General features: G+C 44.1%; 1 protein-coding gene across 2 annotated transcripts; it reads right to left on the bottom strand.

Moving 5' to 3' along the window:
• Positions 1–28,696: 28,696 nt before the first annotated feature.
• LOC129811621 (bcl-2-modifying factor-like) lies at positions 28,697–52,574 on the bottom strand. Of its 2 annotated transcripts, none has more exons than XM_055863069.1 (4): positions 52,349–52,574; positions 44,990–45,182; positions 44,381–44,571; positions 28,697–34,165 (listed from the first exon to the last, which is right to left on the bottom strand). In XM_055863069.1, exons 2-4 carry the CDS (start codon positions 45,159–45,161, stop codon positions 34,049–34,051), a joined length of 480 nt encoding a protein of 159 aa, XP_055719044.1. In that variant the 5' UTR covers positions 45,162–45,182; positions 52,349–52,574; the 3' UTR covers positions 28,697–34,048. The 2 variants fall into 2 exon arrangements, with proteins under 2 accessions (XP_055719044.1, XP_055719042.1); XM_055863067.1 differs by having other exon boundaries at positions 44,990–45,186; positions 52,349–52,573.
• Between the last annotated feature and the right edge of the window lie 19,515 nt (positions 52,575–72,089).

The raw sequence follows: 72,089 nt of genomic DNA, 5'->3' as shown, positions 1-72,089 counted from the left end.
GCTTCTAGTCCTAATTCTTGTACTACTTTTTGTTCTACTTCTAGTACTACTTCTAGTCCTACTTCTAGTTCTACTTCTTGTTCTACTTCTAGTACTACTTATAGTCCTACTTCTAGTACTACTTCTTGTTCTACTTCTAGTACTACTTACTGTTCTACTTCTAGTACTACTTCTAGTCCTACTTCTAGTTCTACTTCTTGTTCTACTTCTAGTACTACTTATAGTCCTACTTCTAGTACTACTTCTTGTTCAACTTCTAGTACTACTTTTTGTTCTACTTCTAGTTCTACTTCTAGTCCTACTTCTAGTACTACTTTTTGTTCTACTTCTTGTTCTACTTTTAGTACTACTTTCTGTTCTATTTCTAGTCCTACTCCCTGTTCTATTTCTAGTCCTACTTCTAGTTCTACATCTTGTTCTACATCTAGTACTACTTCTTGTCCTACTTCTAGTACTACTTCTAGTCCTACTTCTATCTGAAGAACTCCTCTGCCAGTTCATATTCTCTCTGTCAGGTCTAACGGTCCTGTGCCGCTCTTGTGGCTGAGAAGACATATCATGTGATGAAACAGGAAAGAAGGCCCCTATGAGTGGTTTGACTGCAGTTGAGGGCACCTACCCGTCTGCCTGTTCTGTTCTGGCTCGCATCAAGACTGTCAGTGGCCATGATCCTCCGTCTGTAGAAACCACAGACTCACCGCTCTCTCTCCGGCGTCGCAGCCGTTTGGAGGGCAGGGCCCGCCGACACCATACTACACCACACCACACAACACCACAGAACTGAACAGAATCACAATCAGACACAGAGGAACAACCCAGTCTCTACACAGCAATGCACTATCTGCAATGCATGGAACACCTGAGCTACATAATCTGTTTGTTTTGTGTATACAGTGGGGAGAACAGTATTTGACACACTGCCGATTTTGCAGGTTTTCCTACTTACAAAGCATGTAGAGGTCTGTAATTTTTATCATAGGTACACTTCAACTGTGAGAGACGGAATCTAAAACAAAAATCCAGAAAATCACATTGTATGATTTTTAAGTAATTGATTGCATTTTATTGCATGACATAAGTATTTGATCACCTACCAACCAGTAAGAATTCCGGCTCTCACAGACCTGTTAGTTTTTATTTAAGAAGCCCTCCTGTTCTCCACTCACTACCTGTATTAACTGCACCTGTTTGAACTCGTTACCTGTATAAAAGACACCTGTTCACACACTCAATCAAACAGATTCCAACCTCTCCACAATGGCCAAGACCAGAGAGCTGTGTAAGGACATCAAGGATAGAATTGTAGACCTGCATAAGGCTGGGATGGGCTACAGGACAATAGGCAAGCAGCTTGGTGAGAAGGCAACAACTGTTGGCACAATTATTAGAAAATGGAAGAAGTTCAAGATAACGGTCAATCACCCTCGGTCTGGAGCTCCATGCAAGATCTCACCTCGTGGGGCATCAATGATCATGAGGAAGGTGAGGGATGAGCCCAGAACTACACGGCAGGACCTGGTCAATGACCTGAAGAAAGCTGGGACCACAGTCTCAAAGAAAACCATTAGTAACACACTACGCCGTCATGGGTTAAAATCCTGCAGCGCACGCAAGGTCCCCCTGCTCAAGCCAGCGCATGTCCAGGCCCGTCTGAAGTGTGCCAATGACCATCTGGATGATCCAGAGGAGGAATGGGAGAAGGTCATGTGGTCTGATGAGACAAAAATAGAGCTTTTTGGTCTAAACTCCACTCGCCGTGTTTGGAGGAAGAAGAAGGATGAGTACAACCCCAAGAACACCATCCCAACCGTGAAGCATGGAGGTGGAAACATCATTCTTTGGGGATGCTTTTCTGCAAAGGGGACAGGACGACTGCACCGTATTGAGGGGAGAATGGATGGGGCCATGTATCGCGAGATCTTGGCCAACAACCTCCTTCCCTCAGTAAGAGCATTGAAGATAGGTCGTGGCTGGGTCTTCCAGCATGACAACGACCCGAAACACACAGCCAGGGCAACTAAGGAGTGGCTCCGTAAGAAGCATCTCATGGTCCTGGAGTGGCCTAGCCAGTCTCCAGACCTGAACCCAATAGAACATCTTTGGAGGGAGCTGAAAGTCCGTATTGCCCAGCGATAGCCCCGAAACCTGAAGGATCTGGAGAAGGTCTGTATGGAGGAGTGGGCCCTGCTGCAGTGTGTGCAAACCTGGTCAAGAACTACAGGAAACATATGATCTCTGTAATTGCAAACAAAGGTTTCTGTACCAAATATTAAGTTCTGCTTTTCTGATGTATCAAATACTTATGTCATGCAATAAAATGCAAATTAATTACTTAAAAATCCTCTACATGCTTTGTAAGTAGGAAAATCTGCAAAATCGGCAGTGTATCAAATACTTGTTCTCCCCACTGTAAATGTAGCAAACTGGGAAGGTGGAGGTTTCACACATCAGCCCACTGGAAGACTGATGACTAAATCAACAATGATCTTTTGGCTTCCTGTTGTGTCTGGCTTCAAGTTTGTGCATGAGATGCAGCAAACTGAGAGATTATTGTCTGACCCTAATTAAGGAACTCATTTGTGAGCAAGCCAACAGGAAGTTACAGTGCATTCGGAAAGTATTCAGACCCCTTTTCCACATTTTGTTACGTTTAAGCCTTATTCTAAAATTGATTAAATCGTTTTTTCCTTCATCAACCTACACACAATACCCCATAATTACAAAACAAAAATTTTTTTTTGGTAAAAATGGAAATATCCCATTTACATAAGTATTCAAACCCTTTACTCAGTACTTTGTTGAAGCACCTTTGGCCGCGATTACAGCCTTGAGTCTACTTGGGAATGATGCTACAAGCTTGGCACACCGGTATTTGGGGAGTTTCTCCCATTCTCGTCTTTTGATCATCTCAAGCACTGTCAGGTTGGATTTGATGTGGAGTGTCGCTGCACAGCTATTTTCAGGTCTCTCCAGAGATGTTTGATCAGGTTCAAGTCTGGGCTCTGGCTGGGCCACTCAAGGACATTCAGAGAGTTGTCCCGAAGGCAGTCCTGCGATGTCTTGGCTGTGTGCTTAGGGTCATTGTCATGTTGGAAGGTGAACCGTCACCCCAGTCTGAGGTCCTGAGCACTCTGGAGCAGGTTACCATTAAGGATCTCTCTATACTTTGCACCTTTCATCTTTACCTCGATTTTGACCAGTCTCCCAGTCCTTGATGCTGAAAAACATCCCCACAGCATGATGCTGCCAACACCATGCTTCACTGTAGGGATGGTGCCAGGTGACGTGGCGCTTGGCATTCAGGCCAAAGAGTTAAATTTGGTTTCATCAGTCCAGATAATCTTGTTTCTCATGGTCTGAGAGTCTTTGGGTGCCTTTCGGCAAACTCCTGTGCTCCTGGGCTGTAGTGCTTTTTACTAAGGAGTGTCTTCCGTCTGGCCACTCTACCACAAAGGCCTGATTGGTGGAGTGCTGCAGAGATGGTTATCCTTCTGGCATGTTCTCCCATCTCCACAGAGGAACTCTGGACTTTCAGAGTGGGTTCTTGGTCACCTCCCTGACCAAAGTCCTTCTATCCCGATTGCTCAGTTTGCCCGTTTTGGTGGTTCCAAACTACTTCCATTTAAGAATGATGGAGGCCAATGTGTTCTTGGGGACCTTCAATGCTGCAGACATTTTTTGGTACCCTTTCCTAGATCTGTGCCTTGACACAATCCGGTCTCAGAGCTCTACGGACAATTCCTTCAACCTCATGGCTTGGTTTTTGCTCTGACATGCACTGTCAACTGTGATACCTTATATAGACAGGTGTGTGCCTTTCCAAATCATGTCCAATCAATAGAATGTACCACAGGTGGACTCCAATCAAGTTGTAGAAACTCAATTTTTTGTCTCATAGCAAAGGGTCTGAATACTTATGTAAATAAGGTATTTCTGGTTTTTATTCGTAATAACTCTGCAAAAATGTCTTAACCTGTTTTTGCTTTGTCATTATGGGGTATTGTTTGTAGGTTGATGTGAAAAAAAAGAATCAATTTTAAAATAAGGCTAACGTAACAAAATATGGAAAAAGGGAAGGAGTCTGAATACTTTCCAAATGCACTGTATCTCCAATAGGACCCGACAGAAAGGTCAATATTCAAGTTATGCACATCTCATGGAGGTAGTATCAGGTAGTCTACAGCATATAGTAAAGTATTATGACAATGAGATACCATGGTAAAATTCAAGTCCTCTAGCCTTATTGTGATCTACACAGAATGTAATCATCACTACATCAATCTGGTAATTCAATGGTCACCAACCGATCGATCGCTTGCGCTTATTTTTCTTTGTGTTTTGCTTTTGGAGGTAGGCACTTGATTCAGAAGCCCTGCGCACCTGGTAGGCAAAGTGTTCCCATTTTGAATCATTTAATATGTCTGAAAAGACCAACCCCGCCTATCCGGCAGACCGGGAGAGCTGTGGCTAAATTGAGTTGTGCTGGCCAATGTCACGTTCTGACCTTAGTTCCTTTGTTTTGTCTTTTGTTTTAGTATGGTCAGGGAGTGAGTTGGGTGGGTTGTCTATGTTAGTTTTTCTATGATTTTCTATTTCTGTGTTTGGCCTGATATGGTTCTCAATCAGAGGCAGCTGTCAATCGTTGTCCCTGATTGGGAACCATATTTAGGTAGCCTGTTTTCTGTTGGTTTTGGTGGGTGGTTATTTTCAGTCTTTGTGTGTCTGCACCAGATAGAACTGTTTCGGTTGTTTCTTTGTTGTTTTGTTATTCAGTGTTCAGTTTTGATTATTATTAAATATCATGAACACTTACCACGCTGCACCTTGGTCCTCACCTTCTTCCACCGACGACAGCCGTTACAGCCAATCATAGCTCAAATCACTGTGCCCACAGCTTCCATGACCCAGCCACAGCAAAGTTTGATAGCTTACATGAGATTGCATAACTTTTAAAACCATGACCAGAGAGAGACTCTCAAAGAATCCAGCAGATGCTGTTTGAGTGGGTTCATGTTTAAGTGTATATTCAGCACTGTCAACAATGTTTTTATTCAACACAATTACAAAACATATTAGACGCTTCTTCCTACTTCCACTCGTGCTGCAGCTGCAATGAATGAGTAGTCAAGTGTATCCATAGGCCTGCGTTTGTATTATTAACAGCTCATGTCTTTTTTCATGTGGAGGAATATTTCACTTTCTCTGGTCATAGGACCAACATGAATATGTACATGAGGCAGAAGCGGTGTGACTTGAGTTTCACCATCAGGTGAAAAACGGTGCCCCCTCTCTCTGGTCAGTGTCAGGAAAGGATTTGACCTATTTTTTTCCCGAGTTGCCAGTATTCTTAAAAGCACCATGACAGATGCAGGTACCATCAGTCCACTAAATAAAAAAAGTTAATTATTTGCTAATTATTTCAATTCATGCTCAGCTGTGCCTTGCAAGCACTACACCAACTGATCTATTTAGTTATCAAAGCTTGAGTTTTGAAATATAATATGGTCTGAGAAGAACAATATCGGCAGGCCAGGTATATAGCCAATATATTGTGATAATGTATAAGGGCTACTGCACAAACCTCATTCCTACAGAACTGTTTTTGATAGGTTAGTGTTACATTTTTAAGTGATGTTAAAAAATTAACTCTGAGCGGCAGATCTCGGCATGCTTTTTGAATGCGAAAGTGATCTTGACTCAGAAAAGGTTGGTGACAGCTGTAGTAAATCATGGGCGTGGCAGTCACCAAAATGAAGTTTAAAATACAAATGTTACACATCACTCACTGTTCATTAAATTCACTGTTTGTTTTTTAAAATCTCTGCTTCTACTTGAAATGCATCTGACTGTCTTTGAACTGAATAATTTATGAGGAAATCTGTTCATTTGAGTGTCTGTATTTGTTTTGTTATGATATGTTACCCGAGTGGATTCAGCTGGGGTTCCATGCCAGGTTATTTTCAATACTTTAAACAAAGTCAATATCCAAAGTGCAATTTAAAAAATAATAACGTAATTGCTGGAGTACTGCTGAAGTACTACTTGGAATGATAACCTTCATACAAGAAACTCTGTACTATTCCCCAACGTTATTCATGAGATACAGTGAATTTGTTGTTTTGTTTATCTTGAGGAATGTTTTCATGTGTTCCCATGGTACAGTAGTGTCATCAGGTTAATGATGAGCTGCCAGCTCAGAGAAGATCATGGGAGTCTGAGTCCATCCCAGGTGGCTTCCAGCTCCAGATGTCTGTATGTTATCTCTTAGAGGAGTCTGGGTTCAGGAGTTTACACTGCTCCACTGGGTAATAACGCCAGCCCTCAGCGTTAGGGATGAGCCTGTTGATTAGCTGTGATGGCTGGCACTGTGACCTCAGTATGTGAATGAATGACAGTGGGGACAGGACCCTTTCTGTTTACTATAGAATACCACAGTATTTACAATAGAATTCTGTAGTAAACTGAAGTATACTGTTGAATACTATACTACATGCTGTAGTATCCCTCGATCATGTGTAGTACTTACTATAGAATGTTGTAGTAGACTGTGGAATACTATATTAAATACTACTGTATTATCCGGGGTGAAAAAACACTGTAGTAAATACTACAGTAATGTTAGTAAAAACACTACAGTCCGCAAAAACACTCGTTTTTTAAAACTATAGTAAATATTACAGTATTTAATTTGCATATACCCTGCTAACACCTCTCCCCCATATCTCAATTTGTGCCACCCATAAGTGAGAAACCTACATGCCAAGTATACAGTAGACCATATATTGTGTTCCCTACAGGTTATAGAAAAGAGCAGAAGCTCTGAACTATCCAACACCAGTCCTATCGTCCTACAGGTTATACAGTACCAGTCAAAAGTTTGGACACACCTACTCATTCAAGGGTTTTTCTTTACATTTACTATTTCCTACATTGTAGAATAATGGAGAAGACATCAAAACTATGAAATAACACATATGGAATCATGTAGTAACCAAAAAATTGTTAAACAAATCTAAATACATTTTATAATTGAGATTCTTTAAAGTAGCTAGCCACCCTTTGTCCTGATGACAACTTTGCACACTCTTGGCATTCTCTCAACCAGCTTCATGAGGTGGTCACCTGAAATGCACTTCAATTAACAGGTGTGCCTTGTTAAAAGTTAATTTGTGGAATTTCTTTCCTTCATAATGCATTTGAGCCAATCAGTTGTGTTGTTACAAGGTAGGGTAGGGGTGGTATACAGAATATTGCCCTATTTGGTAAAAAACCAAGTCCATATTATGGCAAGAACAGCTCAAATAAGCAAAGAGAAATGACAGTCCATCATTACTTTAAGACATGAAGGTCAGTCAGTCGCAAAAACCATTAAGCGCTATGATGAAACTGGCTCTCATGAGGACCGCCACAGGAAAGGAAGACCCATAATTACCTCTGCTGCAAAGGATAAGTTCATTAGAGTTACCAGCCTCAGAAACTGCAGCCCAAATAAATGCTTCACAGACTTCAAATATCAGACACAGCTCAACATCAACTGTCCAGAGGAGACTGCATGGATCAGGCCTTCATGGTCGAATTGATGAAAAGAAACCACTAATAAAGGACGCAAATAATAAGAAGAGACTTGCTTGGGCCAAGAAACACGAGCAATGGACATTAGACCGGTGGAAATCTGCCATTTGGTCTAATGAGTTCAAATTTGACATTTTTGGTTCCAACCGCTGTGTTTTGTGAGACGCAGAGTAGGTGAACGGATGATCTCTGATGTTGGTTCGCACCGTAAAGCATGGAGGAGGAGGTGTGATGGTGTGGGTGTGCTTTGCTGGTCAGTGATTTATTTAGAATTCAAGGCACACTTAACCAGCCTGGATACCACAGCATTCTGCAGCGATACGCCATCCCATCTGGTTTGCGCTTAGTGGGATTACAATTTGGTTTTCAACAGGACAATGACCCAACACACCTCCAGGCTATTTGACCGAGAAGGAGAGTGATGGAGGGCTGCATCAGATGACCTGGCCTCCGCACTCATCAGACTTCAACCCAATTGAGATGGTTTGGGATGAGTTGGACCGCAGAGGTAAAGCAGCCAACAAGTGCTCAACATATGTGGGCACCCCTGCAAGACTGTTGGAAAAGAATTCCAGGTGAAGCTGGATGAGAGAAAGCCAAGAGTGTGGAAAGCTGTCGTCAAGGCAAAGGGTGGCTACTTTGAAGAATCTCAAATATAAAATGTATTTTGATAGGTTTAACACTATTTTCGTTACTATATGATTTCACATGTGCTATTTTATAGTTTTGATGTCTTTACTATTATTATACAATGTAGAAAATAGTAAAAATAAAGAAAACCCTTGAATGAGTAGGTGTGTGCAAACGTTTGACTGTTACTGCAGAAAATGTACTATTTTAGTATTTATCTAGCAGGTTTCCTCAAGGAGAAAGCCTCCACTTCTATGTTTGTCACGCTCTGATCTGTTTCACCTGTACTTGTGCTTGTCTCCATCCCCCTCCAGGTGTTGCCCATCTTTTCATTATCCCCTGTGTATTTATACCTGTATTCTCTGTCTGTTTGTTGCCAGTTCGTCTTGTTCGTTCAAGCTAACCAGCGTTTTTCCTGTCAGCTCCTATCGTTTCCCAGTCTGTCTTTCCTCGTCCTCCTGGTCCTGACCATGTACCCGCCCGCCTGACCTCTCTGCCTGATCCTGAGCCTGCTTGCCGTCCTGTACCTTTGCCCCACCTCTGGATAACTGAACTCTGCCCGTCCCTGACCCTGAGTCCACCTGCCGCCCTGTTCCTTTGCCTTACCCTGGTTCTTCGACCCCTGCCTGCCTTGACATGTCTTACCTGTCCCTGTTGCTACAATAAACATTGTTACTTCGACAGTCTGCAACTGGGTCTTACCTTGATTCCTGATAATGTTAAAGATTTTTTTTTAAACACTCTAGTAAACACTACAATAGTGTCCGCCACAACACTACAGTAAATGCTACAGTATACTACAATCTGCAAAAACACTAGAGTAAATGCTACGATATACTACAATCTGCAAAAACACTAGAGTAAATGCTACGGTATACTACAAACTGCAAAAACACTAGAGTAAATGCTACGGTATACTACAATCTGCAAAAACACTAGAGTAAATGCTACGGTATACTACAATCTGCAAAAACACTAGAGTAAATGCTACGGTATACTACAATCTGCAAAAACACTAGAGTAAATGCTACGGTATACTACAATCTGCAAAAACACTAGAGTAAATGCTACGGTATACTACAATCTGCAAAAATACTACAGTAAATGCTACAGAGTCAATGTGCGGGGGCATTCGGTTAGTCGAGGTAGTTGAGGTAATATGTACATGTAGGTAGAGTTAGTGACTATGCATAGATAATAAACAGAGTAGCAGCAGTGTAAAAGAGTAAAAGAGAGGGGGCAATGCAAGTAGTCTGGGAAGCCATTTGATTAGCTGTTCAGGAGTCTTATGGCTTAGGGGTAGAAGCTGTTTAGAAGCCTCTTGGACCTAGACTTGCTGCTCCGATACCACTTGCCGTGCGGTAGCAGAGAGAACAGTCTATGACAAGGGTGGCTGGAATCTGTGACATTTTTTAGGGCCTTCCTCTGACTCCACCTGGTATAGAGGCCCTGGATGGAAGGAAGCTTGGCCCAAGTTATTTACTGGGTCGTTCACACTATCCTCTGTAGTGCCTTGGAGGAAGCCTGTAACGTTCCTGACCTGTTTTCTGTTGTTTTTGTATGTGTTTATGGTCAGGGCGTGAGTTTTGGGTGGGCAGTCTATGTTTTCTGTTTCTATGTTGGTTTTGGGTTGCCTGGTATGGTTCTTAATTAGAGGCAGGTGTTTTGCGTTTTCCTCTAATTGAGAGTCATATTTAGGTAGGGTGTTCTCACTGTTTGTTTGTGGGTGATTGTCTCCTGTTTAGTCCATGTCTGTACCATACGGGACTGTTTGGCTGTTCGTTCGTTTTGATGTAGTCTGTTCCTGTCCGTGAGTTCTTCGTTTAGTTATGTAAGTTCATGTTCAGGTTTCGTCTACGTCGTTTTGTAATTTTGTAAGTGTTTTGTTTTCGTGTTGCCGTCGTGTTCAATAAAAGATGGCTTATTTCCCTACTGCTGCGTATTGGTCCACTGATCCTTCTCTCCTCTCCTCGTCCGAGGAAGAGGAGGACAACAGCCGTTACAGAATCACCCACCACGCTAGGACCAAGCGGCAAGGGATAGCTCAACAGAGCAACCAGGACTTCTGGACTTGGGAGGAGATCCTGGACGGTAGAGGACCCTGGGCTCAGCCAGGGTCCTATCGCCGTCCCAAGGAGGAGTTGGAAGCAGCGAAGGCAGAGAGGCGCTGGTATGAGGAGGCAGCGCGGCGACGCGGTTGGGTCAGACCCCAAAATTTCTTGGGGGGGGGGGCACACGAGGAGTGTGGCAAAGCCGGGTAGGATACCTGAGCCAACTCCCCGTGCTTACCGTGGAGGTAGAAGGCGTCGTACTGGTAAGACACCGTGTTATGCGGTAAAGCGCACGGTGTCCCCAGTACGCGTGCTTAGCCCAGTGCGGGCTATTCCACCTTGCCGCACTGAGAGGGCTAAGTTGGGCATCGAGCTGGATGTCATGAAGCCGGCCCAACGCATCTGGCCACCAGTGCGTCTCCTCGGGCCGGCATACATGGCACCAGCCTTACGAATGGTGTCCCCGGTTCGCCAGCATAGGCCAGTGCGGGCTATTCCACCTTGCCGCACTGGCAGGGCTACGGGCACCATTCAACCTGGTAAGGTTGGGCAGGCTCGGTGCTCAAGAGCACGTGTCCTCCTTCACGGTCCGGTATACCCGGTGCCACCTCCATGTACCAGTCCTCCGGTGGCAGCCCCCCGTACCAGGCTGTCTCTCCGGGTTCTCTCTCCAGCTGTTTCCTCCTCTCCAGCGCAGCCAGTGCCTATAGCACGCACCAGGCTGTCTCTCCTTCTCCTCCCTACAGAGCCGTCCTGCCATGACCAGCCAGAGCCGTCCTGCCATGACCAGCCAGAGCCGTCCTGCCATGACCAGCCAGAGCCGTCCTGCCAGGACCTGCCAGAGCCGTCCTGCCAGGACCTGCCAGAGCCGTCCAGCCAGGACCTGCCAGAGCCGTCCAGCCAGGACCTGCCAGAGCCGTCCAGCCAGGACCTGCCAGAGCCGTCCAGCCAGGACCTGCCAGAGCCGTCCAGCCAGGACCTGCCAGAGCCGTCCAGCCAGGACCTGCCAGAGTCCCTCAGCCAGGACCTGCCAGAGTCCCTCAGCCAGGACCTGCCAGAGTCCCTCAGCCAGGACCTGCCAGAGTCCCTCAGCCAGGACCTGCCAGAGTTCCTCAGCCAGGACCTGCCAGAGTTCCTCAGCCAGGACCTGCCAGAGTCCCTCAGCCAGGACCTGCCAGAGTCCCTCAGCCAGGACCTGCCAGAGTCCCTCAGCCAGGACCTGCCAGAGTCCCTCAGCCAGGACCTGCCAGAGTCCCTCAGCCAGGACCTGCCAGAATCCCTCAGCCAGGACCTGCCAGAATCCCTCAGCCAGGACCTGCCAGAGTCCCTCAGCCAGGATCTGCCAGAGTCTCTCAGCCGGGACCTGCCGCCCCTTATCCCGGTGCTGCCCCTTGTCCCGGTGCTGCCCCTTGTCCCGGTGCTGCCCCTTGTCCCGGTGCTGCCCCTTGTCCCGGTGCTGCCCCTTGTCCCGGTGCTGCCCCTTGTCCCGGTGCTGCCCCTTGTCCCGGTGCTGCCCCTTATCCCGGTGCTGCCCCTTATCCCGGTGCTGCCCCTTGTCCCGGTGATGCCCCTTGTCCCGGTGATGCCCCTTGTCCCGGTGATGCCCCTTGTCCCGGTGCTGCCCCTTCTCCCGGTGCTGCCCCTTATCCCGGTGTTGGCTGTTCATTTAGGGGATGTTAGTTTGAGGGTGGTCATTGGGAGGGGAAGACAGAAGCGGGGAGTGACTATGGAGGTGTGGGGACAGCGTCCGGAGCCTGAGCCACCACCGTGGTCAACTGCCCACCCAGACCCTCCCCTGGACTTTGTGCTGGTGCGCCCGGCGTTCGCACCTTGAGGGGGGGGTTCTGTAACGTTCCTGACCTGTTTTCTGTTGTTTTTGTATGTGTTTATGGTCAGGGCGTGAGTTTTGGGTGGGCAGTCTATGTTTTCTGTTTCTATGTTGGTTTTGGGTTGCCTGGTATGGCTCTTAATTAGAGGCAGGTGTTTTGCGTTTTCCTCTAATTGAGAGTCATATTTAGGTAGGGTGTTCTCACTGTTTGTTTGTGGGTGATTGTCTCCTGTTTAGTCCATGTCTGTACCATACGGGACTGTTTGGCTGTTCGTTCGTTTTGATGTAGTCTGTTCCTGTCCGTGAGTTCTTCGTTTAGTTATGTAAGTTCATGTTCAGGTTTCGTCTACGTCGTTTTCTTGTTTTGTAATTTTGTAAGTGTTTTGTTTTCGTGTTGCCGTCGTGTTCAATAAAAGATGGCTTATTTCCCTACTGCTGCGTATTGGTCCACTGATCCTTCTCTCCTCTCCTCGTCCGAGGAAGAGGAGGACAACAGCCGTTACAAGGCCAAGCAGTTGCCATACCAGGCAGTGATGCAACCAGTCAGGATGTTCTCGATGGTGCAGTTGTAGAACTTTTTTGAGGATCTGACGACCCATACCAAATCTTTTCAGTCTCCTGAGGGGGAATAGGTCTTGTCGTGCTCTATTCACAATTGCCTTGATGTGTTTTGACCATGAGAGTTTGTTGGTGATGTGGACACCAAGGAATTTGAAGCTCTCAACCTGCTCCACTACAGCCCCGTTGATGAACGGGGGTGTGCTCGGTCCTCCATTTCCTCTAGTCCATAATCATCACCTCTCCGTCTCATCGTTGTCGGTGATCAGGCCTACCACTGTTGTGTCATCGGCAAACTTAATGATGGTTTTGGAGTCGTACCTGGCCATGCAGTCATGAGTGAACAGGGAGTACAGGAGGGGACTGAGCACGCACCCCTGAGGGGCCCCCGTGTTGAGGATCAGTGTGGCAGATGTGTTGTTACCTAATCTTACCACCTGTCAGGAAGTCCAGGATCCAGTTGCAGAGGGAGGTGTTCAGTCCCAGGGTCCTTAGCTTAGTGATGAGCTTTGAGGGCACTATGGTGTTGAATGCTAAGCTGTCGTCAATGAATAGCATTCTCACATAGGTGTTCCTTTTGTCCACGTGGGAAAGGGCAGTATGGAGTGCAATAGAGATTGCATCATCTGTGGATCTGTTGGGGCGGTATGCAAATTGGAGTGGGTCTAGGGTTTCTGGGATAATGGTATTGATGTGAGCCATGACCAGCCTTTCAAAGCACTTCATAGCTACAGACATGAGTGCTACGGGTCGGTAGTCACTTAGGCAGGTTACCTTCGTGTTCTTGGGCACAGGGACTATGGTGGTCTGCTTGAAACATGTTGGTATTACAGATTCAGTCAGGGAGAGGTTGAAAATGTCAGTGAAGACCCTTGCCAGTTGGTCAGCGCATGCTCGCAGTACACGTCCTGATAATCCGTCTGGCCCTGTGAATGTTGACCTGTTTAAAGGTCTTACTCATATCGGCTACGGAGAGCGTGATCATACAGTCGTCCGGAACAGTTGATGCTCTCATGCATGTTTCAGTGTTGCTTGCCTCAAAGCGAGCATAGAAGTAATTTAGCTTGTCTGGAAGGCTTGTGTCACTGGGCAGCTCACAGCTATGAGCACAATTGGTTAGGTAGCCATAAAATGGCAGCCATCTCCTCCTCCTCATTCTTATGCTATGATGTCTAAATCAGTCCATTGCACGTTGAAGATGGGTTCTGTTCACAGCTGCTGAACACATCAGGCCTGCTGGGGTTTAGCAGTGCAGAAAGAGGCAAAGAGCCAATCTACTACCTTGTTGTCATCAGAACTTGGCCCTGCAACTCGTGCAATTTTTTTAGATGAGATGGCAGCCATCCAAGCCTGGAGTAAATCAGCACTGTCCGTCAGTCAACAACAGCCAGCACAGAGAGGAGGGGGAGGAGGAAGTGTGCATATGAGAGAGAGGATGAGGGAATGGAGGGGGAGCATGTAAAACATTGTGGAAAAGTATGAGTGGGAGAGGGAAGGCAAGAGAGATCGAGGGCTTGGTCTGTTTTTGTGAAACATGAGCTGGGAAAATGTCTCTGAGTTTAACACTTTCTCAAAATGTTTTGCAGTTGTTACTGTTAGGAGGGATCCATTGCGTGAGCCAACACACGCAGGCACAGAACCGTACACACGTACATGCAGAGCCTCATACTAACCCCTGGTGTGCTTGTTTTTCTCTGTCCCTGCCCCATCCCTCTCCACACTTATGTTATCAAGGTGAGGCACACACACACTAACAAGGCAGCCTGACATCTCTGGCCTGCCGTCCAGCCAACTGTCTCCAGAAAAACTGTCTCCACCCACTGAACCGGACCGGCTTCTGCCAGGAGGCTCTATCAGCTCTTTATCTGCAGACTCCCTGCCTCGCTGTCTCGCAGCAAGAGGCTGTCTGGAAACTGGGCATGAGCAAATGCTGCTCTCATTACTGAACACCTCATGCAGAGTGAACACAGAGGGTTGAGACTGGTGTGTCCTCAGGAAACCACAGTGACTGCCTTATTTTATTCTGAAAGGAGCCTTTTCCTGCCAATCAGTTCTCAACAATACCCCGCCTTGTTTATGTCCTGTATATTGCTTGAACCTCCTCATCCTTTAATTAGCGTTTAAATGTAATAATTAAGCATAAAAAGATCAAATGTAAAACGTAGCCCACAAAACAATAGGCAGCAGGAGACAAAAATGGCAAGTTCACTAGGTTTATGTGCTTTACTTGGAGGATTTTAAATCCCTCCCCTTGACCGCAGGATACTGCTCGTGTTTGTGAGTCAGAGATTGTGTGTGTGTGTGTTTTGGGTGTAACTATCCTTGTTGGGGCTAGAACAAGGACAATTCTGACAAGTGGTAACAGAAGGAAATAGGCTATTTTAGGCTTAGGGGTTAGGTTTAGGGTTAGAGTTACAACTAGAATTGAGGGGATAATATGGGATTTTGGCAAGTGCCCTTTATCTACTTCCCCAGAGTCAGACGAACTTGTGGATAACATTTGTTATGTTTCTGTGTCCAGTATGAAGGAAGTTAGACACATTTTCTTGCGTTAATGCTAACTAGCATTAGCGCAATGACTTGAAGTCAATGGTACAGTATCTGCTAGTGTGCTATCAGATACCATAGACTTCCAGTCATTGCGTTAACGCTAGTTAGCAATTGCACTAGCGCTAGTAAGCAACTTCCTTCAAACTCCACGCAGAGATATAAAATTGGTATCCACAAGTTCATCTTACTCTGGGGAAGTAAAGGGCCTCATTGCCAAAATCCTGAAATATCTCTTTATGGTTAGAATTACGGTTGGAGTTAGGGGTTAGGGTTAGGACATAGGGTTTTGGGGATAAGGTCAGGGTTAAGTTTAGGGTTTAGAGAAAATAGAATTCTGAAAGGGAATCAATTGTTTGGTCCCCACAAGAATAGTTAAACAAACATGTGTGTGTGTGGGTGTGGGTGTGCATGTGTGTGCATGTGTGCTTTTATCTGTGTGTGTATGTGTGCCAAGAGTGTGTGAGTGTGCGTGCATATGTATGTGTGTGCTTGTCCTTCTGCTTGCGTGTGCTTCACAGCTGTGCGGCTTGGAGTGACTGGCGCTCAGCTAAGGACTGGGCTCTGCTGGGTTTCTCTTGGTTAACAGAAGAGAACTCACAGTGCTGCACACTGATTGCACAACTTATTTTCTAAAGAAAATGTACAGAGACGGCTGCAGAAGAAAAAAAGAACCAATGGAGAAACACAATACAGAATATGGACAGAGTCAAAGAGATGAACTCTCACTGTCCCAAATCACATGAATTTAACAACACTTGCAGCCCCCTTCTCAATGCACAGATATAAAAATCCAACACTGTATTAAAATCCCACACACACATTGTCTTCAATTGCAGAAAATAAAATAATAAATATTTGTCCTTTCAGTAATGACCTAGAGTCAACAGATCCATCTGCTGATAGTTGTGATTTGCTGTGATTTGATAGCAGAGCAGGGCTGAGGGCTAGAAGGGCTGGGAGGCTTGAGATGGGGCTTGGGATGGCGGCAGGTAGCTTAGCAGTTAAGCGGTTAAGCGTGTTGGGCCAGTAAGCGAAAGGTCGCTGGTTCTAATTCCCGAACTGACAATGTAAAAAATCGGTTGATGTGCCGTTGAGCAAGGAACTTAACCCTAATTGCTCTGGATAAGAGCATGTGCTAAATGACTAAAACATAAAAATGGATAGGAATGTGGACTGGATGCTGGAGGGCTTGGGGACTAGAGGGCTGGTGAGTCTGTGCTAGAGCTGGACGATAAACTGAAAATGATCAACACCGACCTTCCCGACCACTTTTCGTAAAAATGTTGTTAAGTAGATATAGCTTATACTGGAGAAATGTGAAGTCTGAAATAAATAAGTTTGCTAATATGGGTGATGGCTAATGGGACAACTGATAACTACAACATTCAAAGTAGTAACAGTAGCCTTTAGGCTAACATAAAAAATTACTAAGGTACATTAATGTTTTATACAACGGGTGGGCCTAATCTTGAATGCAATGACTGATAACGACATCAGTCATTGGCTTAATCAAAAAGTGCATCGATGACGTCATCCACACAGTGACCATACGTACATACCCCAACCAGAAGCCATGGATTACATGCAATATCCACACTGAGCTAAAGGCTAGAGCTGCCGCTTTCAAGGTTCGGGACTCTAACCTGGAAGCTAATAAGAAATCCCGCTATGCCCTCCGACGACCCATTGAACAGGCAAAGCGTCAAAACAGGACTAAGATCGAATCGTACTGCACCGGCTCTGAAGCTCGTCAGATGTGGCAGGGCTTGCAAACCATTACAGACTACAAAGGGAAGCACAGCCAAGAGTTGCCCAGTGACATGAGCTAAACTACCTCTATGCTTGCTTCAAGGCAAATAACACTGAAACATGCATGAGAGCACTAGCTGTTCCGGACGACCGTGTGATCACGCTCCCTGCAGCTGATGTGAGTAAGACCTTTAAACAGGTCGACATTCACAAGGCCGCAGGGCCAGACGGATCACCAGGACGTGTACTGCGAGCATGGGCTGACCAATTGGCAAGTGTCTTCACTGACATTTTCAACCTCTCCCTGTACGAGTCTGTAATACAAACATGTTTTAAGCAGACCACCATAGTGCATGTGCCCAAGAACACTAAGGTAACCTGCCTAAAAGACTACTGACCCATAGCACTCACGTATGTAGCCATGAAGTAATTTGAAAGAATGATCATGGCTCACATCAACACAATTATCGGCAACTGGATCGTGGACTTCCTGACTGGCCGCCCTCAGGTGGTACGGGTAGGTAACAACACATCTGCCAAGTTGATCCTCAACACCGGGGCCCCTCAGGGGTGTGTGCTCAGTCCCCTCCTGTACTCCCTGTTCACTCACGACTGCACGGCCAGGTACGACTCCAACACCGTCATTAAGTTTGCCGGTGACACAACAGCGGTAGGCCTGATCACCGACAACGACAAGACAGCCTACATGGAGGAGGTCAGAGACCTGGCCGTGTGGTACCAGGACAACAACCTCTCTCTCAACGTGATCAAGACAAAGGAGATGATTGTGGACTAGAGGAAAAGGACGACCGAGCATGCCCCCATTCTGGTCTACGGGGCTGCAGTGGAGCAGGTTGAGAGCTTCAAGTTCCTTGCCGTCTACAACAAACTAACATGGTCAAGGACACCAAGACAGTCGTGGAAAGGGCTCGACAAAACCTATTCTCCCTCAGGAACTGAAAAGTTTTGGCATGGGTCCTCAGATCCTCAAACAAGTTCTACAGCTGGACTATCGAGAACATCCTGACTGGTTGCATCCCTGCCTGGTATGGCAACTGCTCGGCCTCCGACCGCAAGGAACTACAGAGGGTAGTGCAAATAGCCCAGTACATCACTGGGGCCAAGCTTCCTGCCATCCAGGACCTTTATACCAGGCGGTGTCAGTGGAAGGCCCTAAAAATTGTCAACGACTCCAGCCACCCCAGTCAAAGACTGTTCTCTCTGCTACCGCATGGCAAGCGGTACCGGAGCGCCAAGTCTAGGTCCAAGAGGCTTCTAAATAGCTTCTACCCCCAAGCCATAAAACTCCTGAACATCTAATCAAATGGCTTCCCAGAATTTTTGCATTGCCCCCCCCCCCCCCTCTCTTACACCGCTGATACTCTCTGTTGTTATCATCTATGCATAGTCACTTTAATAACTCTACCTTCATGTAAACTCAGCAAAAAAAGTTACGTCCCTTTTCAGGACCCTATCTTTCAAAGATAGTTTGTAAAAATCCACATAACTTCACAGATCTTCATTCTAAAGGATTTAAACACTGTTTCCATGCTTGTTCAATGAACCATAAACAATTAATGAACTTGCACCTGTGGAACGGTCCTTAAGACACTAACAGCTTACAGACGGTAGGCAATTAAGGTTACAGTGTTGAAAACGTAGGACACTAAAGAGGCCTTTCTACTGACTCTGAAAAACACCAAAAGAAAGATGCCCAGGGTCCCTGCTCATCTGCGTAAACGTGCCTTAGGCATACTGCAAGGAGGAATGAAACCTGCAGATGTGGCCAGGGCAATAAATTGCAATGTCCGTACTGTGAGACGCCTAAGACAGCGCTACAGGGAGACAGAGAGGACAGCTGATCGTCCTCGCAGTGGCACACCACGTCTAACAACACCTGCACAGGATTGGTACATCCAAACACCCTACCTGTGGGACAGGTACAGGATGGCAACAACAAGTTACACCAGGAACGCACAATCCCTCCATCAGTGCTCAGACTGTCTGCAATAGGCTGAGAGAGGCTGGACTGAAGGCTTGTAGGCCTGTTGTAAGGCAGGTCCTCACCAGACATCACCGGCAACAACGTCACATATGGGCACAAACCCACCGTCTATGGACCAGACAGTACTGGCAAAAAGTGCTCTTCACTGACGATCCGTAGTTTTGTCTCAACAGGGGTGATGGTCAGATGCGCGTCTGTCGTCTAAGGAATGAGCGTTACACCAAGGCCTGTACTCTGGAGCAGGATCGATTTGGAGGTGGAGGATCCGTCATGGTCTGGGGCGGTGTGTCACAGCATCATCGGACTGAGCTTGTTGTTATTGCATGCAATCTCAACGCTGTGCGTTACAGGGAAGAAATTCTCCTCCCTCATGTGGTACCCTTCCTGCAGGCTCATCTTGACATGACCCTCCAGCATGACAATGCCACCAGCCATACTGCTCCTTCTGTGCGTGATTTCCTGCAAAACAGGAATGTCAGTATGGCCAGCGAAGAGGCCAGTGAAGAGCCCTGGACAGTATGTCCAGGAACTTGCAGGTACCTTGGTGGAAGAGTGGGGTAACATCTCACAGCAAGAACAGGCAAATCTGGTGCAGTCCATGAGGAGGAGATGCACTGCAGTACTTCATGCAGCTGGTGGCCAAACCAGATACTGACTGTTACTTTTGATTTTGACCCCCCCCTTTGTTCAGGGACACATTATTCCATTTCTGTTAGTCACATGTCTGTGGAACTTGTTCAGTTTATGTCTCAGTTGTTGAATCTTATTATGTTCATACCAATATTTACACATGTTAAGTTTGCTGAAAATAAAAGCAGTTGACAGTGAGAGGACGCACATTTCTTTGCAGAGTTTACATATTGCCTTAAATAACCGGTGCCCCACACATTGACTCTGTACCGGTACACCCCTGTATATAGTCACGTTATTATTATTTTACTGCTGCTCTTTAATTACTTGTTACTTTTATTTCTTATTCTTAATCGTATTTTTTAAAACTGTTTTGTTGGTTAGGGGCTCGTAAGTAAGCATTTCACTGTAAGGTGAAATGTGACTAATAAAATGTGATTTGATTAGTTTAAACCGCATTCCAGCCGGTTTCTATTCCACAAGTTACCACCGGCTAAATCTATGACGTTAAAACGCCTATTTACTCTGTTCGATCTGATTGCGCAATCCACTGTCTCATCAGCCCAGCCAGGCAATTTTTCTTTTAGACTAACATTTAGTTTTCAACAGTAGAGATTTGTATAAACCTTGCTGTCTGTCTCCGACATTTGCAATATTGTTTTAATATTCAATTCCAGCTGTCCCATGGTAATGAACGTGTCGGGAGTCTGGATGAGACAGATAGGCAGGCAGCTTTTCTCAGCCAGTTGAAATCACGAATCAGCATCATTTTTAAGGATATATACAAAGAACTATCAATAGAACTATCAACAGGTAAAACGAAATGAAGTGCAGCTAGTTTGCTGTCTTTCCATCTTCAGTTGGAAGTGATTGTGTTAGCTGTGTTGTGGGCTAGCTCCTCTGAACAATAGTGTCCTGACGAGAGAGCACATTTCTACGGCAAGCGAAATTGAGCATTATTAGGTCATTGTTATGGATGTATCCAAATGGTCACTACAAACAGCAAAAACAAACCTGAATGCAGATACTTTGCTGTTATTCTGGCGGCACTGTTTGACGTTACTGTAATTTAGCCGTAGTTGGCTAGATAGCAAGCAAGGGGCAAGAAAGTTGCCATCCAGTATGGCAATCGAACATTTAGAAAGAACCACTGGGTCCATAGATACAGAACCAAAGGACTGAACTGCGTCGTGTCTCTGGCAACCGAACCGATAGAACAAATTACCAGCCGGCTTGGGTAGCAACCCTTGATTTGTGTCCGTACTATTTATTGTGGAAGGATGAAATAGTATGAATAAATTAATAAAAGTAAAGTTTTTAAGGAAAATACAGTGGCTTGCAAAAGTATTCACCCCCTTGGAATGTTTCCTATTTTGTTGCCTTACAACCTGGAATTAAAATAGATTTTGGGGGGGCTTGTATCATTTGACTAACACAACATGCCTACCACTTAAAGATGCAAAATATTTTTTATTGTGAAACAAACAAGAAATAACACAAAAAATGGATAACTTGAGCGTGCATAAGTATTCACATAAGTATTCAGCTGCAAGTCTCTAAGGGTATGTCTCTATAAGCTTGACACATCTAGCCACTGGGATTTTTGCCCATTCTTCAAGGCAAAACTGCTCCAGCTCCTTCAAATCGGATGGGTTCCACTGGTGTACAGCAATCTTTAAGTCATACCACAGATTCACAATTGGATTGAGGTCTGGGCTCTGATTAGGCCATTCCAAGACATTTAACTGTTTCCCCTTAAACCACTCAAGTGTTGCTTTAGCAGTATGCTTAGGGTCATTGTCCTGCTGGAAGGTGAACCTCCGTCCCAGTCTCAAATCTCTGGAAGACTGAAACAGGTTTCCCTCAAGAATATCCCTGTATTTAGCTCCATCCATCATTCCTTCAAATCTGACCAGTTTCCCTATTTTTTGATGCTGCCACCACCATTGTCACGCCCTGACCAGAGATATCTGTTTTCTTTATATTTTGGTTAGGTCAGGGTGTGACTAGGGTGGGTACTTTAGTTTTTGTATTGTCTAGGGTTTATGGTGGCCTGATATGGTGGCCTGATATGGTTCCCAATCAGAGGCAGCTGTTTATCGTTGTCTCTGATTGGGGATCATATTTAAGGAATACATTAATACATTTAGTTGCCTGTCTCCACTACTCATATTAGCTTCACGGTTCGTTTTGTTATTTTGTTTGTTTGTTCAGTGCTCATTCTTAAATAAAGAAGAATGTACGCATACAACGCTGCACCTTGGTCTCCTCCTTATAACGGCCGTGACAACCATGCTTCACTGTGGGGATAGTTTTCTCGGGGTGATGAGAGGTGTTGGGTTTGTGCCAGACAGCATTTTCCTTGATGGCCAAAAAGCTACATTTTAGTCTCATCTGACCAGAGTTGTCACGTTCTGACCATAGTTCTTGTGTGTTTTCCTTGTTTTAGTGTTGGTCAGGACGTGAGTTGGGTGGGCATTCTATGTTTTGTGTTTCTATGTGGGGATTGTCAATTGGCCTGATATGGTTCTCAATCAGAGGCAGGTGTTTGTCATTGTCTCTGATTGGGAACCATATTTAGGTAGCCTGTTTTGTGTTGGGATTTGTGGGTGGTTGTCTTCTGTCTTTGTGTTCTCTGCACCAGATAGGACTGTTTTCGGTTTGCCACGTCTGTTATTTTGTATTTTTGTAAGTGTTCACGGTTTCGTCTATTAAACATGTTGACCACTGGCTACGCTGCGTGTTGGTCCGATCCCTGCTACACCTCCTCTTCTCGTGAAGAGGAGGAAGGCTGCCGTTACAAGAGTACCTTCTTCCATATGTTTGGGGAGTCTCCCACATGCCTTTTGGCGAACACCAAGCGTATTTGCTTATTTTTTTCTTTATTAAACAATGGCTTTTTTCTGGACACTCTTCCGTAAAGCCCAGCTCTGTGGAGTGTACGGCTTAAAGTGGTCCTATGGACAGATACTCCAATCTCCGCTATGGAGCTTTTCAGCTCCTTCAGGGTTATCTTTTGTCTCTTTGTTGCCTCTCTGATTAATGCCCTCCTTGCCTGTCCCGTGAGTTTTGGTGGGCGGCCCTTTCTTGGTAGGTTTGTTGTTGTGCCATATTCTTTCAATTTTTTAAATAATGGGTTTAATGGCGCTCATTGGGATGTTCAAAGTTTCGGATATTTTTTTATAACCCAACCCTGATCTGTACTTCTCCACAACTTTGTCCCTGACCTGGTTGGAGAGCTCCTTGGTCTTCATGGTGCCACTTGCTTGGTGGTGCCCCTTGCTTAGTGGTGTTGCAGACTCTGGGGCCTTTCGGAACAGGTGTATATATACTGGGATCATGTGACAGATCATGTGACACTTAAATAAAGTCCACCTGTGTGCAATCTAACTAATTATGTGACTTCTGAAAGTAATTGGTTGCACCAGATCTTATTTAGGGGCTTCATAGCAAAGGGGGTGAAAACATATGCACGCATCACTTTTCCGTTTTTTTATTTTTTTTAACAAGTTATTTTTTCATTTCACTTCACCAATTTGGACTATTTTTTGTATGTCCATCATATGAAATCCAAATAAAAATCCATTTAAATTACAGGTTGTAATGCAACAAAATAGGAAATACGCCAAGGGGGATGAATACTTTTGTAAGGCACTGTATGTAAATCATTATTTGAATATGTTCGTAACCCATTGTGTAAAAGTGATAATGCCCTCGAAGCCGGTGTTTTGAGGATATATTGGTATGGATTTTCAGGCATTATCACTTAAATAAACATATTGTCCTATTTATCGTTTTGTGATAATTCATTACATTTATCGTGATATGGATTTTTGTTCATATCGCCCAGCAATGAGTCTGTGCCGACTGGGAGGTTAGCTGTGTTGGAGGGGGCTCTGTTGCCCCCAGCATGCCCAGTACAACTTAACTCAGCCTATGCACTCTGGCTTTGTTGACTTAGCTGGTGTTCCCATGACAACTGTAGACTTTCCTGGAGCCAGATGTGTACAGAGAAGAGTAGAGAAAGTGAGGATACTTCAGTGTTTGTGTTCGCTATGACATGGCTGAGGTTGTTATTTGATATGTAGAGTATTGCCTTTCTGCAGAAGTAGCATGGAAATAACTCTGGCATAAGGTGTCAAGCAAGACAGGATGGTGTTACTATTCACTGTCAATGGACTATTATAGACTCTTAGTAATAATGTTCATTTGTTGGATCACTGCCTCTTACTCAAATAACAACACAACAGGACTTCAGGTAGTGAGTCAGAAGCCATGGGCACCTCCAGTATTATTTTAGCCAAAGCACAGACAAGACAATTAAAGGCAAAAACAAACAATGCCAAAATACACAATGCTATCTAAAGAACAATCTTAAACAAAAGAGAAAAGTGCTGTAATCATGAGGTTGGTTTATCTCCATTTTAATATGTCTTCCCAGACAGCACTAGTCCCCTGCCATCAACTTCATCTGGCATGCAATCAGGAGAGCCACAGAGTTGTTTTGGTGCTGTCACTCAATCAGGACGTGCCTCCCAACCCCCCCTTGTACTCATCCTAGCCCCCCTCTTTACAGCCCACATTGCAGATCCTTTCAGACTAGGAGGGATGTCTTTACAGAAGCACAATATCAACAAACAGAACAAAGAAAAACTGGAAAACGTTACACATAAACTTGGAACATATATATTTACAGAAAACTCTGGCCTTTTTTTTCACAACAGCCAGACAGGGTGCCTCAATGCCTAGCAGAGAACACAAACAATTCATGTACTAACAAACCCACCTATCCATGTAGCCTATCGAGCTCTGTATGGTCTGCTTTGTCCCTGATAATAGGGTAAAATTGCTATTGTCAAGGAGTAATTCATGACATAGTAGACACATTAAAATGAGCTGTAGTCACCAGTTGCTTCCCCAGTAAATGTCTGTCTGAAATGATAGGTTCATGAAATGAGTGTGCTGCTCATAGGTGATCATTTAGTAATTACCTTTGTGTTTGGGTGAGATGGTGTGAGATGAGATGGTGTTGGGTGAGAGTACAGTCCTGGGGGTGATTCTGTGGCTGGGTGGGACACAGGGGGTGATGAGGTGCCTGTCAGCGCTAATTTGCTGTTATTCTCCAGCTCACAGCTACTTTATTCACTTAATGATACCGTGCCTATCTGATGCCTTTAGCACAACTGTCAGACTCTACAGAGAGAAAACAGAACTTAACAGTACTAGGCAGAGGCCAGACCGAATGAAAGGTAGAGATTGACTCTGTGCTGGTTTTGTTGTGTTCATCAGCTGGGCACAATCAGTCTTCTTTCTCGGTTCTCTTGTGAGCTGCCCCACTCAGCCAAAGGCTCCAGTCACGGAGGCTGCACTGCATCGATTGGCTTTGCAGACATAAACAAGAGCTGCACTTGCAAGTGACCCCTGGGCCTGACCCCAGAGATAGACGCTCCCTCTAATGGGTGTCTCTTTCAGCGGGCGGTCCGGGGAACAGAGAAGCCATTGTTTGTGCCAGGAACAGCCAAGACTCAAGCCCACAAAAGTGCTGAGCCAAGAGGAGCAGGCTAGAGAGCCAGGGAACTATGGGCCCTTCCTCCTCCTCCTGCTGCAAGGCAGAGCCTCAGCCTTCTACTCCCAGAGGGAGAGTTAACCCAGGAGAGGATTGCCACCTCCCCCCTCAGAGCAGAGCCATGCTAACAAAGCAATCATTGCACTGATAACACCTGTCTGGCTGGTCTGGCTGCTTCACTAGTTTTGGACATCTTTTTTCACTTTTATCTTTTCTTAGTCTCTTGTTGCTTTTTGGAGGATTTTAAGAGATTTGAAGAGATACTTAAAATGACAAACCTATAGTAGCTAGAAGTGAGAACCCACCACATCCTCTGATGCACACAGGCCAGGGAGTTCTCCTGCTGGAAGTGGCCAAACAGGTGAGTCGGGTGTCAGTGAGGTGTGAAATCTTACTTGGCAGCCATGACAATACGCTTGCCACACGTCAGACCTGGGGGAGGTGACTTTACCCACAGCACACAGCATTGACTAGTCTATTCAACTCAGCCTGAGCTGAAGAGCACAATAGCACTGGGTTTTACTGCAATTTGTTGTAATGATGATCCCTTGTAAGATATGATGCAAAGAAAATGACATAAACCTCACATATTGAATGTGAGGTTTATTTTATGTTGTGGTACTTGTGTATGTCATGTATCTATAAAAACAACACCTTTATCTCACAAGAACATTCACAAGTGATTAAATAGTCATTATAAACACCATGTTAGGAACCAGACACTGATATTCCACCACTTTTATGCATAAGGGACATTCATGCATATATTTGTCATCAGCAGTATATCAAGCCCCCTGGTCTAAGAGTCCCAGTAGTACTGTAAGTCATCTGCAGGCACGGCAGCCGTGGCTCTGACCTTTGTAGAAGTGACAGTAATGCAGAGTGAGGGGACTTCATGGACACATCCTCCTAACCAAGGCTCTGCTGGAGACCAGGGCACAGGTCGTCTGTAGTAGCTACTCATCCTCAGTGTTACCATTGCCCTGCTAGACAGGCCTGTGTGTGTGTGTGCGTGCGCGTGCACGTGCGTGTGTGCGTGTGTGCGCGTGCGCTCACGTGTGTGTGTGTATACACTACTGCTAGTTAGGCAGTCATCTCTCCCAATAAATTAATGAGCACTCAGCAGGAGGGATGTGACGGGCACTCCCACTGCCAAACACCTGGCTAACTTCTAATGGCTGCCTGGCTATCCTCAGATGCTTGGCTAGTTTTAAGTGGCTTCATTTCACAATGCTTATTCACGATGCTTATAACAAATGGATGCCTTGATGTTGGACTTTGGAGGGAAGAGAATAATAACTACCTCAGCACTACAGTACTTGCATCGAAGCAAAGAATTTATCAAGTAACCATACAGTTGAAGTCGGAAGTTTACAAACACTTTAGCCAAATACATTTAAACTCAGTTTTTCACAATTCCTGACATTTAATCCTAGTAAAAATTCCCTGTCTTAGGTCAGATAGGATCACCACTTTAAAAAATAATTTCTGGGCACCATAGTACCTTGTTTCTCTTTCAAATAAATCTAAGACTGTTCTATGCAGGTTATCGCATCGTCAATGATCTGCTATACTACAGACACACAACTAGTTCAGCACACGACAGATTTGAAAGAACGAACCAGAGTACACTGTACAATATCACAGGGATTGCTCAGGGACGCATCAGATCTACAGACACAAAGTACTTTCCAGTGCATGTTGATTACAGAAAAATGCTAAAGTAGACAAAAAGGATTGAACCCTCGCGCCCAGGCTCTGTCGCAGCCGGCCGCGACCGGGAGGTCCGTGGGGCGACGCACAATTGGCCTAGCATCGTCCGGGTTAGGGAGGGTTTGGCCGGTAGGGATATCCTTGTCTCATCGCGCTCCAGCGACTCCTGTGGCGGGCCGGGCACAGTGCGCGCTAACCGAGGGGGCCAGGTGCACGGCGTTTCCTCCGACACATTGGTGCGGCTGGCTTCCGGGTTTGAGGCGCGCTGTGTTAAGAAGCAGTGCGGCTTGGTTGGGTTGTGCTTCGGAGGACGCATGGCTTTCGACCTTCGTCTCTCCCGAGCCCGTATGGGAGTTGTAGCGATGAGACAAGATAGTAATTACTAGCGATTGGATACCACGAAAATTGGGGAGAAAAGGGGGTATATGATTCTCAATCAGAGACAACGACTAACACCTGCCTCTGATTGAGAACCATATCAGGCCAAACACATAGAAACAGACAAACTAGACATACAACATAGAATGCCCACTCAGATCACACCCTGACCAAACAAAACATAGAAACATACAACACAAACATACAACATCCCAACCCTGAAGCACGGGGGTGGCAGCATCATGTTGTGGGGGTGCTTTGCTGCAGGAGGGATTGGTGCACTTCACAAAATAGATGGCATCATGAAGGAGGAAAATTATGTGGATATATTGAAGCAACATCTCAAGACATCAGTCAGGAAGTTAAAGCTTGGTCGCAAATGGGTCTTCCAAATGGACAATGACCCCAAGCATACTTCCAAAGTTGTGGCAAAATGGCCTAAGGACAACAAAGTTAAGGTATTGGAGTGGCCATCACAAAGCCCTGACCTCAATCCCATAGAAAATGTGGGCAGAATTGAAAAAGTATGTGCGAGCAAGAAAGCCTACAAACCTGACTCAGTCACACCAGCTCTGTCAGGAGGAATGGGCCAAAATTCACCCAACTTATTGTGGGAAGCTTGTGGAAGGCTACCCGAAACGTTTGACCCAAGTTAAACAATTTAAAGGCAATGCTACCAAATACTAATTGAGTGTATGTAAACTTCTGACCCACTGGGAATGTGATTAAAGAAATAAAAGCTGAAATAAATCATTCTCTCTACTATTATTCTGACATTTCACATTCTTAAAACAAAGTGGTGATCCTAACTGACCCAAGACAGGGAATTTGAGCAAATGTCAGGAATTGTGAAAAACTGAGTTTAAATGTATTTGGCTAAGGTATATGTAAACTTCCGACTTCAACTGTAAGTGTATGTAAACTTCCGACTTCAACTGTAACATGTACATTTACAAGGGGACCTTTTTTTGGGAGAAAACAATTGAAACCTTTTACACTTTCAATATAATTTTATTGAAAAGAAGTACCAATAAAACAAAACAAGTCATTCAGAAAAAGATTTGTTGAGCAAAGCTCTTATATGTACAGCATATTGCACTACATAACAAATTGTCCTTACTTCCATAATGTATCAACGAAAATAGAACACAAAAAAAGAAACGAGTGCACAGTACAGTCTTGAAAACACACAGTCAATGTTCACAAAAATGCTACATTTTCGCTGGGTCTCTTTTCTTGGGAGTACAGAGAGTGTGTGATAATCAAGACTTAGTTGAAACTGAGCAGTTAAAGGCATTTTCCAGGTGTCAGTAATACATGTACAGTTCATCGGTTCATAAAAAAGGACAATGTTTCTTGGTTATGATTTAACCTCAGAGATCATATGGAGCACAACACTAAAACAAATGTTTCAGTTTTGACGGTATCGTTGAAAACATGTTTACACCAGAACCAGTCACAAAAGGAATGTTTCAAGCTCATTTTTATTCAAAAAAGCCCTTGATCTCATTGGACTTGTTAAAAAGAGCTAACAGGTATTAAAAAGGATTTAAAAGCCACAAAACTGTCCCTATAAAAGCTGACCCTTTCATATGAAAAGACATTTAAAAAGTTAGGAAAGACAATGAGTAAGAAATGGTCTCATAAAAAAGGACATTTAAACAAAGTGGACAACAAAAAATCAAGACACTGACGGTTTTTCCATAATATACAAAACTCAATGTATAGAGTTCCTGTAGCTTTGCACAGTGCTGAGATATGGCAAGTATATGTCTATCTCCAGTACACAGCTTCAGAACCCCCTCTGAAAAATAATTTCTGGGCACCATGGTGGCTTGTTTCTCTTTCAAAGAAATCAAAGACTGTTCTATGCAGGTTATCGCATCGTCAATGATCTGCTATACTACAGAAATACAGCTAGTTCAGCACACGACAGATTTGAAAGAACGAACCAGAGTACACTGTACAATATCACAGGGACTGCTCAGGGACGCATCAGATCTACAGACACAAAGTACTTTCCAGTGCATGTTGATTACAGAAGAATGCTAAAGTAGACAAAAAGGATTGAACCCATAACCAATGCCCAGTGACAAAAAACATTTTGGCAAATTATCTGCAGGGTACTGATCCAGCTCCAAACCATTGACCAGAAAATGGTCATACTGTAGTTATGAACAGTTGAAGTCGGAAATTTACATACACCTTAGCCAAACACATTTAAACTCAGTTTTTCACAATTCCTGACATTTAATCAGAGTAAAAATTCCCTGTCGTAGGTCAGTTAGGATCACCACTTTATTTAAAAAATGTGAAATGTCAGAATAATAGTAGGGAGAATGATGTATTTCAGATTTTATTTCTTTCATCACATTCCCAGTGGGTCAGAAGTTTACATACACTCAATTAGTATTTGGTAGCATTGCCTTTAAATTGTTTAACTTGGGTCAAACGTTTCGGGTAGCCTTCCACAAGCATTCCACAATAAGTTGGGTGAATTTTGTGTCACGGCTGTTGGAAAAAGAGGACCAAGGTGCAGCGAGTCAGGTTTGTAGGCTTCCTTGCTCGCACACGCTTTTTCAGTTCTGCCAACAAATTTTCTATAAGATTGAGGTCAGGGCTTTGTAATGGCCACTCCAATACCTTGACTTTGTTGTCCTTAAGCCATTTTGCCACAACTTTGGAAGTAGGATTGGGGTCATTGTCCATTTGGAAGACCCATTTGCAAACAAGCTTTAACTTCCTGACTGATGTCTTGAGATGTTGCTTCAATATATCCACATCATTTTCCTCCTTCATGACGCCATCTATTTTGTGAAGTGCACCAATCCCTCCTGCAGCAAAGCACCCCCACAACATGATGCTGCCTCCCCTGTGCATCACAGTTGGGATGGTGTTCTTCTGCTTGCAAGCCTCCCCCTTTTTCCTCAAAACATAACGATGGTCATCATGGCCAAACAGTTCTATTTTTGTTTCATCAGACCAGAGGACATTTCTCCAAAAAGTGCGATCTTTGTACTCATGTGCAGTTGCAAACCGTAGTCTGGCTCTTTTTATGGCGGTTTTGGAGCAGTGGCTTCTTCCTTGCTGAGCGGCCTTTCAGGTTATGTCGATATAGGACTCGTTTTACTGTGGATATAGATACTTTTGTACCCTTTTCCTCCAGCATCTTCACAAGGTCCTTTGCTGTTGTTCTGGGATTGATTTGCACTTTTCGCACCAAAGTACATTCATCTCTAGGAGACAGAACGCGTCTCCTTCCTGAGTGGTATGACTGGTGTGTGGTCCCATGGTGTTTATACTTGCATAATATTGTTTGTACAGATGAACGTGGTACCTTCAGGTGTTTGGAAATTGCTCCCAAGGATGAACCAGACTTGTGGAGGTCTACAATATTTTTCTGAGGTCTTGGCTGATTTCTTTAGATTTTCCCATGATGTCAAGCAAAGAGGCACTGAGTTTGAAGGTCGGACTTGAAATACATCCACAGGTACACCTCCAATTGACTCAAATTATGTCAATTAGCCTATCAGAAGCTTCTAAAGCCATGACATCATTTTCTGGAATTTTCCAAGCTGTTTAAAGCCACAGTCAACTTTGTGTATGTAAACTTCTGACCCACTAGAATTGTGATACAGTAAATTATAAGTGAAATAATCTGTCTGTAAACAATTGTTGGAAAAATTACTTGTGTCATGCACAAAGTAGATGTCCTAACCGACTTGCCAAAACTATAGTTTGTTAACAAGACATGTGTGGAGTGGTTGAAAAACGAGTTTCAATGACTCCAACCTAAGTGTATGTAAACCTACGACTTCAACTGTAGCTAAACTGATCTGTGATCTTTCCAGAACGAACACTCAGATTCTACTGCTATCTGCTGAATGGATAACGTGACATGGCTGATTCAGATGAATGCCTTAACCGATTGGGCCCATTTCTGGAGATGACTACCCTCAGGGAAAAACAGACACAGTGCAGATAACCATCGTTCTATACAGTATAACAAATGACTTATATACACATTTAAAAAAAAAACAAAAGGAAGAGAAATTGCACACAAAATATATACAGTAGAAAAGGGCGAATAAACCAAAAAAAATAAAAAATGGAAAGCAACGCTAAAAGTCCTGAAGGAAATGGATGAGCAGTACACATAGATGTAGGCTACAGTAGAGCGAGAGAAGCGGGTTTAGGGGTGGTTTAAGGGCTACAGTGAGACAGGAAGCTACGGTGACTGGCTCAGCATTCAGGATCTGCAGGAAACAACAACAACAAACAACATCAACAGCGATGTTCAGCTCATCTCTCACTGCCCCACATGGTTCTATATTAGTCCCTGCCTCAACAGAGACAGAGCAAGCGTCATCATCTGACCAGTCTGTCTAAAGTATACCTTTATATCTATGGTTATGTATCTAATATATTTCAACTGATGCAGACAACAGAATGGGACCGAACCACTACATTCCTTTGTCGTTCTACTCTACATGGGAAACTGTTATTTGTATTTTCCCTGGCCCTGAAACATACAGGTAACTGACATAATAATGGAAACACTTGAGTAAATGAGGGATGCAAAGTATATTTAAAGCAGGTATTTCCACACAGATGTGGTTCCTGAGTTAATAAAAGAATTAACATTCCATCATGCTAAGGGTCATGTTTAAAAATGTTGGGCAGGCCATTATTTTGGCTACCATGGCTATGCCCCCATAGGATGACAACGTCCCCATCCACAGGACACGAGTGGTCACTGAATGGTTTGATGAGCATGAAAACGCTGTAAACCATATGAAATGGTCATCACTGTCACCAGATCTCAACCCAATCGAACACTTATGGGAGATTCTGGAGCGGCGCCTGAGACAGCGTTTTCCACCACCATCATTGTAGAATCTATGCCAAGGTGCATTGAAGCTGTTCTGGCTCATGGTGGCCCAACGCCACCTATGAAGACACTTTATATGGGTGTTTCCTTGATTTTGGCAGTTACCTGTTTCTCCAGCATTCTAAATTAAGGGTTGAAAGAGAGCACTGATTATACAGACAGGAGATGACACAGAAGATGACTGTAGGACCAAATTACCAAGAGGTGTGTCTGAAATTACAGCCTCATAATGTATACTTCTCCTTCAAAATGGACAAAAAGTAAAGTACTGTAGGACCAAACATAACCGTATTAACAGGAGTTGTGTATAAAATTACAGCCTCATGATATATACTGCTACTTCAAAATGGACAAAAAGTGAAGTAAAAAGGCAATACAATGTACAACAAACAGCATCTTCAAGAATACATCAGTGTCTTCAAAAATATTAATATTTCAATAGTAATTACAGTCTTGCATACTACCAGTTAATTTCTAATCTCAGACACGTTCTCTTGTCAATTGGATTAGCAGTGGTGATTTCTATTAAAAAGTTACACCACAGGATCTGAGGACAAATAACTAATACAAGATCACTCCACAGGTTAAAATATATATATAAAAGCCCATGCAAGAATCCTGAGAGGAGGGAAGATGTTGTTGTTTCACATGTTTGTTTTGGTGTCCAGAATACATCTCTGACAGTGGGTTAGAGAGCACATCGATTGGAGGGCTAAAAAACATTGGAATTTCAATGAGGCATTCATTTAACCAGCATCACTTGTACCTCAGATGTTTTATTATAATAATAACATGTCATTTTCAGTCACATCCTGGGATGATATAACTTGGTCATGTGATTGAAAACATTGTAATGTTACCATTACAAATCAGATACAGTTAAAAACCTTCATTAAATGACAGAGGTTGGCTTTGTAACCTAATCTACTCCTGACTGATGTACTATAGTGCAAACAGTGTGGATACATAGCTCCACTTGAAGGGCCTGGTAGTCTTAAGACACAAAAATGATCAGCACACTCTCTCTTACAATGACTGGGGTCCAGTTTGGGGATTTATGAAATTAGTAAAAGATAACTCTGAAATAAACTATGATTGAAAATCTGGTGTTCTCTCTGAGTAACTCGTGGGATCCACTTTTGCTTTGGAGGTTGTATGATGTATCATGGCTGCGGTAGATGTTTTGGGTTGGGTGTGCTGTTGAAGGGGGGTGGGGGGGTCCTAAGGAGTATCACACCACAAAGTGGCATTTACCACATCGGAAGCCACTGGATGTTTCATTATTTTTGGTGACAATGGGAAAAACAACAATTATTGAAATCAAAACAATAAAAGTGACTGGAAGAGCAAAGAATAATCAACATGTAATATAATAGTATACACAACCCCATTGAGGAGAAAGTTGAGGTGAAAAATGCTTTGTTCTGAGAGACTGCATCTTTGGAAATTAGTAAGTTATCAAGTTTGACCAATTATTTCCTGGAAACTTCAGAAAAGAAAACCCCATGAACCACTCTTTTTTCCCTTCTTCAGATCCCTCCATATCTTTCTTTCTTCTGCTTGGTTCTCGTCAACAGTCATTGGGTTGTGGTAGAAGACATTGACAAGGCGTTCCCGGGACCATGGAGGCCATTCAAGATGTACACATACGGAAGTGCAAACAAATTCAACAGGAATAATGTACTGTACAAAATACTACATCAAACAATTACCAAAATAAGGACATTGTCCAGTAGAGGAATCTCGTGAAACAACATGGCATCTTCTTGGAAAAAAACGACCTCGTAAAAAATGGTTGTCTCCGTCCCGCGGGGACCTTTTCTCTTTTGTTATTTTTCCCCAACAGACCCGTGTTAGATTTGACAGTGCCATTAGGAGTCCAGTTCCTGTGTGAGAGGGGTAGTCTGTGCTGGGCTGGTCCTCTCCATCACCTCCACCCTGCTCTCCCCCCTCCAGCGATGGCCTCCTGCTCAAACAGCAGGGTGAGCAGAGCCGAGGCCAGGCGCCTCCACAAGGGCCTCATGTTCCTTTGGTTTCGGTGATACTGCAACAGAACAAGGGAGAAAAACAACCGAGTCAGAGCAGCATGTGGATAGGGAACTGGCATAGTCAATGAAAAAATATGTCATCATTCCTTTACCAGGGTTTTCAGTTGGAGTTGTGGATGTGTGTTGGTGTGTGATGGGTGGTGATAGTGATTGAGAGAGATCAACATGGTGAATTGAGGAGGGATAGGTCATAACCAGACACCGGAACGGCTCTGTTCCTTTCTCTAATTTGGCAGTATGTCCAACCGGCTTCATAACCACAGACCATGTGTAACCACGCCTACCCAGGACCTCCACATCCGGCTTCTTCACCTGCGGGATTGTCTGAGACCAGCCACCCAGACAACTGATTAAACTGTGAGTTTGCACAACCGAAGAATTTCCTGCAAACTGTCAGAAACCTTTTCAGGGAAGCTCATCTGCATGCTTGTCGTCCTCACCAGGGTCTTGACCTGACTGCAGTTCCGCGTCGTAACCAACTTCAGTGGGTAAATGCTCACCTTCGATGGTCACTGGCACACTGGAGAAGTGTCCTCTTCACAGATGAATCCCGGTTTCAACTGTACTGGACAGATGGCAGACAGCGTGTATGGCATCGTGTGGGCGAGCGGTTTTCTGATGTCAACGTTGTGAACAGAATGCCCCATGGTGACGGTACGGTTATGGTATGGGAAGGCAAAAGCTACGGACAACGAACACAATTTAATTTTATCAATAGCAATTTGAATGCACCGCGATAACGTGATGAGATCCTGAGGACCATTGTCGTGCCATTCATTCACCGCCATCACATCATGTTACAGCATGATAATTCACGGCCCCATGTCGCAAGGATCTGTACACAATTCCTGGAAGCTGAAAATGTCCCAGTTCTTCCATGGCCTGCATACACACCAGACATCACCCAATGAGCATGTTTGGGATGCTCTGGATTGACGTGTACGACAATTTGTTCCAGTTCCTGCCAATATTCAGCTACTTCGCGCAGCCATTGAAGAGGAGTAAGACAACATTCCACAGGCCACAATCAACCGCCTGAACTCTAATCGAAAGAGATGTGATGCATGGCATGAGGCAATTTTTGGTCACACCATATACTGAATGGTTTTCTGATCCATGCCCCTACCTTTTTTTTTAAAGGTATCTGTGACCAAAAGATGCATATCTGTATTCCCAGTCATGTTATTTAGGGCCTAATGAATTTACTTCAATTGACTGATTTCCTTATATGAACTTTAACACAGTAAAATCTTTTAAATTGTTGCATGTTTCGTTTATATTTTTGTTCAGTGTAGTTCACCTAGAGACACAGCGCTAACAACAGCTAGGGTAGCAGCACTTAGTAAAGTTGTGCCTTTAGATCTAATTACAACTAGAAAGCACATAACCAAGCCCATCAATCTGTCTGATTACACCTGACCTGGCCAACTCTGACAGGGGGCAAAGCCTATTATAGGTAATTGTGACAGTCAGTAATGCTGTATGTACGCCTGGTTTGAAACCCCGACCTGGAAAGGTGGAAAAATCTGCCATTCTGCCCTTGAGCAAGGCAGTTAACCCTCAACAACAACTGCTCCCTGGGCGCCGATGATGTGCATGTCGATTAAGGCAGCCCCCCACACCTCTTTTATTCAGATGGGTTGGGTTAAATGAAGAAGACACATTTCAGTTGGATGCATTCAGTTGTACAACTAACTAGGTTAACACAATATATTTTATCAACAAACACTGCTTACTTCACACAATGACATCAATATGTACATTCTCACAGCCATAATGTCCTGTAAAAACAGCAGCAGTGACCTTGTCTCCACCTCTGGTTCCTCCACCCAGCTCAGCACAGAGAGGGTGACAAGGTGTGGGCCCGCCCTGTAGCTCCCTCATTGGTCACGAGTCACACTACCAACTGTCTAAAATGACTCAGTCAGGGTCTAAATTTAGCCAGTGATAAAGAACAGACACTTGCCAGACTTTTATTTACACATTTTATTTAACCTTTATTTAACACAGCATGGTAGCAACATAACATGGCAGCAGCACAACATGGTAGCAGCACAAAACATGGTACAAACATTATTGGGGACAGACAACAGCACAAAGAGCAAGAAGGTAGAGACAACAATACATCACACAAAGTAGACACTCCTCTCAGTAAGTGTCCATGATTGAGCCTTTGAATGAAGAGATGGAGATAAAACTGTCCGGTTTAAGTGTTTGTTGCAGCTCATTCCAGTCGCTAGCTGCAGAGAACTGAAAAGTGGAGCGACCCAGGGATGTGTGTGATTTGGAGACCTTTAACAGAATGTGACTGGCAGAACGGGTGTTGTTTGTGGAGGATGAGGGCTGCAGTAGGTATCTCAGATAGGGGGGAGTGAGGCCTAAAAGGGTTTTATAAATAAGCATCAAGCAGTGGGTCTTACGACGGGTATGCGGAGATTACCAGTTTACAGAGGAGTATTGAGTGCAGTGATGTGTCCTATAAGGAGCATTGGTGGTATATCTGATGGCCGAATGGTAAAGAACATCTAGCTGATCGAGAGCACTCTTACCTGCCAAACTATAAATGACGTCTACGTAATCTACCATGGTAGGATGGTCATCTGAATCAGGGTTAGTTTGGCAGCTGAGGTGAAAGAGGAGCGATTACGATAGAGGACACCAAGTCTAGATTTTACTTTAGCCTGCAGCTTGTGCTGAGAGAAGGATAATGTACCGTCTAGCCATACTCCCAATTACTTGTATGAGGTAACTACCTCAAGCTCTAAACCCTCAGAGGTAGTAATCACACCTGGGGAGAGGAGCATTGTTTTTACCAAATCACATGACAAATCACATGACCTTTGTTTTGGAGGTGTTCAGAACAAGGTTAAGGGCAAAGAAAGCTTGTTGGACACTAAGAAAGCTTTGTTGTAGAGTGTTGAAAACAAAATCCAGAGAGGGGTCAGCTGAGCATAAGACTGAATCATCTGCATATAAATGGATGAGAGAGCCTCCTACTACCTGAGCTATGTTGTTGATGTAAATTGAGAAGAGCGTCGAGCCTTGGGGTACTCCCTTGGTGACAGGCAGTGTCTGAGACACTGCACTCTTTGAGAGAGGTAGTTAGCAAACCAGGCCAAAGACCCTTCAGCGACACCAATACTCCTTAGCAGCACACAATAATGGAATGGTCTGCCGTATCAAAAGCTTTGGCCAAGTCAATAAAAATAGAAGCACAACATTGGTGACATCATTGAGGACCATTAAGGTTGCAGTGACACATCCATAACCTGAGCGGAAACCACATACCAGAGAGAATACTATAGACATCAAGAAAGCCAGTCAGTTTGTCCAACACTTTTGATAAACAGGGCAACATAGAAATAGGCCTATAACAGTTAGGATCAGCTTGATATCCCCTTTTAAATAAAGGACACACCGTGGATTCCTTCCAAGTAATGGGAACTTCCCCAGAGAGGAGAGACAGGTTTTAAAAGGTCAGAGATAGGCTTGGCGATGATAGGGGCAGCAACCTTAAAGAAGAAAGGGTCTGACCCAGATGGTTTTTGGGGTCAAGTTTAAGGAGCTCCTTTAGCACCTCAGACTCTGCAGGGAGAAACTGTAGCAGGGCAGGGGGGAAAGAGGGAGGAGCATCGGGGCTAGTCGCATTAGAAGGGGTGGGAGATGAGGAAATGTTGGACGGGCAAGGAGGCATGGCTGAGTCAAATAGGAATCCTGACTTAATGAAGTGGCCTGCTCGCCTCCCTACCACTGAGGAAGTACAGTTCCCGCTCAGCCCAGTCAAAACTGTTCGCTGCTCTGGCACCCCAATGGTGGAACAAACTCCCTCACAACGCCAGGACAGCGGAGTCAATCACCACCTTCCGGAGACACCTGAAACCCCACCTCTTTAAGGAATACCTAGGATAGGATAAAGCAATCCTTCTGACCCCCCCCCCCCCTTAAAAGATTTAGATGCACTATTGTAAAGTGGCTGTTCCACTGGATGTCATAAGGTGAACGCACCAATTTGTAAGTCGCTCTGGATAAGAGCGTCTGCTAAATGACTTAAATGTAAATGTAAATGTAAATGATTAAAGAGCTCAGCCATGTGCTCCTTGTCAGTAACAACCACGTCATCAACATTAAGGGAAATGGGCAGCTGTGAGGAGGAGGGTTTATTCTCCAGGTCTTTAACCGTTTTCCAGAACTTCTTGGGGTTAGACCCACAGTGAGAGAACTGCTCCTTAATGTAACTAAGTTTGGCCTTCCGGATAGCCTGAGTGCTCTTATTTCTCATTGCCTGAACGAGAGCCAGTCAGCCTGAGTATGCGTGTGCAGAGCGTCATCACTTTAACACAAGCCTGATGTGTTTTGTCAGAACCTCATGATGCAGGCAACCTGTCTGTCTGTCGGCCCGATGGCTCACACAACCATTAGCTTATCAGCTACACAGACAGGCAGCGACCAGTGGCCAGAGACTCACAGCTCAGGACAGGAGTGCAGCCAAGAGGCAGGAGTGGACAGGAATACAAAAACATGCACATCTCAACAACAACCACAAGCATTTTCCCGCACCCCCTCCTCTGTGCTGTAAAGAAAATAGAGTGCCCTTATAGAACAGTGAGAAGATAAGGAAAGGAAACACACACACACACACACACACACACACACACACACACACACACACACACACACACACACACACACACACACACACACACACCCCCCCTAGGGACATTCAATGCTTACGCTTTCAACACTCTCATCGAAAGCACCAGGAGGAGTCTTTAGAAAAACACACTATTGTAACTCAACTCTGCTCCTCGCCCCCATGCAGACTGTGGCAGTCTTCCTGTCATTGTGACTGTCATTACTGTCCTGTCAGCCTGCTCTGCTCTGGGGACCACTGCTCCGTCCCCTCCAGCCTTCTCATATGGAGGAGCAATTTATCTGTCAGCACCAATGCTCCTCTTATACTCTTAAGCACCTTAAGCCCTTTCCCTGCCATGATGGTAGGATGATATGGAAATGGGAGGGGGTTGAGCCATAATACACAGTATGCCATGTTTCTTCATTTATGAGTCAATCAATGAGATGAATGTCAACATGTGTTTGAAAGCCTGCTGATGCACTACATAACTGCAATAATCTAACAAGAGGGAGAAATAGAGGGATGGCGAGAGAGATATTAACATTGAAAAGTGGCAGTCCAAGTGAGACTGAAAGACGAGATCACACTCAGTCTCATGCATGAACACACACACACACACTCACACACACACACACACACACACACACACACACACACACACACACACACACACACACACACACACACACACACAGTGTGTTCGTAAACTCAGCAAAAAAAGAAACGTCCTCTCACTGTCAACTGTATTTATTTTCAGCAAACTTAACATGTGCCCTCACCCTACGACCCTAGCCCTCACCCTACGATGCACCAGGTCCCAGATGTGCTCAATGGGATTGAGATCCAAGGCTCTTCGCTGGCCATGGCAGAACACTGACATTCCTGTCTTGCAGGAAATCACGCACTGTATGAGCAGTATGGCTGGTGGCATTGTCATGCTGGAGGGTCATGTCAGGATGAGCCTGCAGGAAGGGTACCACATGAGGGTGGAGGATGTCTTCCCTGTAACGCACAGCGTTGAGATTGCCTGCAATGACAACAAGCTCAGTCCGATGATGCTGTGACACACCGCCCAAATCCATGACGGACCCTCCACCTCCAAATCGATCCCACTCCAGAGTACAGGCCTTGGTGTAACGCTCATTCCTTAGACGATATACGCGCATCCGACCATCACTCCTGGTGAGACAAAACCGCGGCTCGTCAGTGAAGAGCCCTTTTTGCCAGTCCTGTCTGGTCCAGAAACGGTGGGTTTGTGCCCATAGGTGACGTTGTTGCCGGTGATGTCTAGTGAGGACCTGCCTTACAACAGGCCTACAAGCCCTCAGTCCAGCCTCTCTCAGCCTGTTGTGGACAGTTTGAGCAATGATGGAGGGATTGTGCGTTCCTAGTGTAACTCGGGCAGTTGTTGTTGCCATCCTGTACCTGTCCCGCAGGTGTGATGTTTGGATGTCCCGATCCTGTTTAAGTGTTGTTAGATGTGGTCTGCCACTGCTAGGACGATCAGCTGTCCGTCCTGTCTCCCTGTAGCTCTGTCTTAGGCGTCTCACAGTACGGACATTGCAATTTATTGCCCTGGCCACATCTGCAGTCCTCATGCTTCCTTGCAGCATGCCTAAGGCACGTTCACGCAGATGAGCAGGGACCCTGGGCAGCTTTCTTTTGGTGTTTTCAGAGTCCGTAGAAAGACCTCTTTAGTGTCCTAAGCTTTCATAATTGTGACCTTAATTAATTGCCTACCAACTGTAAGCTGTTAGTTTCTTAACGACCGTTCTGCAGTTGCATGTTCATTAATTGTTCATGGTTCAAAGCATGAGAAACCCTTTACAATGAAGATCTGTGAAGTATTTTGGATTTTGGATTTTTATGAATTATCATTGAAAGACAGGGTCCTGAAAAAGGGATGTTTCTTTTTTTGCTGAGTTTATGTGGGTGCGTGCATACATGCAGCACGGAAATGAGTGTACCTACCTCACTGCTGAAGACTTAAATACACAACAAAACCACAGCGCCAGGAATAGCAGCCATGGGCTAAACTTGAGATCACGCATACAAACCACACTGATCTGTTTGGGGTTAGTCTGTCCAAGCATCACTCAACAGCTGCCAGACAGGCAGAGAGAAACTCTCAGAGACACAGGCCTGTATAACTCCCTTGGCTGAGTGGGCTCTGCACACAAGAACAGTAATTCTGCCCACTCGAATGACAAGAGGGTAAATCAAGAATTTCAAGAACTGAAATAACACCTAACTGTTGATTACTATGTAGGTAATCAAAGTCAATATTCCAGATCCACTATTCTCTGGGCTTCGAAATCTAAAAAACAATTCCTCACGTTTTTTTTGGGGCAGTGGGCAGTATTTTGAAGTTTGGATGACAAACGTGCCCAAAGTAAACTGCCTGTTACTCAGGCCCAGAAGATAGGATATGCATATAATTGGTAGTATTGGTAGTAAAACAATTTTTTTTGAGGTCATTTGACTTTCCTATGGTTTTCTGTGCGAAAGTCTCATAACTAGGACCATAGGTTGCAGTTCCTATGGCTTCCACAAGACGTCGACAGTCTTTAGACATGGTTTCAGGCTTGTATTTTGAAAAAGGACAAAGAAAAATACCTTTTGGTTAGTGGACACTGATTTCATGAAGTGCTGGTTTGCGCGTGTGACCGTGTGCGCACCCTTTGTTGTTTTTCCTTTCTATTGAATACACTATTTTCCGGTTGAAATATTATTGATTATTTAGATAATTGATAACCTTAGGATTAATTATAAACATCGTTTGACAAACTTTACCGGTACTATTAGGATGTATTCGTCTGCATGTTTTGACCGCCTTTGAGCCAGTGGATTACTGAACAAAACGTGCCAACCAAACAGAGTTTTTGGGATGTAAAGAGGGACTTTATCGAGCAAAACAACCATTTATTGTGTAACTGGGGACCTTTGATTGCAAAAAGATGAGGATCTTCAAAGGTAAGGTAAGTTATTTTATCGCAATTTTTAAGTTTTGTGACACCTGTGCAGGTTATGAATTTATATTAATGCAGGAAGTATGTGAGGCGCTGACCTCAGACAATCAAATGCGATGCTTTCGCCTTGAAGCCTATTGTAAATTGGACCATGCGGGTCGATTACCAAGATTCTAAGCTAAAGAATCATGTATGACACTTGAATTTTTAATATTGGCAATTTTGTATTTTGAATTTGGAGCTCTGCAATTTCACCGGATGTTGGCCAGGTGGGACGCTACCATCCTGGGACGCACCTGCCCGGGAGAGGTTAATTGCTGAGGTTAGCAGTGTGTGAGTGTGTGAGCCCTATCGCTCTGTAGCTTCAGGATATGACATCACAATGTTCTCATTCTAACTGATGTTACTTGTTGTGTTTAGCCAGTGAGAAACGAGAGAGAGAGAGACACTTCCCTTATCCCCTGCCCTGGCCTGTCTCTGCTGAGGCTAAGCTGTGCGCCAGTCAGTGTATCATAGGCCTAGTGTAATAACGCCTGCCTGCAATGTCCTGTGTCATATCAGATGAGTCACAGTGCACTGTGGCTGCAGGACAGAAGTATGTGGTATTAACAAAATCTCAGCATGAGTGTGGGAGAACAAATGCACTCTGTTTCCATGAATCATCCTTGAGATGTTTCTACAACTTTATTGGAGTCTACCTGTGGTCAAATTCAAATTGTTTGGACATGATTTGGAAAGGCACACCTGTCTATATAATATCCCACAGTTGACAGTGCATGTCAGAACACAAACCAAGCTATGAGGTCGAAGGAATTGGCCGTAGAGCTCAGAGACAGAATTGTGTCGCAGCACAGATCTAGGGAAGGGTACCAAAAAATGTCTGCAGCACTGAAGGTCCCCAAGAACACAGTGGCTTCCATCATTCTTAAATGGAAGCATTTTGGAACCACCAAGACTCTTCCTAGAACTGGCCGCCCTGCCAAACTGAGCAACCGGTGGAAAAGGGCCTTGGTCGATGTTCACTCTGACAGAGCTCCACAGTTCCTCTGTGGAGATGGGAGAACCTTCCAGAAGGACAACCGTCTCTGCAGCACTCCACTAATCAGGCCTTTATGGTAGAGTGGCCAGATGGAAGCCACTCCTCAGTAAAAGGCACATGCCAGCCCGCTGGAGTTTGCCAAAAGGCATCTAAAAGACTCTCAGACGATGAGACACATGATTCTCTGGTCTGATGAAAACAAGATTGAACTCTTTGGCCTGAATGCCAAGCGCCATGTCTGGAGGAAACCTGGCACCATCCCGACGGTGAAGCATGGTGGTGGCAGGATCATGCTGTGGGGATGTTTTTCAGCGGCAGTGACTGGGAGACTAGTCAGACTAGTCAGGAAAGATGAACGGAGCAGAGTACAGAGAAATCCTTGATGAAAACCTGCTCTCAGGACCTCAGACTGGGGCGAAGTTTCACCTTCCAACAGTGCAACGACCCAAAGAAGAGATCCAAGACAATGACGGAGTGGCTTTGGGACAAGTCTCTGAAAGTCTGAGTGGCCCGGGCAGAGCCCGGACTTGAACCCGATCAAACATCTCTGGAAAGACCAGAAAATCGCTGTGCAGCGACACTCTCCATCCAACATGACAAAGCTTGAGTGGATCTGCAGATTAAAATGAGAGAAACTCCCCAAATACAGGTGTGCCAAGCTTGTAGCGTCATACCCAAGAAGACTTGAGGCTGTAATCCCTGCCAAAGGTGCTTTAATAAAGTACTGAGTAAAGGGTCTGAAAACGTATGTATACATAATATTTTTTATAAATGTGCACAAATTTCTAAAAACCTGTTTTTGCTTCGTCATTATGGGATTACAATTAGTGCATTCATTTTAAGATAGCTGGGTGAGACAATCACATATCATAATCGTAGCAAGTGCAACATGTTTACCTAGTCCGGTCACTTCAGCTTAGTCTCTGTGTGACAATGTGTTGAGTGTGTTTATGTGTGTAAGAGTGTGTGCGAGTGTGTGTCTTTGACTCTGTGTTTTCCTTTTCCTCTAAATGTGCCAACAAAAATTTAAAAAAAAAAAAAAAAAAAAAAATGTGCCATTGGTGCTCTGCAGAAAGAAACTCTCATTAATCCACGGTTCTACCGCCAATACAACCCAACTTATAGTATGTCAAGAGAGAACAGTCTGACTACTTCAATGCAGCCAGTACAGAAACTAGCAGTGTCACACCGATCATAGTATACAGTGTTTGGTGTGGACTCCTCCATGCCCCCTGTGGTGCCGCGGTAGCATAGGGAGGAAATGGGGTGAGAGAGGCAGAGAGAAATAAACAGGAAGCTGAGGCCGGGAGGGAAGGGGTGAGTGTGGGAAAAGGCTGCCCTTGTTAAGCTACGTCTTAGGGGGGTAGAATGAGAGTTCAGAACACTGGGCTAATGCATGCTCACTGACTAGCCAAAACAAACACGGGACACTGAGACATGACCACAATGGATGCCCGTAAAGAAGCCACTTCTGCTGCTCAGTCTCTTTCTCAGCAGAGCTCTGAGTACAGTAGGCCTGTTCAGTGGGCTTTAGCTGTGCTGTGCAGTCAGTCACAGTGGGTATTCTCACCACTTGAAGGTGTTCTTGGTGGAACTGGTCTCCGATGAGTTGGAGTTTCTGTCCAATGCAGACCTCTATGCTGCGTGCTGGCTGCTGGGGCTGCTGATCGAGCCGCTCCATCCCCCCTCGCTCTCCCAGAGGCCCCTGGTCTCCAACACGCTCAAACTGCGCTGGGAAGTGCAATCGAAAGCCTGCGTTGCCTGTGGGAAAAAAGCCATAGATATTGGTCACGTCAATATATTAATGTTCATTGAGAGTGCCATATGCTCTGCAACTCATAACAACGCCAAAGTTCAGATACAGTAATCTTTTCCATTACCAGTGCTATCTGTAGTGTGACAGGACAGAGAGGGCATCACTGACAGACAGCTATCCTTGGTGTTCTAGTAACGGGTCAGTTATACAGGTATGGCCTGTTGTCACATCAGGGCCAGGCTAAATCACCTAATGGCGCCATCTGAATGGGAAAGCAGCTGGGTACACTACACACAGGTCATAAAAGCTGCTGTGGCTGGGACTATCAGGCGCCAAGAGCGGAGTACAGCAGAGCTCCACTCTTATCTATTCCTCACACTGTGTTTGTGTGGGTGTGTGTTAACATAGTGTGTGTGGCCGTACCGTAGAAGAGTGTTCTGGGCTCCTGGGCCACCCCGCAGGGCAGCATATTATTGGGCAGTGGCAGGACAGGGCTGGGTGTCTGGGTTCCCCTGTCCTCGTACTTTATCTCCCTGAAGGCTGTGCGCCAGCAGTGGGAGTCTGGCTCAAACACATCATCCTCCTCATCGTCCATACGGCGGCGATCTGCCAAGACCTGCCTTGGGGGAGAAGAGAGAAATTGAGAGGGAGTTGGGCATATTGCTCTGCTAAGACTTCCTTTGACTACTGTTTTGAAAAATGTAGATCTTTACCTTCAAATCAATGTGGATTCTAAACATGTCTGTCTCTGGTCCATAGAGTGCATTTACCATTTAATTATCATTAAAGACAACTTTCTAATCCATAATAACTACCCTTCCATAAATAAAACGCATGCTGGCTGATCCAGACAGAGCAGACCCAAGTCAGTGGAGGATATCTATGTAGAACAGAAAACTAGCAGAGATCTGCTCAGTCTGTGGTTGTGAAGCACAGTGCTGATTTAGACAAATCGCTCAGCTCGTCACAGTCATCAAACCACACAATTGACTGCGGCTAAGAGACTTGTTGGCTAAATGTACCTAAATCAGGGTTTTGGTTGAGTGAGATGCAGTCTCCATCTCTCTCCGATCCCAACCCAGCAGACCTGTGGCTAGCTTGGTCCCTCATACAGTCCAACGGCTTGAGACTACACCATGCAGAGTAGCCTAGACAACAAATTATTTGCAAATCTGACTAATGGGTTTATATGGCAAAACTGAAGCTTGGTCTCTAAAGACTTGCTTATAATAAATAGTTCATGACAGTTGTAAAAAACAACAAAAAAGTTAAAAGATTCTCTACAACATTGCTTCAAGATCACACTTAAGGATCCCCCCAGTACTCGCAATGTTTCAGGCCCTAGGCTAGCAGAGACAATAATCTTGGTTAACCCAGAACTAAAGTCTTGTGTAATCAGTCAGATGCTCGATTAAGTTCTGGGTCCATATGTGTTGAGAAGAGATCGGAAACTAGACTAGCGGCCAAATATCCCTTCCTCTTCCGAAATTCAAAAGATGCTAAAACCTGCGAAAATGTGATTTGTCCCAAGCACCGGAACTAATACTGTCCAATCTCTAGATAACAAGGTGGACGAAATTAGGGCACGAGTTGCATTCCAGAGAGACATCAGAGATTGTAACATTCTCTGTTTTATGGAAACATGGCTCACTTGGGATATGTTGTCAGAGTCGGTACAGCCACCTGGTTACTTTACGCATTGCGCCAACAGAAACAAACATCTCTCTGGTAAGAAGAAGGGCGAGGGTGTATGCCTTATGATTAACGACTCATGGTGTAATCGCAACAACATACAGGAACTCAAGTCCTTTTGTCACCCAACCTAGAATTCATTACAATCAAATGCTGACTGCATTATCTTCCAAGAGAATTCTCTTCGATTATAGTCACAGCCATGTATATCCCCCCGAAGCAGATCCCTCGTCGTCCCTGAAAGAACTTCACCGGACTCTATGTAAACTGGAAACCATACATCCTGAGGCTGCATTTATTGTAGTTGGGGATTTTAACAAAGCTAACCTAAGAACCATACTTCCTAAAGTCTATCAGCATATCGAATGCGCACCAAAAGCTGGTAGCTTTCTGGATCATTGCTACTTGAACTTCCGCGATGCATACAAAGCCCTCCCCCGCCCTGCCTTCGGCAAATCTGACCATGACTCCATTTTGTTGCTCCCAGCCTATAGACAGCAAGTAAAACAGGAAACGCCCATGCTCAGGTCAATACAACGCTGGTCTGACCAATCGGATTCCAGGCTTCAAGATTGCTACAATCACGTGGACTGGGATAGGTTCCAGATTGCCTCAGACAATAACATTGATGAGTGAGTTTATTAGCAAGCGCATCGGAGATGTCATTCCCTCTGTGGCCATTAAAACCTTCCCTAACCAGAAACTGTGGATTGATGGCAGCATTCACACGGAACTGAAAGCGTGAACCACCGCTTTTAATCATGGCAAGGTGACCGAAAACACCACTGAATACAAACAGTGCAGCTATTCCCTCTGCAAGATAATCAAACAAGCAAATCGTCAGTATTGAGACAAGGTAGAGTCGCAATTCAACGGCTCAAACACGAGACGTATGTGGCAATGTCTACAGTCAATCATGGATTACAAAAAGAAAATCAGCCCTGTCGCGGACACCGACGTCTTGCTCCCAGACAAATTAAATAGCTTCTTTGCTCGCTTTGAGAACAATACAGTGCCACTGACACGGCCCGCTACCAAAGCCCATCTCCTTCTCCATGGCCAACGTGAGTAAAACATTTAAACGTGTTAACCCTCGCAAGGCTGCCGGCCCAGACGGCATCCCTAGCCGCGTCCTCAGAGCATGCGCAGACCAGCTGGCTGGTGTGTTTATGGACATATTCAACCAATCCCTACCCCAGTCTGTTGTCCCCACATGCTTCAAAATGGCCACCATTGTTCCCGTTTCCAAGAAAGCTAAGGTAACTGAACTAAATGACTATCACCCCGTAGCACTCACTTCTGTCATCCTGAAGTGCTTTGAGAGACTAGTCAAGGATCATATCAACTCCACCTTACCTGATAACCTAGACCCACTCCATTTTGCTTACCGCCCCAATAGGTCCACTGACGATGCAGTCGCCATCACACTGCACACTGCCCTATCCCAACTGGACAAGAGGAATACCTATGTGAGAATGCTGTTCATTGACTACAGCTCAGCATTAACACCATAGTACCCTCCAAACTCGTCATTAAGCTTGAGACCCTGGATCTCGACCCTGCCATGTGCAACTGGATCCTGGACTTTCTGACGGGCCGCCCCCAGGTGATGAAGGTAGGAAACAACATCTCCACCCCGCTGATCCTCAACACTGGGGCCCCACAAGGGGGAGTTCTCAGCCCTCTCCTGTACTCCCTGTTCACCTATGACTGCGTGGCCATGCACGCTTCCAACTCAATCATCAAGTTTGCAGACGACACTACAGTGGTAGGCTTGATTACCAACAACGACGAGACGGCCTACAGGGAGGAGGTGAGGGCCCTCGGAGTGTGGGGTCAAGAAAATAACCTCTCACTCAACGTCCACAACACAAAGGAGATGATCGTGGACTTCAGGAAACAGCAGAGAGAGCACCCCCCCCCCCCCCCCCTCCATCATCGACGGGACAGTAGTGGAGAAGGTGGAAAGTCTTAAGTTCCTCGGTGTACGCATCACGGACAAACTGAAACGGTCCACCCACACAGTTAGCATGGTGAAGAAGGCGCAACAGCGGCTTGTCATCTAAAACACTCAAACTTTTACAGATGCACAATCGAGAGCATCCTGTCGGGCTATATCACCGCCTGGTACGGCAATTGCACCACCCTCAACCGCAAGGCTCTCCAGAGGGTGGTGCGGTCTGCACAACGCATTACCGGGGGCAAACTACCTGCCCTCCAGGACACCTACAGCACCCGATGTCACAGGAAGGCCAAAAAGATCATCAAGGACAACAACCACCCGAGCCACTGCCTGTTCACCCCGCTATCATACTGAAGGCGAGGTCAGTACAGGTGCATCAAAGCTGGGACCGAGAGACTGAAGAACAGCTTCTATCTCAAAGCCATCAGACTGTTAAACAGCCATCGCTAACATAAAGAGGCTGCTGCCAAAATACAGACTCAAATCTCTGGCCACTTAAATAAACTGACTTAATAAAAGTATCACTAGTCACTTTAAATAACGCCACTTTAAGAATGTTTACATATCTTACATTACTCATCTCATATGTATATACTGTATTCTACACCATCTACTGCATCTTGCCTATGCCACACGCCATCGCTCATCCATATATTTATATGTACATATTCTTGTTCATCCCTTTACATTTGTGTGTATAAGGTAGTTGATGTGAATTTGTTGGATTACTTGTTAGATGTTACTGCATAGTCGGAACTAGAAGCACAAGCATTTCACTACACTTGCATTAACATCTGCTAACCATGTGTATGTGGCCAATAAAATTGGATTTGATTTGATTTGCTCTACGCATGACAGCTCTACAGTACCATTTATGCTTACGTAGTCTGTCCACAAGAGATTAGCAGACAACAATCTCCCTGCTTGGTTAATTGACAGCATCGCAACCATCATCAATATGGGGGTCAAACGAGTTATGAAAATACTTCTGAAATGTAAGTAACCTTGTGAACCCTTTTAGAACTCTGCCTTTAATGCAGGGTTAGTCTACTAACACACTACTTCCAAATGAGAGTGCAACAAATGGGTAATGACAGCCTTGGAGGAAGAGAGACAGAGCCACTCTCCTTTCTCTCCTTGGATTTGTCAACATGCCAGCTTCTGAGGACACTTCTGAATTTATTCACCCAAAGACATTTGCCTCAGTCTCTTTAGTGCCTATTATTCTGGGGTTTGCTATGCCACGCTGTATGCATTCACAATAAACCCTGTGGAAAAGCACTTAGTGCTTTGTTCTGACAAACAAGACAAGAACATGGAAGTTGCAAGAAAATACAGTGTATTCAGAAAGTATTCAGACCCCTAGACTTTTTCCACATATCATCAATCTACACACAATACTCCATAATGACAAAGCAAATACAGGTTTTTAGAAATTTTTGAAAACGTATTGAAAAACAAACAACTGAAATATGACATTTACATAAGTTTTCAGACCCTTTACTCAGTACTTTGTTGAAGTATATTTGGCAGCAATTACAGCCTCGAGTCTTCTTGGGTATGACGCTACAAGCTTGGCACACCTGTATTTGGGTAGTTTCTCCCATTCTTCTCTACAGATCCTATCAAGCTCTGTCAGGTTGGACGGGGAGCGTCGCTGCACAGCAATTTTCAGGTCTCTCCAGAGATGTTTGATAGGGTTCAAGTCCGGGCTCTGGCTGGGCCATTCAAGGACATTCAGAGACTTGTCCCAAAGCCACTCCTGCTTTGTCTTGGCTGTGTGCTTAGGGTCATTGTCCTGTTGAAAGGTTAACCTTCTTGCTAGTCTGAGGTCCTGAGCATTTTGGAGCAGGTTTTCACCAAGGATCTCTCTGTATTTTGCTACATTAATCTTTCCCTCGATCCTGACTAGTCTCCCAGTCCCTGCCGTTGAAAAACATCCCAACAGCATGATTCTTCCACCACCATGCTTTACCGTAGGAATGGTGCCAGGTTTCCTCCAGACGCATTCAGGCCAAAGAGTTCCATCTTGGTTTCATTAGACCAGAGAATCTTGTTTCTCATGGTCCGATATTCCTCCAGGTGCCTTTTGGCAAACTCTAAGCGGGCTGGCATGTGCCTGGTGATTGGTGAAGTGCTGCAGAGATGGTTGTCCTTCTGATAGGTTCTCCCATCTCCACAGAGGAAGCTCCCTGGAGCTCTGTCAGAGTGACCATCAGGTTCTTGGTCACCTCCCTGACCAAGGGCCTTCTCCCCGATTGTTTAGTTTGGCCGGGCGGCCAGCTCTAGGAAGAGTCTTGGTGGTTCCAACCTTCTTCGATTTAAGAATGATTGAGACCACTGTGTTCTTGGGGACCTTCAATGCAGCAGACATTTTTTGGTACCCCTCCCCAGACCTGTGCCTCGACACAATCCTGTCTCGGAGTTCTACGGACAATTCCTTCGACTTCATGGCTTGGTTTTTGTTCTGACATGCACTGTCAACTGTGGGACCTTATATAGACAGGTTTGTGCCTTTCCAAATCATGTCCAATCAATTGAATTTACCACAGGTGGACTCCAATCCAGTTGTAGAAACATCTCAAGGATGATCAATGGAAACAGGATGCACTTGAGCTCAATTTCGAGTCTCATAGCAAAGGGTCTGAATACTTATGTAAATAAGGTATTTCTGTTTGTAATACTTTGCAAAATAAATTGACAACCTGTTTTTGTTTTGTCATTATGGGGTATTGTGTATAGATTGATGAGAGAAAAAAAAAATTGTATCAATTTTAGAACAAGGCTGTAACATAACAAAATGTGGAAAATATATACTTAGGTTATTTTTCTTACGACTTCCATTCAGTTCTCTGCCACAGACCAAAGTCTGCTCTTTTAAGAGTGTGTCAGCCAGTGGCTCCCCCTACTGCATTGGGTTCATGGATTCACAAATAGCCTACTATCACTTAATACAACTCTAAACATCACCTTCACAAATACTGACAACACACTCACATCAGCTCAGCTTAACATTCACACCCATACACCTCTTGACTACAGCACTAATGTCATAAACAACACATAGTTCAACTTTATACTCAGAGTCATGTACACACCACAAAGAAGACTCTCCATCACAAAGAAGACCCTACACCACAAAGAAGACCATCACCGCAACAACAAAAAAACACTACATACGCACAGTGTACATACACACTCACAGAGACACATACGCAGCACCCTGTAATAATTATCTACCCCCATTACACTATATCCCACTATTTGGAAATATGACAGTGACGACTAATTCTTTATCTGTGTCCCTGCATATAGTTATTGGGGAAAGTGAGGTTATGGATAAGGAGTGTGGTCAAGACGGGTGGGTCAGGCAAAGGATACTAAAACCCTTCAGGTAACTGACATATGGGCCATACTACCTCAGAGACACTGAACTGTGAGATATGACAATGACAACTGTCTCTCTCAACTGTCAAGCCAAGGCTATTGCATCATTTATTGTGCGGCCGCAGATAATCTTTATCCTCCTCTTTATCGTAACGCGCTCTGATTACTTCAGAACAACCTGTAATAGCTGTCTTATTACACTTGCTTATTCCTTTGTTTATAAACCATGCACGTTAATAATCAAAGTTTAACGAATTACATAGTCCACAATATAGATGTGCTATTTTCCAATGTGAGTCCCTAGTTAAATTGCTTGCTTGTTTAGATTTTAAGTAAACTAACCAGAAGCTGGAAATGCCGACACCGTGCCGACAGACCGTAGTGCTACAGAGATCGAAGCGCGCAAAATAAAACAGCCTAAAAGGTTGGCTACGATTGTTGTCATAATACAACACCCCACAACTACTGTCAAGACAAAGGGTAGTAAAATATTCATCCAATGACATATATCGGTGAGAAATAGCCACATAATGGGTCGGTAAAGTCACTTTATCCCAGCGGCTATACAGGGGATGTTGTGAGAGACAATGTAGCGACTCAATGATGACACACAATGTCCAAGAATTTACAGCACAGGCAGGTCTTTCAAACTATGCAGACCAGCAAAACAACAATGTAAAAAAAAAAAAGGTTAATGACAGTGTTCAATCTTATTTGATACATTAAGACTCGGAACTCACCACAAGATAGTCCTTAGTGTATAGAAAAATGTAAAGGGTATATTTTCACTGTAAACCCAAGTGGATTTAGTCCGTACTCAGTATCACTCCACGCAAACTTTTATTCTGTGTGAGACAAATAGCAACAAGCTGATTTCATTTCACAGACGTCAACTAGAAAATCACCCGCCCTCAAACAGGGCGTGAACACAGAAAAAATAGGCTAAATTGAAGTGGTCTTAAAGAAGCAGCGGTACGTTAGGCAATTTTTATTGTTTTATAACGTGACTCGTGTATGGCCATTTAAGATCTTTTTCGCGTTTTGTTCTCATAACCAATCAGAGTGTTTGTTTTGATCCCGCCTTCAAAATAGTGTATTCAGACACGTGGACAGGAAATTCCCTCGTGCACGAGACAGCTTCGGTTTTGAAATTCCCTCGTGCATGAAACATTTTCGGTTTGTTGATTATTCTTAGCTGATTGAGCTGCTATCAATGAAAGTAAGAACAAGTGAGCACAAAGGGTTTATAGACTACTACTGTATTACTGTATAATCTGTATAATAAGAGTAATGTCAGTAGTATTATGAGTGACAAAAAACATTGAATGTTATAGGTTACACTATGCCCACTCAATATTTTTTGCAATGACCACAGTCCAGGGCTGCCAACTTTTGAAAGCTTGGAGTGATCTTTTCTATGTGAATTTCATTGCCCCCTGGCACAACCCTTAGACTGGGAATGGCTGTCCTCCCCCAGGAAAATGTTACTGTTTTCAAATGAAACTTTATTTGTCACCTGCGCCGAATACAACATGTGTAGACCTTACCGTGAAATGCTTACTTACAAGCCCTTAACCAACAGTGCAGTTCAAGAAAGAGTTTCGAAAATATTTATCAAATAAACTAAAGTTAAAAACTATAAAATCTAACAGCATAAAATAACAATAACAAGACTATATACATGTGGTACCGTTACTAAATCAATGTGTGGGGGTACAGGTTAGTCGAGGTATGCAGGTAGGGGTGAAGTGACTATGAATAGATAATAAACAGCGAGTAGCAGCAGTGTAAAAAACAAATGGAGGGGGTGTCAATGTAAATAATCCGTTGCCCATTTGATTAATTGTTCAGCAGTCAACCTGTTGAGGATAGAGGGCGCTATTTACACTTTGGGGGAAAATCGTGCCCAATTTAAACGGCCTCGTACTCTATTCTTGCTCGTACAATATGCATATTATTATTATTATTGGATAGAAAACACTCTAGTTTCTAAAACCGTTTGAATTTTATCTGTGAGTAAAACAGAACTCATTTGGCAGCACACTTTCTGACCAGGAAGTGGAAAGTCTGAAAATGATGCTCTGTTCAAGGGCCTGCCTATAAATGGGCATGATACGTATGAGTATACATGCACGTCATACACCTTCCCCTAGATGTCAAGAGGAAGTGAGAGAAGAAATTAAGTGTCTATCTTGGTCTGAGGTGGAATATATCCTCTTGGCACGACGAGTCATCCATTTCCTGTTTTCTGGAAAGCGCGAAGATGGACCTGGAATTGCCTTCTGAAAAGCCGTCGTTATAGGCGACTACTATCTCCGGCTTTGATTTTATTTGATACATGTCACAATATCATCGTAAAGTATGTTTTTTCAATATAGTTTTATTCGATTTTTGAAATTTATTCGGGACGTTAGGCGTGTTGCGTTGTGTGCCTTTGTTCAGAAAGGAGAGCTTCGCGCCACTTGGCCAGTGTGCTTGCTAATTCAAGAGGGAAAAACTATGTTCTAAATCCAAACAACGACTGTTCTGGACAAAGGACCCCTTGTCCAACATTCTGATGGAAGATCACCAAAAGTAGGACCAATTTTGTGATGCTATTTCATATATCTTTCGAACTGTATACTAGTAGTTTTGCGCCCAGGTTTTGGCCACTCTCTCGCTATAACATAAGCCTTATGTCGTAATGAAGATATTTTTAGAATTCTAACACTGCGATTGCATTAAGAACTAGTGTATCTATCATTTCCTATACAACATGTATTTTTTGTAATGTTTATGAATAGCTATTTGGTCAGAATAGGTGAGAGTCTAATAGAAATATCCGCACATTCTGGGAAAAAGAAGCTACGTTAGCATAATGGATAACCACTGATTTCAGAACATAAGTGTATGTATAACCTGATGTTATAGGACTGTCATCTGAGGAAGGTTTATGAAGGTTAGTGAAAATTAATATATTTTGCTGGTTTATTCGCTAACGCTAACGTGCCTATTGCTATCGCTAACGTGCCTTGATGAATGAATGCGGTAGTGTGGTAGGCTATTGTAGTAAGCTAATATAATGCTATATTGTGTTTTCGCTGTAAAACACTTAAAAAATCTGAAATATTGGCTGGATTCACAAGATGCTTGTCTTTCATTTGCTGTACACGATGCATTTTTCAGAAATGTTTTATGATGAGTATTTAGGTATTCCACGTTGGTCTCTATAATTACTCTGGCTGCTTCGGTGCTATTTTTGATGGTAGCTGTGATGGTAGCTGCAATGTAAAACTGATTTATACCTCAAATATACACATTTTTCGAACAAAACATAGATTTATTGTGTAACATGTTATAAGACTGTCATCTGATGAAGTTGTTTCTTGGTTAGTTTGGTTGGTTCTTGGTTAGTTAGGTTGGCTTTGTGCATGCTACCTGTGCTGTGAAAAATGTCTGTCCTTCTTTGTATTTGGTGGTGAGCTAACATAAATATACGTGCTGTTTTCGCTGTAAAACATTTTAAAAATCGGACATGTTGACTGGATTCACAAGATGTGTATCTTTCATTTGCTATATTGGACTTGTTAATGTGTGAAAGTTAAATATTTCTAAAAAATATTTTTTGAATTTCGCGCTCTGCCTTTTCAGTGGAATGTGGGAGGAGTTTCGCTAGCGAAACGCCTGGGCCAGACAGGTTAAGACTTAGGGGTAGAAGCTGTTAAGGAGCCTTTTGGTCCTAGACGTGGCGCTCCGGTACCGCTTGCTGTGCGGTAGCAGAGAAAACAGTCTGCGACTTGGGTGACTGGAGTCTCTGACTATTTTTTGGGCTTTCTTCTGACACCGCCTACTATATAGGTCCTGGATGGCAGGAAGTTTGGCCCCGGTGATGTACTGGGCCGTACGCACTACCCATTGTAGAGCCTTACAGTCAGATGCTCTCGATGGTGCAGCTGTAGAACCTTTTGAGGATCTGGGGATCCATGCCAAATCTTTTCAGTCTCCTGAGGGGGAAAAGGTGTTGTCATGCCCTCTTCACGACTGTCTTGGTGTGTTTGGACCATGATAGTTCATTGGTGATGTGGACAACAACAAACTTGAAACTCTCGACCCACTCCACTACAGCCCTGACAATGTTAATGGGGCCCTGTTTGGTCCACCTTTTCCTATAGTCCTTGATCAGCTCCTTTGTCTTGCTCACATTGAGCGAAAAGTTGTTGTCCTGGCACCACACTGCCAGGTCTCTGACCTCCTCCCTATAGGCTGTCTCATTGTTGTCGGTGAACAGGCTGTTGTGTCGTTAGCAAACTTAATGGTGGTGTTGGAGTCGTGTTTGGTCACGCAGTCGTGGGTGAACAGAGAGTGCAAGAGGGGACTACACAAACACCCCTGAGGGGCCCCTGTGTTGAGGATCAGCATAGCAGACGTGTTGTTGCCTACCCTTACCATCTAGGGGCGGCCCGTCAGGAAGTCCAGGATCCAGTTGCAGAGGGAGGTGTTTAGTCCCAGGGTCCTTAGCTTAGTGATGAGCTTTGTGGGCACTATGGTGTTGAATGCTGAGCTGTAGTCAATGAGCAGCATTCTCACATAGGTGTTCCCCTTGTCCAGGTTGGAGAGGGCAGTGTGGCGTGTGATTGAGATTGCGTCATTTGTGGATCTGTTGGGGCGGTATGCGAATTGGAGTGGGTCTAGGGTATCCGGGAGGATGCTGTTGATGTTAGCCATAACCAGCCTTTCAAAGGACTTCATGGCTACAGACATGAGCGCTACGGGCGGTAATAATTTAGGCAGGTTACCTTCGCTTCCTTGGGTACAGGGACTATGGTGGTCTGCTTGGAACATGTAGGTATTACAGACTCAGTCAGGGAGAGGTTGAAAATGTCAGTGAAGACACTTGCCAGTTGGTCCGCGCATGCTCTGCGTACACGTCCTGGTAATCCATCTGGCCCCCGGCTTTATCAATGTTGACCTGCTTAAAGGTCTTGCTTACATCGGCTACCGAGATCGTGATCACACTTTCATCCAGAACAGCTGGTGCTCTCATGCATGCTTCAGTGTTGCTTGGTTCGAGGCAAGCATAAAAGGCATTTAGCTCGTCTGGTAGGCTCGCGTCACTGGGCAACTCGCGGCTGGGTTTCCCTTTGTAGTCTGTAATAGTTTTCAAGCCCTGCCACATCCGACAAGCATCAGAGCCGGTGTAGTAGGATTCAATCTTAATCCTGTATTGACGCTTTGCTTGTTTGATGGTTTGTCTGAGGGCATAGCGGGATTTTTATAAGTGTCCGGATTAGGGTCCCGCTCCTTGAAAGTGGCAGCTCTAGCTTCTAGCTCTATGCGGATGTTGCCCGTAATCCATGGTTTCCTGTTGGGATATGTACGTACGGTCACTGTGGGGACGACGTCATCAATGCACTTATTGATGAAGCTGCTGACTGAGGTGGTATACTCCTCAATGCTATTTGATGAATCCCGGACCATATTCCAGTTTGTGCTAGCAAAACAGTCCTGTAGTGTAGCATCCACATCATCTGACCACTTCCGTATTGAGCAAGTCACTGGTACTTCCTGCTTTAGTTTTTGCTTGTAAGCGGATATCAGGAGGAGAGATTTATGGCCAGATTTGCCAAATGGAGGGCGGTGGAGAGCTTTGTATGCATCTCTGTGTGTGGATTAAAGGTAGTCTAGAGTTTTTTTCCCCTCTGGTTGCACATGTGACATGCTGGTAGAAATTAGATTAAACTGATATAAGTTTTCCTGCATTAAAGTCCCCGGCCACTAGGAGCACCACTTCTGGGTGATTAAAGCTAATTTCCTGGAATTCTAGGTATTTTGACATGGCTTAGGCCTATGACCAGGGTGGAAAAATGTAAATTCAAAACCGCAAGTCAGGTGTATTCAGGATGCTTTGAACATTAAATGGACACTCAAAATTCGATGACTTTGTTACTTTGACATTTTTGGAGGATGACATTTAAAGTATGCTAATATTATTTTTTAAACATATTTTTTAGGTGGTTTGACACTTTATTCAGACAGTAATAAAATTACTTAGGGAGAAGCAGTGGGAAGGTTGGAAGAAGGGATTGCTCTCCGTTCTCAGGTGGAAAGTTGTAGTGTTACCACTACACCAAGACTCTGCACAGGTAATGTTAATATTAATGGTTGATTGCAATGGGTAACCAAATCATAGATTGCAGTCTCCTTGTCCATAGATTGCTTTCAAGGTAAGAACACAAACATTTTGTATTTTGACATTTAGGTGAACTCCGTTTAAAATAGGGCTAGAAGAAAAACCTTCATGATCTTCAGGAGGGTTGGCCCCCCATAGTCTATGTTTCCCAAGTGCTGAGTGTTTGAAAATGTTGTTGTTATAACAATTTATTTCTCAATCACCCAACCTTCGAGAAACATAAAGTGCCTTTAGAAAGTACACAGACCCCTTGAATTTCTCCACATTTCATTAGGTTACAGCCTTATTCTAAAATGTATAAAATTATTTTTTCCCTCATCAATCTAAACACAATACACCATAATGACAAAGCAAAAAAATGTTTTTAGAAAATGTTGCAAATTTATTACAAATAAAAAACAGAAATATCACATTTACATACGTATTCAGACCCTTTACTCAGTACTTTGTTGAAGCACCTTTGGCAGCAATTACTGCCTCAAGTTTTCGATGGGATGACCCAACAAGCTTGGCACACCTGTATTTGGGGAGTTTCTCCCATTCTTCTCTGCATCTCCTCTCAAGCTCTGTCAGGTTGGATGGGGAGCGTTGCTGCACAGCTATTTTCAGGTCTCTCCAGAGGTGTTGGATTGGTTTCAAGTCCAGGCTCTGGCTGGGCCATTCAATGACATTCAGAGACTTGTCCTGAAGCCACTCCTGTGTTGTCTTGGCTATGTGCTTAGGGTCGTTGTCCTGTTGGAAGGTGAACCTTCGCCCCAGTCTGAGGTCCTGAGCGGTCCTGATAGGTTTTCATCAAGGATCTCTCGGTACTTTGCTCCGTTCATCTTTCCCTCGATCATGACTAGTGTCCCAGTCCCTGCATCTGAAAAACATCCCCACAGCATGATGCTACCACCACCATGCTTCAACGTAGGGATGGTGCCAGGTTTTCTCCAGACATGACGCTTGGTATTCAGGCCAAAGAGTTTAATCTTGGTTTCATCAGACCAGACTTGTTTCTCATGGTCGGAAAGTCTTTTAGGTGCCTTTTGGCAAACTCCAAGTGGGATGTCATGTGCCTTTTACTGAGGAGTGGCTTCCATCTGGCCACTCTACCATAAAGGCCTGATTGGTGGAGTGCTGCAGAGATGGTTGTCCTTCTGGAAGGTTCTCCCATCTTCACAGAGGAACCCTGGAGCTCTGTCATAGTGACCATCGGGATTTTGATCACCTCCCTGACCAAGGCTCTTCTCCCCCGATTGCTCAGTTTGGCCAGGCGGTCAGCTCTAGGAAGAGTCTTGGTGGTTCTAAACTTCTTCCATTTAAGAGTGATGGCGGCAACTATGTTCCTGCGGTCCTTCAATGCTGCAGACATTCTTTGGTACCCCTCCCCAGATCTGTGCCTCAACAGAATCTTGACTCGGAGCTGTACAGACAATTCCTTCAACTTCGTGGCTTGGTTTTTGCTCTGACAATTGAATTTGCCACAGGTGGACTTAAATCTAGTTGTAGAAACATCTAAAGGATGATCAATGAAAACCGGATGCACCTGAGCTCAATTTCAAGTCTCATAGCAAAGGGTCTGAATACTTATGTAAATTAGGTATTTCTGTTTTTTATCTGTAATAAATTTGCTAAAATGTCTAAAAACCTGTTTTCGCTTTGTCATTATGGGGCATTGTTTGTAGATTGCTGAGGATTTTTATGCATTTAATCCATTTTAGAATAAGGCTGTAACGTAACAAAATGTGGAAAAAGTCAAGGGGTCTGAATACTTTCCGAAGGCACTGTATAATGAATATCAATATTCAGGTGGTTTGTGACTATTAGTTATAGATCCTTGCAATCATTTTACTCTACATAGACAAAATATGATGCGTTTGAGTTGTGAGTCCCACCACCATCTCTGCCTACCCCCCACCATCATGTGCACAATACTAACATGTCAAAAATTTGATTACTGGAGCATTTAATAGCCAATGCTAATTTGTATGATTTATTAAAAACTGTTCATGATTGGTTGCAATAATACATAGCCTCATATAATTAATTTTCAAAAGACACAAATTATCCTATCAGATTCTGATTTGTCTGTTTGACAAAATTATTTTCATAGTTCCAAATCAGGTCACCCTACAAAACTTCCCTACTAAAACATACTGTTTAGGTCTGTCTGCTGCCGTTGTCACGTCCTAAAAGGTGCTGCATGGGCAAACTGGCGTCTGTATTGGTCATGTTCATCATTTATGGTGATACGGCCTCTGCAGAAATCAGGGCATTCATACTTCTTGCACATCGCTGAGCAGCGCAGAGCTGTTGAGCAGAGCTCTTGTGAAGGAAGTTGTCAAGGAAGTGAGTTTGTGTTTATACAGGACCTCCCGCCCCCACCTACCGTCAACCAATCATGTTAATGTGGCGCTATACTGAGCTACAGTGGCAAAAAAAAGTGTGTGAACCCTTTGGAATTACCTGGATTTCTGCATAAATTGGTCATAAAATTTGATCTGATCTTCATCTAAGCCGCAACAAAAGACAAACACAGTCTGCTTTATCTAATAACACACAAACAAGTATAAGTTTTTATGTCTTTATTTAACACACCGTGTAAACATTCACAGTGCAGGGTGGGGAAAGTACGTGAACCCTTGGATTTAATAATTGGTTGACCCTACTTTGTGCTATTAGTTTAAGCACACTGTTTGTATATTGTTGTAACTTAGAGGAAGAATAGATCACATTTCTTGATCAATTTAAGCAGAAATCCTGGTAATTCCAAAGGGTTCACATACTTTTTCTTGTAACAATGCGGAGGGCACCTTATACAGTTGCAACATTTGGAAGGAGCATTGCGATGCCGTATGGAGCTCAATTTGGAGACTCCGCAATTGTGTCACATACTCCATACGGAGCCTCCGAACACATTTTGAATCAAGCATAAACTGGCTTTTAGCCTAATTTCCAATCACCAAATGAGGGAAATAATGCAAGTGTGGATCAAATCGACTTTAGTACATGCTGTTTAAAGGCTGCATTCTGCAATAGGGACGGGAGTAACAGCAACCTCATTTTGTTGACCAGATTGTACAGTCATGGCCAAAAGTTTTGAGAATGACACAAATATTAATTTCCCCAAAGTTTGCTGCTTCAGTGTCTTTAGATATTTTTGTCAGATGTTACTATGGAATACTGAAGTAAAATTACAAGCATTTCATAAGTGTCAAAGGCTTTTATTGACAATTACATGAAGTTGATGCAAAGAGTCAATACTTGCAGTGTTGACTCTTCTTTTTCAAGACCTCTGCAATCTGCTCTGGCATGCTGTCAATTAACTTCTGGGCCACATCCTGACTGACGGCAGCCCATTCTTGCATAATCATTGCTTGGAGTTTGTCAGAATTTGTGGGTTTTTGTTTGTCCACCCGCCTCTTGAGGATTGACCACAAGTTCTCAATGGGATTAAGGTCTATTGAGTTTCCTGACAATGGACTCAAAATATCGATGTTTTGTTCCCCGAGCCACTTAGTTATTACTTTTGCCTTATGGCAAGTTGCTCCATCATGCTGGAAAAGGCATTGTTTGTCACCAAACTGTTCCTGGATGGTTGGGAGAAGTTGCTCTCAGAGGATGTGTTGGTACCATTCTTTGTTCATGGCTGTGTTCTTAGGCAGAATTGTGAGTGAGCCCACTCCCTTGGCTGAGAAGCAACCCCACACATGAATGTCTCAGGATGCTTTACTGTTGGCATGACACAGGACTGATGGTAGCGCTCACCTTGTCTTCTCCGGACAAGCTTTTTTTCCGGATGCCCCAAACAATCGGAAAGTGGATTCATCAGAGAAAATGACTTTACCCCAGTCCTCAGCAGTCAAATCCCTGTACCGTAAGCAGAATATCCGTCTGTCCCTGATGTTTTTCCTGGAGAGAAGTGGCTTCTTTGCTGCCCTTATTGACACCAGCCATCCTCCAAAAGTCTTCGCCTCACTGTGCGTGTAGATGCACTCACACCTGCCTGCTGCCATTCCTGAGCAAGCTCTGTACTGGTGGTGCCCCAATCCCGCAGCTGAATCAACTTTAGGAGACGGTCCTGACACTTGCTGGACTTTCTTGGGCGCCCCTTTCTTCTTCACAACAATTGAACCGCTCTCCTTGAAGTTCTTCATGATCCGATAAATGGTTGATTTAGGTGCAATCTTACTGGCTGCAATATCCTTGCCTGTGAAGCCCTTTTTTTGCAAAGCAATGATGACGGCATCATTGCAGGTAACCATTGTTGGCAGAGGAAGAACAATGATTACAAGCACCACCCTCCCTTTGAAGCTTCCAGTCTGTTATTCGAACTCAATTAGCATGACAGAGTGATCTCCAGCCTTGTCCTCATCAACACTCACACCTGTGTTAACGAGAGAATCACTGACATGATGTCAGCTGGTCCTTTAGTGGCAGGGCTGAAATGCAGTGGAAATGTTTTTTGGGGGATTCAGTTAATTTGCATGGCAAAGAGGAACTTTGCAATTAATTGAAATTCATCTGATCACTCTTCATAACATTCTGGAGAATATGCAAATTGCCATCATACACACTTAGGCAGCAGACTTTGTGAAAATGTATTTTTGTGTCATTCTCAAAACTTTTGGCCACGACTGTACATAAAACAGCGCTACCATGCTGCTCTTTTTACTCTAATCTTGAGGGGAGTTTCTATAAAACATGCGTCCAATCCCCTTGATGCCTTATATAACTAAACCAATCATATTCTTCAATGTGCCGCAGTTCACAGTGCTGTGTCAAGACAGGACAATGATAGAAGTTCTGCTCGTGATGATGTTAAATTGAAGGCACAGATGCGCCGATTTCAATATGATTTGGAGCACAATTGAAAGGTCAACGTGCTGACTATACAATGGACTAATTAGAAAAATAAAGCAGTACTTTTCAATGCGTGAGATATAAGAGATGTGCCGTGAGTGTCAGAAGAGGGTCAAATGCCTGTGTCTCATGTCCAATGCGTGAGAGTTGGCAGGTCTTTTTCTAAACAGATGTAATACTTGTCTGTGGCAAAATATTGCGTTCATATTTAGGATGACATTGTTGGGTTTGTTCTGGCACTACCAGAAATAGAAAAGTGTGTTCTAGAGAGGCATGCATCTGGCAAGAAAATGTAAGTAGATTATAGCCCCCAACCCTTAACCTCCCTCCAGGGCCATGTTTTGTAAAGGGAGATTTGGTTGGGGGCCCCCCAACTGCTGATGCACTCGCACATTACGAAATGTAGGGGTGTTAACTCCGGTGTCCTGGCTAAATTCCCAATCTGGCCCTCATACCATCATGGCCAACTAATCATCCCCAGCTTCCAATTGGCTCATTCATCCCCCCTTCTCTCCCTTGTAACCATTCCCCAGGTTGTTGCTGTAAATGAGAATGTGTTCTCAGTCAATTTACCTGGTAAAATAAGGGTTAAATAAAATAAATCAATAAAAGATCGCTTGAAAAATTACAATTGGCCCAGCGTCGCCAGAGTTAGGGGAGTGTTTGGCCGAGCGGGATGTCCTTGTCCCATCGCGCTCTAGCACCTCCTTGTGGCAGGCCGGGCACATGCACGCTGACTTCGGTCGCCAGTTTTACGGTGTTTCCTCCGACACATTGGTGCAGCTGGCTTCCGGGTTAAGCGAGCAGTGTGCCAAGAAACAGTGTGGTTTGGCAGGGTCGTGTTTCGGAGGATGCATGGCTCTCGACCCTCATCTCTCCCGAGTCCGTACGGGAGTTGCAGCGATGGGACAAGACTGTAACTACTAATTGGATATCATGACAAAGGGGTAAAAAAATATTATAATATTACAAAATCTATAATTCATTTTGACGTTTTTGCAGAGCACATCTTAGTTGAGCAATTTTACATCTAGCTAAGATGTTTGGTGCAGTATTTCTCAATGAAAAAATGTGCATGAAAATTAGTTGTCTCTTGTTGAATGACAACAAAGACTTTATTGAAGACTCCCTACGTTAGACCAATCACTGACGAAGGGGTGGAGACTTCAGCTACCGACTTCGGCTTGCCTCCAGAAAAAATGTTGTGTGCCCGGACAGTCCAAAACGAACAAAAACATAAAAAATGCTGTCATAATATATACAGAAACTCTTCCGTATTGTTTTCATCTGGGAAGCATGCGGACGCCTTTAGTGTTCAGGGCCCTACATGCAGCACTAGTCTGCGTATAGGCAGAGACGGCACTGCCTCCCTCCATTATGAAATCAGCAGAGAGATAATAATGTCTTCTTTAAATTGTTTCACACATAAACTATGGTTGTTTGCTATTATCATACTACCCAAAAGCCTGCCATTGAATTTGGCAATGCTTTTAGAGTCCCCATCTCTCTAACAGAACTCGCTGGGACTGGGATCCTGACAAATCATATCAGCCCAGCCTGTCTTGTTACCTTTATTTGACATCCACTATTATGGCCAATTTGGATGCAGTGAGCATTGAGTCCTGGGCTCAGCTCAGTTTGCAGGGCTGACCAGGGCAGGGCAGAGCTGACCAGGGCAGGTGCTGTTTGTTATGATCTCCTTCCCCTCCTCCCCTCAGGGGTATCACTGATCAATAAACACTTGGACAGCTGGGGCAGAGCGTGACCCTGAATTCTCTCATAGAACAAGACAATCACCCTGCCCCCAACTCCTCTAGCTCCCAACTCTATCAACTGTGATGTCCCAGGAAGGGGGCTGTGTGAGAAGTCGCGGTTCGCTCTGTCCACTTTGAATGAGTTGGACTTTCTGCCTGGTCTTTGTCCCACCTGCAGTGTATTCAGGGAGGTGGAGATGTTCCGTGGAAAAGAGGTTGGCTTTTTTTCCCAGTGTGATATTTAAGCAATAAGGCTTGGGAGGGTGTGGTATATGGCCAATATACCACGGCTAAGGGCTGTTCTTAAACACAACGCAACGCGGAGTGCCTGGATACAGCCCTTAGCGGTGGTATATTGGCAATATACCACATACCCCTGAGGTGCCTTATTGCTATTATAAACTGGTTACCAACGCAATTAGAGCAGTAAAAATAAATGTTTTGTCGTACCCATGGTATACGGTCTGATATACCACGGCTTTCATCCAATCAACATTCAGGGCTCGAACCACCCAGTTTATAATGGAAATTGTATCACTCTTGCATGAGCGACCACTGAAAAAAACAAAGCTGAGAGGAGATGAAGCTTTGATGATGGCAACATGCTTTGTGCATCAACAAAACAAAACAGGAGCTTTCAATTAATCCCTTTCAAGTTTGTTGGAGAGCAAAAAGAATCTAGTACATACACATGTAGTAATTACGACATAATAGGTCATCATTGGCCCCTGCCAAACCAGTGGAAGTAGAATATTGTCCCATAAGAAAACATAAACACACAGGGGTTTAAAACTGTCATTATTTTCTTGCCTGCCCATTGTCATTTGAGAAGTAACCTTTTGACAGTGCAGCTGTCATGAGAGGTGTTTATACCGGCACCTTTCCAATTGAGTCAGCAAACTCTCTGAGGGAAATGAGTCATGCCTTACAAACGGTTAATTTCATTTCTTTGAATGTCTTGTTCTCTGGAAACCAAACAGCACTCTATTTGACAGCTTTGAAAAACAGTACTGTATTATGTCAGATCCTTAAATGGCCTCTTGTTTTTGTCTAAAACACCATGTCATTTTAGGAAGCAGTGTGGCTTAGTCTACCATTACATTTTATAGTCTGTGTTTATACTTTTTTTGCCAGATGAAGTGTTTATATTTTTGCCTGGGATTAATTTGATACATTTTCTAAAGCTGATGTATAAACAGAGAAATATGATTATGTTGGTCCACAGAAGGCCTGAGCTGAACCCAGAGTCGTGCTCTCTGTCTTGAACCCCAGAGGCAGGGACAAATCCATCCAGAGTTAATGCTGAGTTTGGTGGCCCTCTGCCAGTTCATCAAGCTATCACCAGGCTCACGAGGCAGCCACCAATATTTATCTCCTCACTCTGAGGTGATGGATAAATATCTGCCTTCACATCAATGGTTAATCTCATGGTTTAAGTCCCCTGTTAACCAGTTCAATGGAGAAGAGTAAAATGAAATGTTGGATGATTAAACAAGTAGTAATGAATGATGATAGGGGTTGTATGCCATTCAGTGTGATGTATCAGATATGAAGAGCAGTCAGAGGTTAATTTTGTCCCCAAGCTACTCCCAAGAGGCATAATTATAGGCATTTTGCTTTAATAGAGCTGCATCTCTCCGGCTACGCTATCTAGGAGCATAAATATTGCATTCAACAAAACATTTTAAATCACTAGTGGCACCTGTTTATGAGCATATTTCCTTCACAATCTATATTTTGTCTGTTTATTGATACAAGCTATGTTGCATAAAGGCTTTCTATGAATGATTATGAAAATACTATCATTCGTAGAGCTTTTCAACAGAGAGTCAGGGTACTCAGTTCCTAAGGAAACTGTGAATGGGGGGAATAAACAAGATCCCATTGAAGACTCAGAAGCCTAGAGAGGCAAAGCCAGCATCACTTTCTGACAGCTCTCTGTAAAAGACTGAGAAGAGCGGACACACACACACACACACACACACACACACACACACACACACACACACACACACACACACACACACACACACACACACACACACACACACACACACACACACACACACACACACACACTCAGACGGCTGCACAATCAAATGCTCCACTTCCTCAGCAACTTCAAAAACCCATCGTCCCTTATCTATCTATCTCTCTCACACACAGATTCCGTTGCCCACCAAAACATCTCCAGCATGTGCATCCTGCCTAGAAACTGGACATGTTCGATAGCAACTGCATCTGCATAGCCAGCCAGTTAGAAGAGGCAAGTAAGGTAAACTGACCCAATGGCAGAGATCACGTTCAAGAAGCCCCGGTAACCGAGGGGGCTTTCCACTTGTCCTCAGAGGCTGTTCCCCCAGTGACTTGCCCTTGTGTCATTGGCTCTAGGAAACACCTAGAGCACTCTGTCCTTTCTCTTAGTGCACACCGCACATTTTTACTCTGCCATCCCCCTTATTTCAGGATTCCTCCAAGAATTCATCAAAACAGGAAGGGTTTGTGCTGAGGGGTGTCTCGCGACTGCGTGACAGGGTCAAGAACACTCAATGTCGACAATTTAAGATCAGGTGTGAAGGACCGGAGGCTCAAGCTTGAAGGACCTGGAGCAGAATCAGGGATAACATAACAAGATGGAGCAGTATGGTGCAAAAGCACAAGCACAAGCACATGCGAACACACACACACACACACACACACACACACACACACATTGCTCTGCATAAGCCTTCTGCTGGATCACTCTGTTGTCATACCATCAAAGTGATCTGTTGTTTTTGTTGAGAGCTGAATGACTGGGAGACATTTAAATGCAACATCTAAAGCTTTATTACAGTTACCGTGATTTCACATGCCAAAGGTTTAATAAAATCCTGTGCTAAGGATTTTCAAAGATCATATTGCTTTGTAATGCACCACTATCATTATTCCAACTCACTGCTGCTTTTAGTTAGGCCCATGGCATCATATCAGACATACTGTATTAGAAAATCGGATATCAAATGTTACAGCCCAGCAAAATTATTGTTAGCCTATAGTCATGGTATTTATTTCCAGGTTGGTTTACTTTAGCTGGAGACAGAAATGACAAGGTGCTTGTCTGTCTGCACTGCAGCCCTTTGCAGGTGTTCTCAGGTGAAGACAGGTTGAATAATGTAACAGGCAGTGGGGGGTAGGGGGTAATGTGTGTCTGACCCCAGCCTCTTTAGACAGAGTGAAAGAGAAATCATGAAGGTGAGGAGGACGGACTGCCTGGTTATGAAGCAATGACACATGATCTGGCCTGGTAAACTGAGAGGCCAGACACAAACGGACAGCTTTTCACTCTGTCTGGTAAACATACATCCATCCCTAGCTCTTCGCAGCAGTTGTTTTATACAAAGGGCCTTGTTCTGTTTTGGAGGTCATTCTTTCTCAGTTTGAGTCTTGTCCCCTAAAGGGTCAATGCCAGACCCTGTTCCACCCACGTCAAAACCATCACACTGCCTTACTGTGGGTGTCTACGGTTTGTAGGAGCTGTTGAGATATGTAACATCTTTAGCCTCAACTGCAATCTAAGCTACTGCGGTATCTTGGTATGAATGTATTCTATGTTTGCACTTTTAAGCCGCTAATATAATCCCGATAGAGTCTATGAGATAACCGGAGTCACTTAGTGTGCAGCCCTTTGTCAATGCCTTTACTAATGTACTGTATATCAGTCAATCAGAGTGGAAATCATCTCAGTGGCTTTGACCTAAGATCTGCCAGTGTCCATCAGACGTCCTGCTCATGATTATGAATGCCGTCCAACAGAAGACCTAAACATGGATTTCTATATTGTTTTGGAGAATTATGTGACATTGTTTTGACCTTCTTGTTGACATCCAAACTATTAGATCTGGCTTATTGGCCTCTTCAATCAGGTCAAATCAATCTCAGGAGAGAATCCATGATACACAAAACAGCATGACTTAAACCAGACAGGACAGTAACAACACACAGTTGTTGTCAGACACACTCTATGTTACTTGAAAATAGAGTCATCCAACTGGGCACACACTGGTTGAATCAACGTTGTTTCCATGGCGTTTCAACAAAATGATTGATTTCTGTGCCAAGTGGGTTAGGTCTGTTGCTATGTGCATCTTGTATTTCTCAGACATTACAAACATCTACATTTCTGTCTGCTTTACAACAGGGATTCCCTGAGGAGCGAAGAGAAGAATGAAGCAGCATCTCTGACTGCTACTCTTAAACCTTCCCTGACCTGCCCACCATCAGAACGCCATTGTGACTGCAGGAACATGTCCTCTTCCTTTCATCTCAGCTCTGTAGGACATATTTAAGACCCATTCAAATCCCAAAGATTCTCCTAACTCGAGCCAGAATCAATTGAAATGCGTTCTCTATCTCCCAAACAGTTGATAGAGTTTTCAGATATTGGGGCCATTGGTTACCCAGTGTGTGGAGAGTGATTGAATAATGGCTTAGTGAGACCCTGAGTGGTGTGTGGAGCTGTTGTGATCTGCTTAGTCCTGTGAAGATCTGAGAAGATCTGAGACATACACACACATAGTCGTCTGGTGTCTGCACGCACACACACACATAGAGGATGACTGTGGGAGAGTTGACCTGTCACCCTGCCTTAACAAAGACTCTATGTGTGTGTGTCCGATGTGAGGCACACATTAAAGTAATTCCCCCACAAGGCGGGCATGTCGAAACAGCTGTGGACATGACTGTCTCTCTGAAGTGAGGGAGTAGAGGGAAGACAGCCCAGTGGTGGCCGTGCTGGAGGAGAGGATGGAACAGTGGATGAACAGCATGGAGACCACTCCCTGTGAATGAGTCAATCTGACACTAGGCTTATGACAATACAAAGAGCCCTCAAACTAACAAAGCACTTATTTTACACAAAGGGCTGTTCTCTCACACATCTCCACCAATAATAAGGCGTCATACTGCTCTTAGGAACCTTTGATATGCTGATATTTCTCTCCAGTTTTTTTTCATTTTGTTATTATTATTATTATTTATTTTTTTACAAATCTCACTCATAACATCAGTTGCCAGAGGCAGTTACTAAAATCTGTTAATGATCAAACAAAACATCTCAAATATGATTTGACAGTCAATGGGCAGTACAGACCTACTATATACAACATGTCCATTTGAATTTACAGTAGAGACAGAGACAGACCAGTGCCATGGTCCTGTAAGTAGATCAGTGTTTGTTTATAGGAGGTTAATTACCTGTGTCCCTCTGAAAGTGGGCCCATGTGGAGGTCCAGGTAAAGTAAAGAGCTTCTGTATGGAAAAGGATCGTTGATGGCACCTGTCATCAGTTCCTAATTCTACCGCCTGGGCTGTGTGGATCCAGTTTCTGCTACTAAACACCTAGGATTCATATTTAATCACACTTCATTATCTCACACAATGTAGGAAGCAGACAGACCCTTACCTGACACCAGACATGGTCAACACCCACACTGAAAAAGAAAATCACACCATCCCCTGCCAACAGAAATAGCAAACACACATACACACATGAACACGCATGCACGCACGCACGCACGCACACACACACACACACACACACACACACACACACACACACACACACACACACACACACACACACACACACACACACACACACACACACACACACACACACACTTTTTTACTAGTCCACCAGACAGAAGTCTCAAAAGTACAGCCAAAATTGACTCAAGCCTTTGATGTGTAGAAGTCCACAAAGTTTTTGCTTTCTCAGCAAGTTAGTTATTTTATCCCAGATACCCTGGCCTCAGAGTTTCTGGTTCAAAGAGCAGAAGAATATAAGCAAGCTTAATCTTTTATCCAAACAACAACAGCGGCAGGTTTTGTTGTTGGTTGGTTATCAGGTTAGAGTCAGCATGATGTCATTCACTCTCAGGGTAAGTAGTCTAATATTGGACATAAAATATGATTTTGGTCAGGCCACCTTGAGATTGATGGGCCCTATTATAAGTAGAGTATCTGGCAAAATATGCCAATGCAAAGGATTTAAATCCCATTTAATCTTCAGTTTTTTAGGACTACAAGCTGGCAAGACTTATTTTACCATCACAAAACAATAGGATGATTAAATGGGTCTTGTTTGTGTATAAGAGCATCTGCATGTGTGTGTCCACATCTGCACTCTTGTGGGCTTTTGTGTAAATGTGTGTGTGTTGGTGCACACATACAGGGTGATCAGTGCGAGTTAGCTGAGGGCCACCTGGAGAGCTCCAGTACTCTGCCAAAACCTCAGTGACATGCTTCAGCAGGCCCTTTCAAGCCCCGGTCCCAGCAATTTGTACTTACACCGGGCTGGATAATTATCCTCCGCTTGTCATTCCAGCTCTAGGACTCCAGCCAGCAGTAACTTTAACCACTCTTGAAAGATGCAGGAGATAATGTATTAACAAAAAACTCCAATATCTCCTTTCTTCAAGCTGTGACTCAACAATTAGACCTGATCTTATTAGGCTGATTTCTCTGTTTATGAGGTAAATCAGTTCACTGAGGAGAAATAATTGATTGAATAAGAGTGGATTATCTAAACATGCTTTTTGAGCTATTCATAGAATGGCTTATATTTTCAATCACCCAAACGGCTGGAATACTCATCGCCTGTAATGCACAAGGAGGATGTCATGGATATGACATGGATATTTCAATAATTTCCTGTGTGTCAATTGAAATAGTTTAATAGAAAAGCACATAGGCAATATATATTGTTTGAGGTAATGCCCTAATACAGTTTTCATTTTTACCAATTTTTCCAGTCATTGAATGTTGTCCCGGTCACATTGGTGCCATCTATTATAAAACATATGGCAATCTGCGTAGTCATTATCCATTGCTTTATGTCGTCTTTTAGGCTCAGCATACAAGTGTAGGACCTTCATTTGATCACCCTGTTGTTGCAGGAAATGTCAGTGCGGTGTGGACGCACGGTTCTCGACCTTCGCCTCTCCCCAGTCTGTACGGGAGTTGCAGCGATGAGACAAGACTGTAACTACCAATTGGATACCATGAAAAAGGGGTAAAAGGTTTTAAAAAACATGTCCATTATTTATAATTCCCATTTCCTGTTGCTGCAGGATTATTTTCCTGCTGTGAGAAACTGGTCAAATTAAGATCTGTCATCTGAAGTTGGTATCAGCCCAAACATAGCAGTAGAAGTGTAAACAACACATTTAAGTGTAATTTGACCCTGAGTAGGGACAGGTAATCAGAGAGTGACCTCAGACACAGCCAGCTCCCATTTCTCCTCATCGCCACAAACAGGCAACAGTCACACCAACAGAGAAAGTCTTCACCAAGATCTCATAAACACACACGCAGACACACATGCAGGCACATACACACAATGATATAAAATACCTTGTCATCTTCAATGTGATCTTAGCCTCTTCATTATTAATCTCTATCAGTTTCAAATAATGGTTATCATTATCTTGGCCAAAATCTAAATGAGCCGGTAATGAAAACATGGTGAGATACTGTAATGGAATACGCTTGAGGTGTCACAAGGTTTAAAGCTGAATTATTAATTGAAGAGGAGCACCAGAGATAGAAAATCAAGCCTGATCTGATACACTGCCAACTGAAATATTAGCTGGTGGAAAACATTATATATTAGTCCGTGAATGCTTCTTAATGTATATTCCATTAAAAATGTACAACAACGCCAAGAAGAGC

The sequence above is a fragment of the Salvelinus fontinalis genome, chromosome 15 (genome assembly GCF_029448725.1).
Source record: "Salvelinus fontinalis isolate EN_2023a chromosome 15, ASM2944872v1, whole genome shotgun sequence".
In the NCBI taxonomy this organism is placed as follows: Eukaryota; Metazoa; Chordata; class Actinopteri; order Salmoniformes; family Salmonidae; genus Salvelinus; species Salvelinus fontinalis.
Note: the sequence above shows the minus strand (reverse complement) of the source record. Positions and strands in the feature narration are given on the sequence as shown.

What these genes read in the sequence shown, in the direction of transcription:
- LOC129811621 (XM_055863069.1), bottom strand. Translation starts at nt 45,161, where the DNA reads ATGGACGATGAGGAGGATGATGTGTTTGAGCCAGACTCCCACTGCTGG. An exon ending in GCCCAGAACACTCTTCTACG is followed by an intron (nt 44,572 to 44,989) that starts GTACGGCCACAC and finishes TTTTTCCCACAG; the next exon opens with GCAACGCAGGCTTTCGATTG. An exon ending in ACCAAGAACACCTTCAAGTG is followed by an intron (nt 34,166 to 44,380) that starts GTGAGAATACCC and finishes GTTCTGTTGCAG; the next exon opens with TATCACCGAAACCAAAGGAA.